Genomic DNA, 52,498 nt, shown 5'->3' with positions numbered 1-52,498 from the left:
TATATAAATGCATCACTTACAATTCTGAAGGATGAGAGCATCTTGCAGTTTTTCTGCTACAGGCTTAAAACATCCTCCATCCTCTCCTCTGCCATCCCTTCACTCTCCATGTCTTTCTATGCCACTATTATATGTCATTACATTTTCTTCTACTTACTTCTGTAGCTTGTGCATTGCTGGGAGTCTCTTCCTGTTAAAAGGGAGTCCTTTCTCCTCACACTTGCCAAGCGTTACTCCAAGATGATCAGCAGAACATCTATGAGAGAGACCTGTTGGAGTTCCCTCTAGTACCTACCTAACTTTGAGAGAGCATTGCATATAATAACAGACCACTCTGCTACTCAATTTTCTTGAAGTTTGAAAAATAACCAGCTAAATTTATTTGTTAGTATTAAATATGTCTCTCACAACGTAATGCAGCGTACTCACACAGAGTGTCGCATTCACCATACATTCATACAGTGCTTTATTCTACGACTTAAAGCACTTTATCTACCTAACATACACATAACATATTTTATAATCACCACTTAACCTAAGATGCATGTCTTTGGACTGTGGAAAGAAGCTGGAGTACTAAAAGAAAGCCATGCAGACTCCACACAGAAAGGCCGCAGCTGGTAGGTTTGACCCATCTGGGACCTTGTTGCTGTGAGGCAACAGTGCCAACCATCACACCACCAAAAGACAAAAACTGCAAAAAGATTCATGACCACAAGTTGGCAAAACATTCGGTATCCTTTTATAACACGTGTATATATATAAGGCTCATACAGCTACCATATTTGATATGTACTGTAAGTCACAGTTTTCATACACAGTACACTTAATCACAGTTACAGAGAGATCACTGTATTCTAAATGCACGGTTCAGTAAAACAGAAAGGCATTATTGGAGAAGTGGTCATAGAGCACAGTAGAAATCTTCTTTCCATGATCGGGACAGGAAACTTTGTTTTTCTATTTCTACCTGTGGTTTCTAACTACTACACGGAACACTAGATATATTCTATTGCTCATGTATTCTATTGTTCATAGCACAGTTTGTCCCCCCCCTCCCGATGTATGACAGGTTTTAAGGATACTATACAGGAACTCTATGTGCATATATGTTCAAGCCTACAGCAGGAATGCATTTACACAGCTGATTGTGGATGTGTTGTTTTGTTCTTTAAACAATGTAACCTGTGGTAAAACCAAAGAGTTTAATTTTTGAATATAAAAAAATAAGTATATGTCAACAATATATATATAATTTTAGGGAATAACCAAGGCCTCAATTTAACTTTTCTTCAAATTTGGTGTCAACAAAACATTTAATAAAGAGTTGCCATGAAACAAACTAGCTTGCTACAGGCAAGCTAACTGGTATGCAGACTAACCTTTTTTTGGCTGTACAGTATTTTTTACGCTTTGGCAAAACAACCGTTAAAAGCTTGCCGGATTAGATATTAGCAGTTTCTGTTTGCATGAGTATAAAGGCAACTTCTACTGCCTTACTTTGTCACTGAAGAAAACTTGACACATCTAACACAGATGAATATATATGCACATATGTTTAAATCTCACGTAGTGTACCTTTCACTATTCACAGTCTAAAAACACAGTGCCTTAAAGTGGACCTATTTTGTTTTTTTCTATTCTTGGATTTGTATCATGTTAAAGTAATACCGTCATCTCAGGTTGTGAACACAGAGGAGTTAACGAAGGGCAGCCAGTCAGAACAAAATAGGCTTAAGTAGAATGGAAATGGTCAATTTTAGACACAACGTGAACAGAGGAGTAGCACAAAAGCCCAGGATGAGACAAATAAGGGAGACTTTGAACTGTGAATCATGCAGAGGAACTCTATGGAGCATAATAGGTCCACTTTAAAGAAAATTCAACACAAACATGATATCTTACAAAAAGTGGTTACTATTAAGAAATAACTTCTTGGTTGTACCAGAGTCACACACCTGAAAGAAAAAATGCAAACATGGATATAACATTTTAAAAACAACAAAATGCGCACAAACATATGCACAACTGTTTACAGGGGGGCTTTTATCTCAGAGGAAGTGCGTGATTATTAGCAAGCAACTTGTTTTTTTCTTATTCCTTTCGCTCGCTGACGGCCCATTATTATCGTTACTATAAAATCAGAGCAGCTTCTTTGTTCCAGCACTTTCACAATTGCCTCACCACTCTGTGACCCAAAAAGTCACCTTCAAAAAGCATAAAAAAAAAAGGCTACAAAAACAATTTAAAAAGGCTCAGAGAGTTGGGTTAATAATAAAAATTAAAAGCACAGTAGAATTTGGCCTCATTGCTTTGCTTTGATTGTCTTGTGTTTGGCTTGCTAGTCAATGAAAGTGTAGATGCTGCAGTTAGGAGAAATCCCAAATGGCCTCGGTGGAGTCAGCGGTGGCTGACGCTGGAGTGTGACAGGAAGGGGTGGGGGGGCTGGATACTGGAGGGTCCTCAGGACTGGCGAGGGGCACTGCTGGGTACATGAGACTGAGGAAGGAGTCACTGGTGTGCCTCTTCACCTGTAACAGAACAGAAAGTCCCTGGTCAAACATCAAGTTTTCAAAATAAAAGCCTACTCTTTTAAATTTATTGCCTTTGTTCTGTTTATGGAGTTTTGCCTTCAAAGAAGACGTCCGACTGAAGAAACCCACCTGCTTGAAGAAGGCGTGGGTCAGCAGCTCAGATGCTGATGGCCTGTGGAAGACAAACAGAACCAACACCAGCATTAAAGTCTGTGTGTCTGTGCTGTAGGTGAATGTGGTTGTATTTCTTTTTAATTCCATCTGACTGCTGATTCACTGAAATCACCTGCGCTCAGGCTGCTGCTGCAGACACAGCTGGACCAGGTTGTGGAGGGTGGCAGAGTGGTTTTTGGGTCCGGGGCTTTGAGGTCGGTCCGTGGGAGGAGCGGTGGTGCTGTGCGTCAGGCTCCCCGTGGCCACACTCTCCCCAATGCCGGAGTCCACCCCAGAGCGCGACACCTTCAAACCCCCCAGCTCTCCAAGCGGGAAGGGAGCCACGTCCAGCAGGCAGCAGTGGGAACCGCGCAGCTTCTGAAGCAGCATCTGAGTGGCAAGATTCACACACTGACACAAACTATAGACAACGATGTCAACATTTGTGTGTAGCTACACATTCTTCTAGAGCAGTTTGGGTATAGCTGATTACCTGAGTGGGTGGCATGTCCTGGAAAGGCACCCTGCCGCTGACTAGCTCACAGGCCACAATGCCCAAACTGTAGATGTCTGACTTGACTCCATAACCGTGCAGGTCCTACTGAGGACAACACCAAAGAGGAGACGTATAACAGGCTAAATTTTAGTTAAAAAAACAAACAAAACAAAAGCAAAAGAAAAAACAAACAAACATAATTTTTGATGATTTTTTTGATCCAGTGTTTGGTCCTCTAAATACAGTCATCTAGCACAGAACCCACAACCATCCTACTGATCAGCCAATAGGAACAAAACGCTTAAATGGAGATGGAATTAAGTTAAAAGAGCATGTGTGTAGGGTGAGGAGCCCTCTTACACACACATACACGTTTGTTTGGCTATTGTTGTGTGGACTTTATATGTAGCCACTTTGACGTTGACCACTGGACTATCTTGGTGTTTAGAAAACTGATGTAACAAGCGAGGAGCTCACTGATGAAGTGGCATGCTCACCTGTCCTTTTTAGGGAACATCTGTAACTTTTAGCTACTAAAACATGTGTTTACACTCTTCCCAAAGTGCTGCACTAGTAAGATCTGATCTGATATCCTTGTGTTGGTGTTGTTTCTGCATCATCATTGGTCATTTTAACTGACCAATCATGTTGTCTGACTATTCAGTTAGGATTAGCCAAGAAGTTAGCTAATGCTATTAAAAACCCAACCCTCCCTGAGCCTGGTTCTGCCGGAGGTTTCTTCCTGTTAAAAGGAAGTTTTTCCTTCCCACTGTCACCAAAGTGCTTGCTCATAGGGGGTCATGTGATTGTTGGGTTTTTCTCTGTATGTATTATTGTAGGGTCTACCTTACAATATAAAGCGCCCTGAGGCGACTGATGTTGTAAGTTGGCACTGTATAAATAAAATTGAACTGAATTGAAAAGCCATCATTAGCAAACCTACATGAATAACCTAAATTTGGCTAACAGGAACCTAACTTGATAATATTTGTATCATATTGTATAAACTAATAAAGAAAACACCAGAAGAGAATTTTCTATAAACAAAGGCTCCATACAATCTGATTGGTCAGATGCAACGTTTAACAACACCAACATAGAGACATGAGATAGTCTTACTGACTATTGCATTATTTTAAAGTATGAATCATGCAAGGTATGGCAGAGCAAAAATCTGGAGCTGGGGATGTGCAGAATTCACTTTGAAGCGGAAGCATGACACCGACCTGTCGCAGTAGTTCAGGGCTGAGCCAGGGCAGCAGTGCCGGGCTGTGGTGGGGCATGTCGAACACGGTCCTCATCCTCTTGCCCTCACGCATCATACTGTAAACACTGTGGAGCCCTGAGAGGTAAACACGCCCCTCCCCTGACAGCAAGATATGACTGGCCTTCACCCCTCTGAGAGGACAGATACAGGTGTAAAAAATACACATTACAAAAGATACAAATACTCTTCCCCTTCTAACACATATGTTGTCTTATAGCTTAGCTTTATAGTGTCTTGTACATTCCACTGACCGGTGAATGTAGCCCATCCGGTGCAGGTATTCCAATGCTTTGAGCACACCGTACAGCAGGTACGCTATCAAGGATTCACTCATTCCATCTGGGAAATATGTCCTCAGTAAAGTATCTGCAGAACCTGCACAGCAAAGCAGAGGGAAGAGACCAGTCGAACAGCTACTTATGGAGCTAGTGCTAGAATTATAAAAATCACAGCACAGGAAAAATAACAAAAAAAGCCATGAAAGCTTCTACATTAGGATAAAAAGGTGTGGATGTGTGGTTGTGGCTGACCGTAGGCCATGAGCGGTGTCAGGACCCACAGCTGGCAGCAGGAGCTGAAAACCAGGCGAGAAGTCAGCAGGTTGGGGTGACGGAAGAGACGGGACAGCAGTACCTCATTCTGGGATATAATATAGAAATATCCAGTGGATAAAGACACGTGTACAACCGCGTATATCTCAAATACATGACAGCATGTAGGGCTCCAATCACCATGAGCTGCAGCAGCTCCTCCTCGGTGCACTCGTCCAGGTTGGTCTGTTTGACGGCCACCGGCTGGCCAGTAGGGATGTGGCGAGCCATGTTCACCTGGCTCAGATTATTGAAGCCCCGTCCTGTGACACGGTGAGTCGGCATGAAGTGAATTGCACTGCTATATTTTTTTAAAGATATTTAACTCATTTTTATGCTTGGATGTGTGTCCTTACCCAGCTCTGACAGTAGCTGGTAGTGGGCCGGCTCGGCCGACAACCCTGTGATGTCATCGCCACCCGCTGGGCCCTGCAGAGTGTACTCAGAACCGTCACAGCTCTGCAGAGACGTACACACAAACAAGGCCAGCAGAACAGAAACAAACATGATTCAGGAGAGAGCATACACAGATTAAAATGTACAGGAAATCGTCTGCGACCTTCATCAGTCCTGACTGTCTTCATATTTGGCTCCTCACTCTCAACACTATATGCTGTTTCTGTCATAACTCGTGCAAAGTCTAAGGTTTTTTTTGGCAAATGGCTTTTCAAATAGTGCAGAGGTGCCACGATGTATTTAAGAGGTTCAGAAAAGTCATGCAATACACAATTTGCCCAAATAAATCATTAGTGTTTATAAGCACAAATGTGTATATGTTGCTAACAAAATTAGTTTGTTGAAGATTTTATAAACTTGCGAGTCTTAGGACATGTAATCTACACAGACTGTATCCTGTTCTCTGGTGCTTATGAAGCAGTGTTGGTGCTGAAATGTGGAACAAGCCTGATAGAAAGACTAAAAAGCTTTTTGACCGAACCATTTTATCCTGAAAAGTCTGACTTTGGGTGTCTCTTCATATCTAAGGTATTTAAATCACTGTGACAGTCCAACAATATACAAAAAACAGCAGACTAAAATACTAAAGAGAGGAATCCCTGGAAGTATGTCTGTTCTGTTTCAGATGACATCAGAGTTTAAGCACTGAATAAAATCTACCTTTGTTGATACTAACATGCCTAAACAGCTATGCGTGAGAAGATAAATAAGGCGCGAGGGTGTAAAGTCTCTGAATAACAACAGAAGTGTATGAGGTCAGCAGGGACGGAACAATGGTTTATCCTGGAACACCACAGCTAAAGACATCAAGTACATGTTGTGTAGTAAAAAATGCAATAATTGCTTTGAAAAAAAAATAGAGCAAATCAAAGTCAGTCTTCACAATTTACAACATTCACTACTTTGTAATATTTGAATGCATCTCTTCTGCAAAAAAGAATCATCATTATTCTGTTATTGTCACTTTTTCCTAATTATTTCATTTAAATGTAAATTAAATGCAACGATTGCCTGATTCAAGCAATCCCATCTTTGCATACAAGGTTTTAAAGGGAATGCAGTCGAGCCCAGAGCAGAAGGAAACATTCATTTACATATTTGACGAGTCTCAAATATGTTTACCGTGAACACTGCACCGATGTGTTCACTGAACATTTTCCCACTAATTTCTGTACTGACTGCACTGAAATTGTTCCAGTTGTGTTCACAAACTGAAAGCAAGCAGCTAATGTAAAATAATACCAATGGGCAGGATTTCCTCCTGTCCTCCTCCATTTGTTGAGCCACCAGCTGCCACTTAACCCTACAATCTTCTCCATCTACAACCTCAAAGGAGCTGAAGTGTCACAGTGACATTGGGTTTCTATTTCGCTCCACACTGTGTGAGGTGGCTGCCAGCAGGTGGCGCTGTGACACAGAGAGGAACAAAGGGGAGGGAGTGAGGGGAGGATGCTTGGGAGTATTAGTGATGCAGAGGCTTTCTGGGGATGTCTGTTTCACAGAGACACTTGCGTATGTCTTGGACTGATTTCAGGGATACACACTCCACCCCAGGATTTACTCTGCATCAGCAAGAGGAAGTGACATCACACATTAGCTGTACATTCATAATTATTATTAAGTTGCTAATAATGCATATTAAATATAAAGTACTCAATATAGAAGAAAGCATCTAGACTGGAAAATTTTTATGTTTTTGGTGAAGGAGTGGGGGAAGGAGCTTTGGAGTAAAGTCTGATGATGTCATAGTAACGCCCCAAAACCTGAGGGTATAACATAGCAGAGCATTCAAAATGTAAGAAAAAAAAGTTGCATCATGGGAATCGTAGGATGCTAATTTATTGGAGCCTCAGGTATTATTATCAGAGTTAAAGGGAACCTATTAAGTTACATATTGATTCACCAATGAATGACCACATTAAATACGGTCTAATGAAGTTTCTAATAATGTGGTGAGTGTATGTACACTTATCAGTGTATTTTTGGCCGTCTAGGAGGCAAAAATCGTCAGACTGCTGTAAATGCTGAATAAGAATTTAAGTCAATCATATGTAAATTTAGGCTGTTATAAACATGGCATAATTACTAGCTTGGTATACAAATATTTGAAAGTTGTATAACGTGGTGTAGGGACTTGTACTGCACACTTGTACTGTTCTGCAGGTCCAGTCAGTCTAAATATATTACATTACATTGAGACCTAATTTTTCTAATCTAATCTTTCATTTTAATTTCAAACTTCAAAGAGAAAAAAATGAGGTTAGAAAAATTAATAATAATAGGTAATCTTTAAAATGATTTCATTCTCTTTTAAAACTGTCTTTAACAAGACTGAGTAAGTAATAGGCAGCTCCAGACAGGTGACAAATGATAATACGATGAAAGACCATCAGTGTGACGCCTGTCTCCATGCTGACAGAGTCTTGGCTACTGACCAGGAACTGGTGGCTGATGTCCTCATAGCGCTCCTCTATGTCCATGGGCTGGACCTGAGCGTGGGAGATGCAGGAACAGTCCTAGTGAAGGAGGGGGAGGAGGAGCACATGTGAGACATGCTCTAAAGGAGGAGGAGGAGGAGCGGGGTGGAAAGTGTAGGGAGATGTGCTGCCAGGCAGCGCGGGGGATTGGATAGGGTCAGAGTGAAATGAGGCAGAGAAGCAAGCACAGGGGAAGTAGAGGCCATGGAGGCACTCTCACCGGGGCTTTTATCGGAAATGGTGAATGGAGAAAGAGAGTTAGAGTGATGGTAACAGGCAGCAAAGAGGCAGCTTATGTGTCCCAAAAGAGTGAGAGAAGAGCTGCATACATAATCAGATGCACCATTTAGATGTGAGGGATGTGCACAGGTAGCCAGTATTAATATCTAACCTTCTCAGATTTACATGTATAATAACAGGCTGACTGCTTGTGTTACTCACAAACTAACAAAAACCTGATTTGAAATCGGCTGATGCCAAATGCATTTCTGAATGTCTATACAGAAGACTGATTGAACTCAGAATGTCCCAGCACCGGCTTGAGACAACTGATTCGTGACTATACAAGTAACAAGTCACCCATTCAGCTACACCAGAGGGCATCAACCAAGCAAAACCACATGCGGAGCGATATTCTTACCAAGAAAGACATGGAGTCCTTTTGGCGATGGCAAAACCACAGACTCGGGCATTCATCCGCTCGCAGGCTGCAGGAGACCGATCGCGATGGAGGGAGCGCAGCAATGTAATGTGAGACACACCGAGAATCTCCCCCCACCACCCCACACCTCCACTAGACTAGAAAGCAGCCAGCAGCAGCAGCAGCATTACATCCAGCCTCGGCCATTCATCCATCCAGGCTGCAGCTTACCTGGCTGCATCAGCTGATTGAAATGGAAAGAAATGTCCCCGTTCAGGAGAGTCGCTGTTTTAGCTTTGGGGAAAACTGAGGGCTGGGGGTGATCCTGGAAAACAGAGTGCTCTATTATTAACGTCTTTGTTTATAGTTCTTTCTTTCTTTCTTTTTTAAAGGTCGTCCTCATGTCTCATATTTCGCAATCAAATTCATCCCCACTTTAAGGTTACATTCACTGCAGCCATTTCAGTAAAAGCAGTGGATGATTATTATTCTATTGTCGTCCATTAATTAATATGCCTGTTAAGCTAACTGTCACATTTTAGCTAGATAATTAGTTGTTGCACGGATTAAATATTAAATGTCAGGACATTTATGGGAGCTTTTGTTTTGGTAGCGGAGAACATTCATACAATATATATATATATATATATATATTTGGCTGGTTGAGCATTAAAGTAAAACCTGGCAGTTATATGAGGGAAGAAAGGGAGCAGCTTACCTTCACCCCACAGCAGCTCCGCGCTTTCACATAAACAAAGCAAAAACACCAAGGACACCCCGCTATGCTGAAGGACTTAGCGTTTACAGCTCACACCGCTCCTTCATTTTGTATTACTTTATGGGAAAAGTAACGAATTTTACTGTCAATGACAAACCACAAAATAAGCCACAGCGAAAATGTTTTGAGAGGACTTTTAATTTGACACAGACTGCTGACGCTGAATAAAGACGTCATTAGGCTTTCTGTCGCCACTTGATGACCGCTTGTTGCCCTCCCTCCTCTCGCTTCCCCTCCATTGTTTGAGGCTTTCGTGAAGGGATTGACAGACACCGCATGTATTGCTGGAACTGCCCATGATTTGGAATAATACTGATATAGGGTAAGCCTCATTGTAACGAATAAAATGCGTTTTAAGCTGTATAATGTATAAAGGTCAACGCGGGAGGGATGCTGATTGTGTAAGCTCGCGGTTGTTGGCTAAGGCGATATGAGCAACAGTGAAGCTGTCAGCCAGCCACAGGATGGTTAAGCTAGCTAGCGTATTTACAGTTTTTTTTGGTTGTTAGTTTTTTTGTTAGCCGATATGCAAAACATTTTGTTAACTTTAGTTCGCATCTATTTATATAAATCTCTTATAACCTTCTTACTAGCCTTTATTACAAAAGTATAACTAAACGAAGTGAGTAAATTTTAGCTAATGGTCAGCTCAACAAACAGACAGGTGTGCAATATCTTACGGTTCATTCGCTAGCTTAACATTTTTTGCATGTGTCTGGTTCCTCTGGAAAGTTCAGCCGATAAAGGTTCCAAGAAAAAGTACTTGATATCAGGAAAGCTTGGGCTAGCAAGAGAGTTTCATGTCTGCAGTGGCTGAACTAACTATCCCAGCAACTCCCTGTTAAATGCTATCAGCTGAATGAATGATGCCAAATTGAAGAATACCGTAGCTTTTTTCATATTTATTTATTATATTTATTTTAATACTACTAATACTAATACTGTTATTATTATTATTATTATTATTATTATTATTATTATTATTATTATTATTAATAATAATAATAATCATAATAATAATAATAATTATTATTATTAATAATTATTATTATCATTATTATTAATAATAATAATCATAATAATAATAATAATAATAATAATAATTCAAATAATAATAATTCAAATTCATGTAGCACCTTGTGTAACACATAATCCGTGGGGTTGTAGGGGAGGCAGTCTGTGCTGTTACTAAACAGCAAAACATTTCAAATTAAAGGTTATTTTCAAACTAAGTTCTGCTTAGTTAACGTGTTCATGGTGAATCATTAGATACTGAGCTTGTTTGGGGTCATAGTGAACTGAATTTATATGAGTTTATCGATGTTTTATGGTATTAAAAGAATCTGAACCTGATCTATGCAAAAAAGAGTTTACATATATATCCATAACCTTTGTTCGAGAATGCACTGACAAGGCTGTTTGTGGGGTCGTTGTTAAAAATTTTCTGCATTATTTTACACTGCTTGACTGCTTGCTGTGATTGTGGTGAGGTTTTTATGATCGTGCTCTGCTCCGTGTGGTGCAGACAGTGCTGATAACATCGCATCGTAAACAACGGATGTGGAGCCACTCAGTGAGAATTTTTTTTTATAATACTCTCTAGATAATCCCAAGCATCTTTTCATGCATGTTGTTGTGGTTAAGATAATATTATCTTTTAACTGCGTATTGGATGACATACGTTTTGCCAGTATCAGCCAATGAGTATATCGGTCCAGATCTAGATTATAGTTGACAGTCAGATCAGATCAGATTAGTATTTCATGATGCTGTATGTGACTTGGTTTAATTCCTTTTGGCCAGTCATGACAAGGAATGCTGATGTTCCTGTGAGGGACTTCTGGTTATGCATCTAAAGCCCCTGGTGCAGTCAATCAAATGCGCTGCCTCCCCTGTGCACATGCCCTCTGTAGTTTGTCCGCTCTATCTCGGGCTCAGTGCAGATGCTGTGATTAAAAAGCAAGGCCAAAAACTGGTAAGGGAAAATGTCAAAAGAGATATCATTCTAAGCTAACTTCAACAAAGTCACGTTGAGCATTGAGCTGAAGGTGTAGATCAGACATGAAGGGAGGTGACGCCTACGAAAGGCTGATGTAAGCAGACAGTCCCTGTGGAAGAGCTCGGACAGACTCGTGCTGTGTGTAGTGATGCGGTGATGAGTCTGTTTAAGTGTTACTTTCAGGGCTGCTTCCTTACTGCTGTGGATTTTACATCTTTATACCATCACCCCTCTTAAGTAGCAGTGGTCACAGTGAAGCCAGAGAGTGTTGTGTTTATGTGTATGAGCCTAGCCAATGAACCATAAATTTCCATTTAATTTCTGAGTGCTTAGTCAGGAAGCTGTCTGTGACAGTCATGAAGTGACTCAGAGGCACTTGGACACCATCAGTCCTGGCATTTTAAATGGGAGAGAAAATAAGAAGCATTTGTTTGATAGAGATTCATATTAATGATTGACACATGCAATATTCTGTGCTTAAAATTGCTCCACGGCCTAATGTGATCATTTGAACCCTAAGATGAGTCAACTAGTCATTAATGGGTAGGTCCAGTATATCTACCAGGTGTTTAGTGGTAAGCAGCAAGTTTAGGCTGTAGCGTTGCATGCATCTCATCTCCTTTAATCTCCTCTATTATGGAGATGATTGTTTAAGCGTCACTGTTATGTAAGGAGTGTATAAATGTTGCCCAAGGATTCTGTCCTTCCACAGGCACGCTCTCTGATAAACACCCACACAGAGTTTGTGTGCCTCTGCATGCACAGGCTGCTGATGCAAAAGGTACTCAGCCTATTCCTAGCATGTCTCTTTCACAGACTGTATATGAAAGATAGAAGAAACCCCTGGATCTGAAGAGTTAGGCAATGTGCAATTTCTTTAAACCTAGATTCTTTGTAATTGCTTGTCACGTTGAAAACTACTAAGATAGCAATGCTGAAAACACGCTTTTTGACCTATCTTCTACCCAATGTACTTCTCCACTTTTACACATGAGGATCACTTGACAGAAGTGCTGCTCAGTTCCTGGAAAGAGTTGTATAACATCTCCTTTGTCCACTGTAGAGGGCTAGAGTCCACAGAAATAACCCTGATGACGATCATAGTCATATTGTTAACAGAGATCCTGTGTTCACATTTTAGAGCTCGAATTTGTGTTAATCTTTTATATAACGTCTATATAAATCAAGCAAACTGGATCATGGGAAATGTAGTCTGGCAAACTGAAAAACTTTTGACTTTTTTATGTTTTTCATGACTTCAACAGCAGCCAGTTAATTGAGATTAAAGATGTGTGTAAGGAAATAAGAATATATCTAGAAGCACATGTCCCATCCCTTTAAGACAGCACATCCTGTCTCATTCCTTCGGTTAGGGCTGTGCCATATGACCAAAATCTCATATCCCCATATAAGACATCTATCGCCCGATAACGATATAAATCACAAAAATTTAACATTTTCTGTAAATTCTGTGAATCTCGGGCAGCTCGACTTGCGTGAAGTGTTTCCAGCTGGGCGTCGTGTACCTGGAGTCGAGTGTTTTAACCGATGCATGAAACGATACATTTTTAGACATAAGTTGTAACGGCCGCCGTTTTCTTTGTGAGTATTTATTACACAGCGTGCTGCGGGGAAAAGCCTGTTCTAACGTTTGAGTCTGAGGTTTATTTTTTAGTACCTGGCGTCTATTTTTTGCTTCTCATCCGTAAATACTCGGCATACACGTGATTCAGTTTATTTTGAAAAGTCTCAACAGGATCTTGAGCTTTATTGTGAAAGGTTTATGTGGAAAATAAACGAGCGGACACGCAACAGGCTCTTGTCGTCGGTAGTGTGGTTATATTAAATATAAGAGAAAGAGAGAATTTTAAGAAATTAATATAGCCACTACAGTGACCATCAAAACGGTGAAAAAATATTGTCGTAAACAGTTTATTTTGCGACATCATGAAAAAAACGATAGCGTAAAATGAAACGATAGACTTTTTTTATATCGTTATCCGATATATATGGTTATATGGAACAGCCCTACCTTCGGTCATCCCTTTAAGCCGTGGAAGAGTTCATACAGAGACAGGCAACAGGATGTGGGCTGGCTCAATGTCACCCCTCCCTAAAAACTGTATGTGGAGTTATTGTCACAACATTTCTTCAAAATCTCAGAGCCTCACCTTTAGTTTGTTTAGTAGAAGTAGAAGAAATCTTTTAGCGTTAGCATTTTAGCATTTATTTTAGATTTGTCCTTGCCAGAAAATGATATCTGTGGTTCAAAAATCAAACACTGTGGGTGGCTCTAAATCTTATAAAACAGGTGTGAAGGAGAGCATAAGAAGGAAATGAGTCAGTCTGCTTTATTACCAGCTGCACACATTACCTGGACATGTATATTGCCCCTCATTCAGCCTCTGCGGAGGTCACATGTCTTTATCTGTGAGACCACTAACACTTGTCTCTTCTGTTTCAGGTAGCGGTGTGTGTGGGCACACCGCCCTGTCAGCACAGGAACAGGATGTGATGTCATGCCAGTAGCAGCTCCTGTGTTCTGTCCAGCTTTGTCTTTTCACGAGTGGGAGAGCCTCCCCTCCCCACTCCCCCTTTCCAAAGACGGGATATGTTTGAAGTCAAACCCCGGGCGGTGGAGAAGAAAGAGTCGAGCACGGAGACAGGTGAGATGGTCTTCTGTATAAATATCATATATCAAAAGCTGCAGTACGGTCACCGATTTGCTTTGTGCACATTTTTAAATGCTGCTTTGTGAGTATCAGGTCTCCCTGAGGTACAGTATGTGGTGCCTTTAAGCCTGATGCTATAGTTAGCTCTGTTTGTCCTAGTAAACCACATATTTGTTCAAGTGGAAGGACATCGGCTTGTACAGTGCCTGGGCCAAGACAATACACACACACACACTGTTCATCAGCCCACACACAAATCTCACTGGAGCGGCACAGCTTTGCCAAAATAAAAGCTTCCCTTTTCATTTATCAACTTAATGGAATGGCATTGTGCCATGATAATACCTCAGCCCACACACTTTTTGTCTGTTTTTGTGGCAAATAATTGATTTTTCAAGTGCTTTGTGGGAAATAAATAACTAAACAGCATAATCAGTATATCTGCACCATCTTAGAGAACGGTTAGTGACATTGAACATCTCTCTAATTCAAATCGGAGATCTATCTAGGGCTAAAGGGGACCTGCAGTCCCAGTTGGTACAGTTGGAGTACATCCAACTCACTGGAAATCCACTGGAGAAGCAGTTAGTTGATATCGAGAACTGCTACAAGGGCAGGCTGGCCAGTGAGTCAGGTGTTAGTGAAAACACAAGATGGGAAGGGCTGCTTGACTCCACACTGCCATCTGCTATTTGTTCTGCACGCACTGCCAGGAGTGCTGTGAACTTCTGCTGGACCATCAATGGACTCATACTCTTTCTTAATCAGCCTAAGCACCTTGTTGTGATAGAGCAGCTCTTTTGTTTGACTTTTTTTATTTTTTAATTCTCAAAAAGTAAGGAATTCATCATATGCCTGCCATTATGGACAATTTTAGACTTGAAGATTATCCATCCATCCACCTTCCATTTATCCAATTCAAGGGCCCGGAGGTGCTGAAGCCTGTCCCAGTTGCCATAGGAGACACAGAGACTTAGTCAACTATTATTGACTAGAAGATTAATAAAAAAAAAAAACCCAAAACAAACAACAACATTAAAAAACCCCAACAATAATAACAGTAATGGTTGCTCCACCAGCTGTTGGTGATGCGTTTTTTTGTCTGTCTTCCTCAAGACGAGGGGCTGGGCAGCAGCGGGAGGAATTATGGCTCCGGCTCACTGGGCTCCGGTTCGGTCGGCTCTGGCTCTGTGTACCTGTCGGACAGTCAGGACTGGGTGGTTTCCCCGAGCTGCTCCCCAGACGAAGGTCCCGGGAACAGCGCCATCTCCCCCATGCTGGCCGAGGAGACTTTCCGCTACATGAGTAAGTGTGTACATTTTGGTATATTTTTGCAAAGCTGCTTCCTTTTGCAGACTTCCTTTTGATTGGTTAAGCCTTGTACAACAGAACCGAGCAGATGGTGTGTGTGTGTGTGTGAGTGCATTAGGCACGTGAGGGATTCTTTTTATGTGGCGCCGTTCAATTAAAGTCGCAGGGATTTAGTGTGGACATTATTTCGCACAGCGTTCGTCATTGTGTCTGTTTGTCTTTGCTTGTGTGACTGTGGCACTGTGTGTGTGTGTGTGTGTGTGTGTGTGTGTGTGTGTGTGTGTGTGTGTGTGTGTGTGTGTGTGTGTGTGTGTGTGTGTGTGTGAGAGAGAGAGAGAGAGAGAGAGAGCGAGAGAGAGAAAGATCCAGCACAGTTAAGTGCAGCTGAGTTCAAAACCAAAGCCAGAGTGAGTCACGGGACAGTAACAAGAGAGGCGGTGTGGATAGATAGAGGATGAAGACAAGAGAGCACAGAGAGGAGACACAACATGCCAGTGTTAAACATCCACAATGAAGAGGCGTACGATAAGTTTGCTGTGGAAGGTGAGCACGGGCTCAGTCCTCAGTACATGTCTGAAAGACAGAAAGAGAGAGACAGGCATGCAGCTTCAGTAAGCATGTCAGCAAGGTCAGGCAAAACGTGACAGTTACTAGAAAGGAAGTGGGCGAATCTGGTGGTGTGTTTACATTTAAACGGGTTGCAGTATGCTGGAACGAGACAGGATAAACTTCCTGTTTTTCTCATAATTGCCAACGCTTTGTTTCCTGCATTTGAAGATTATTTGATTTAACGTGAGCAGATCTTGATTGTTTCAGTTCACTGTTTCGTGATTTCCTTTTATTAATGTTTGATCTGTATACCTGCTTCAGAATACAACAGTTTGAAAGTCATGCACAAAAAGGGTAAAACAAAAGTAATAACAAACCAACAATTTGAGCATTTCTCAAATAAATAGTAACTTAAAAAAAAACAAGTAATGACTGAAGTGTTTTAGTTGCACATGTGAGGAAATTGGACACTGGAGGAGTCTCAGTTTCATGGTGCTGTTTGCTCCACTTCTGCAAAGTTAAACACAGCCTATTAATAACACGTGCTGGGGCATGGCATGTTAAGATGTGTGAAAACACTTGGAGCGGTCTGATTTTGACATTCATATTTAGACCTTGCAGTTGATGCTTTAGTATCTGAAATATTTCAGTACTCCACTATGGTTATACGAGTATCAAGTATCCTGGTTTTAGTGTCATGTTGTGAAATTTGAAGAGTTTATACTGTAATTTAATGGCTGTTGAGGATCTTGTCATTTGGCTCGACGAGATGATGTCCCATATCTTTTTCAAAGCCTGACAACAAGAGCTGAGAGTGTTTTTACGCTCCAGGATTTGAGTCGTAACACTTTCTTGTCTGGGAAAAGACAAAGATGTGAATAAAGGGTTCTTATGCTCAATTCTAGTGGCTTTGCATGAGTTATTAACTCGAGTTATTAACCAGTGCATTTCTGCTGGCTCATGACGGAGCAAACATAGAGCGACCTAGAATTGATTTGAAAGAGATAAGCTTTTTGAGTTTGATCCAGGTGTCATATTGGTGCGTCCATATGATTGTACCATTTATAATCACGCGTTGAGTTTATTGATGTCAAAGGTTCAAGCAGCCATTACTCTGGAGATTCATGTTACTTAACAAGTAACACATTGACCACCCATCGGCCTGTTGTGTGTCTGTAGTTCATGAATTTATGTCAAAATGAAACAGGGGTTGGACTTTGCTGCTATGAAATTTATTGCGGCCAGAGTTCAGTTACTGCCTTGTATAAGTCAATACAACCTGCACTGCTTTCCGACCTTGCGATCAGCATGTGGCGTAAACAGTTTCATTTATTTATGCAGCATCTGATCATGATCAAGCCAGACTATGGACATACATAACCCATACAATGATGGCATGCTTTCAGCAGCAGGTAAAGGTATTAGTGTATGTTTTTGTCTGTGAGTTTGTGTGTGTGGAACAGTAACTTGAGACATTATATGCATTATGTATGCACTGTAACTGTAACAAGGATAGCCGTGCTGGGCAGAGGTTATTTTTACCCGCTGGTTGTTGGAGTGCAGTGTCCAGATTCAGAGGTCATTGTAGGCTTCAGATTACTGGATGAATGCTCTCATCCATTTGAGCAGCTGCCTAGCTCAGCTTGTTACTTTTAATCCCTGCTGAAACGGTTTTATTACACTACATTTATTCAGAAAAAAAAGATAGTGAGTCCGATGTGAATCTGCGCAACGCTGTGTCATAGAAAGCGATCGCTCTTTAGGTTATATTATCGTTAACAGTACTTGGATTACACTTTGTTATTGTAGTTGTAGGTGTTTGTACAGTAAGCAGTAAACCGGGATTGCACAAAGAAGTTGTAATAAGGTTGTAAGTTTTTGATCAAACCAACAGAAGTAAATATTCTAAATGAGTGTTGGGGACACGCATCACTCTGTTAAAGGGCTTCTAGCTGAAACCAGATGGCTCATTGATTAGGGTTGCCACTTTTCTTTGAACAGGTGGAACGCTGAACTGTGCAGCGCTGGTGACACCCACTCAGGTGCTAAAAGCAGACCAGACTAATCGATGTGTAGATTCTCTGACTCTCAACAAACTAATGTCTCTACATGATGTTGGTTTATTGAAACTTTCATTTTTCTGCCAGTGTTTGTCTCTTTCCTTTTCTTTTTCCATCTGTCTTAAAACTGGTTGGTTTACTTCTACACCATCTGAACCTTCCCCTCTTTTTCTCTCTCTGCATCTCTCTCACTAGCATATCTTGCTTTGGAACCCCCTTCTTATTCCCACCCAGGCTCTCAGAGCCTCTCCAAAGGTATCCTACTCTTCCTACCTGCCTGTTCTTCTCTGGAACTTCATTTAACTCAAGTGTGAGAGAGGGGCTTCTGTCAAAAGTGTGGCCACCGATGGCTTTACTTAAACTTGACCTAGTATCCGTTCCTAGGCCACTGATTGGGAGCCCCTCTCCACTTTTTGCATGTAAACAATAAGACAAGAGACTTGCATAGTAAAGGTCTTCTGCTTCCTACTGTAGTACTGTACTGTGTACTGTAGTCAGCTTGTAGTACAGTTATTAATGTCACTGTAAAGCTAGTGTTCTTTTTAAATTCAGACCACTAGCACGTGTTGCATAATTATTGCTCCAGCAATAATCATTTAGCAATTTAGTGGACATAATTTGGACCACGCGTCCATAATCAGATGCTAAAAAGTGTAAAGAATGGTGATGTTATGTGACTATAATAGCCAAGTAGCTCCTAATGTTGCTTGTGGTCAGAATTCTTTATTGTGTAGTAGACGATGCATGTTAGAGACGTGTCCAGTAATTGATTTTATTTTCATGTTTGTGTGGAGTTGCTTGGATGCACAGTGTGCATGGCAGAGTGTGGATTCTAGATTTTTTTAGATGTGTGTGTGTGTTTTTGCTTGTTTGCTGCCTAAAAGTTAACGTTTTCCTTCTGGCCAGTCCTCAGTGCTGATCGAGTGGAACAGATGACCAAGACGTACAATGACATTGAAGTGGTCACACACCTTTTGGCTGAGGTAGGGTGTTGACCTCATTTGTGATCATTTTTTTCAGCTAATAAAACAACAGCCAGTTAACTGATTAACCCTGGGTGCCTTGTGTTCTCTTTGAACAGCGGGACAGAGATTTGGAGTTGGCAGCTCGGATTGGTCAGTCACTTCTACAGAGGAACCACCTGCTACAGGAGCGAAATGAGGCCTTAGAGGAGCAGATAGCACAGTCTGTAGATCAGGTAACTGTTTTTATTCACTTTAAAATGTGTAAATAATGTTTTGTGCTACATAAAGAGTGATAGTATGATCATTTAAATTAGGGGTGAGGGAACTCCAGGCCTCAAGAGCATGGTGTCCTGCAGGTTTCAGATGTGTCCTTGATCCAACACAGCTGATTTAAAGGCTAAATTACCTCCTCAACATGTCTGCATGATCTAGTGATATTGTTGCAATAGGTTTTTAAAAGAGAAATAGAATAAAGCATTTAGACATTTGAATAATAAAAAGGGGCTCTAAAATAGATCCCTGTGGTACACCTTTTCCTAATAGTTAGTTAGCTAGTTAATAGTTGCGGCAGATGGCTGCCCCTCCCTGAGCCTGGTTCTGACAGAGGTTTCTTCCTCTTAAAAGGGAGTTTTTCCTTCCCACTGTTGCCAAGTGCTTTCTTATAGGGGTCTTCTGATTGTTGCGGTTTCTCTGTATTATTGTAGGGTCTTTACCGAACTATATAAAGCAGCTCGAGGTGACTGTTGCTGTGATTTAGGACTATATATATAAAATAAAAAATTGAATTGAATTGAATATCTCATGGACCAAAAAATGCTTGATATACATTAATAATGTACTATTTTTTTTAAATGCATCTGCAGCCAAAATAACATACCATTTTATTTCAATAAAAAGTATTTTTGCCACAAGTCATGCATGTTTGCTGTATACATACAAATATTCCATTCACTTTCCAGCTTTAAACTAAACTTCAATCAAAAAAATGAAAGTTAGATTTTTGTATCTCTAGAAAAAGAGAGCTTTAAAATGTTAAAATCCTGTAAACACTAATCACTTTTCCTAAACTGTCCACATTGGTCAGGTTCATCAGCTGCAACATGAGCTCAGTAAGAAGGATGAATTGCTGCGGATGGTGGCCAGCGCCTCTGAGGAGAGCGAGACCGATTCCAGCGTGTCGACCCCACTGCGGCAACCTCAGCTGCTGGGGGGAACCGCCGCTGCTGCACTTAGTCAGCTGGAGTCCCTGCAGAGCAAGCTGCAGGATCTAGAGGAAGAAAATCTGGCACTGAGAACCGAGGTATGTCGTTCTTTGGGAAGCAAATTTGTGGCACTTGATCAGAAGCAGATGTTGAAGTATAATCTCTGCTGCAAACTGAGCTTTTTTGACTTAACCAGGCTTGTCAACTCAAAAGAGACACCATCACCTATGAGGAGAAGGAGCAGCAGCTAGTGAGCGACTGTGTCAAAGAGCTCCGTGAGTTTTTCTTGAAGTTTGCAAACTCATGTTCAAAAGGAACTTTTACAGATCAGGCATCTGAATTTAATCTTTGGTGTGTTTGTGTATATCACACGTGGGTTCAGGCGAGTCCAACAGCCAGATGGTTTCGTTGACTGAAGAGCTGTCTCAGAAGAACGAGGAGCTGCTCAGACACCAGGAGGAAATCGCTCAGCTGCTTTCCCAAATAGTCGAGCTACAACACAGAGTGAAGGAGGTGGGCAAGCTTAACTGCTAGCACTGATTACCTACTGTATGTGCTGGCACAGTGTGTGAACGCTCTTGGTGTGATGCTGTTTATCTCCAGCTGGCTCTGGAGAAAGAGGAGCTCAGGATCCATCTGCAGGCCTCCAAAGATGCTCAGAGACAGCTCACAGCAGAGGTACAGTCTCATACGAGTGTTCAAGTTCCTTTTTAGAGCAAGACCAGTTTAATTATTCTACAAAGATGCAAATGTGATCATATAATGTAGGTTTGTAGCTTTTATGTCAAACCTTTGTAAGAAACCACACTTATGGTTTGTGTTGGAGCCGGTTTACAGCAATTTAGAGCTTTAACGTTGTCAAATCTGTCAGTCTGATCTGATTTTCATTCCTAATACAAGGGAAAATGATGTGTTTCCCTAAAAACTGTGTCCTAAAAGCATATACATACAATTTAGCATAAACAGTAAATTTAGGTCAGAGTATTGAGAAATATCACAAACTAACCACCTCCTATTCCCAGTTTTATTTTACTTTTTATATAAATTCATATAAATATGATATATAAATAAATGAATAACTGTACAAACTTGTGAGTAATTTTGCCCGAGCCTACACTTTGGGAATTACTGCCATACATACATCTACCAACCTGCCTACTGAGAGAAATTACCATTTCATCAGTAATTATACTAATTCTATAAATCCAGTAATCCAGTAAAATACGCTCTGAACACATCATTCATTTTAATTACTCTTGAAATAATTTCTTTGCTTAATTAATTATTATTTGCACGTGTGTGCTGCAGCTCAACGAGCTGGCCGAGAGGAATGCTGAGTGTGTAGAGATGCTCCATGAGTCGCAGGAGGAGATCAAAGAGCTGCGCAGTAAAAACAGCCCCTCAGCTGGGATGCGCCGGCACCTTCCCTACGGCCTCTACCCCATGGTGAGAGAAACGCACCCTTGAACTTTTATTTGGAGCACACAGAGGAAGATACAGTCCCTGGCACATGTATTCACAAGACATCATACAGCTGCTGTTAACCCTTTAACACCCAGTGTGTTGTATTTGTTACATAAAGTTTTTTGTGACTTTTTGAGTTCTACAACATCGGTGAGATTTTTCTTTTACCCTTGAAAAACCTAAATAAACTGCACAACACATTTCATATTTCAGGCTTCAAGGGTTTAAGGAGGTAACCGTATCTGGCTTTAGACATGTTCTTTAAAGTTTTTGTTGAGGATAATGTGGGAGTCTGTAGGATATTGGTAAATGTAAATGGTAAATGGCCTGTATTTGTAAAGCGCCTAGTCCCTATGGACACCAAAGCGCTATACACGACATTCAGTCATCCACACATTCACACACTGGTGATGGCAAGCTACACTGTAGCCACAGCTGCCCTGGGGCGCACTGATATTGGCTGGCTTTTGGGAGCCAGCCTGAAGTGGCCACTTGAGGAGCTGCAGTTTTTGGCCTGTGTGCATTTATTTTTTAGGCTTGGATGAATTAAGCTGAACAGTGACTGTAAACATTACTTTTGTTAAATCCACAGCATACTTTTAATCCTTCGTATGTGTCCTGTTTTTACAGGAATCCTTGGCAGCAGAGATTGAGGGAACTATGAGGAAGGAGCTGAGTATAGAGGAGGAGACCGCCTTTCAGGACCAAAGGTTAAAAGCTGCAGAATGTGTTTGCTGCTGAGGATGACAGTTGGTGTTGGAGAACTCGTACTTTTTTCCAGACTTTTCATGGGCTCTAGTTTAGGAGTCTGCGTTATATTTTAGGTCTAGTCTCTGACCTTTCACCTCATTTTCCTATAGAATTTCCCAGAAGCGAGTCTTCCAAACAGTCCGCTCCGTTAATGCCTCAGTAGTACGATCAGCTTCAGCAAACCCACCAATCCCTGGCTCCGGACAGAGCTCTCTGGTGATGACAGCGCAGCCGTTTCAGTCCACACAGGGGTAAGTTTCAAAGAGCATTTTCTGTTTTGGAAGAGATTTATGCTCGATTTCAGGTCATAACATGCATGTTTTGCAGGGAGGAGGGCCGAGTGGGCCAGCCTGGTTGTCCGGGAGGAAACGACCTCACTAGAGCACTCCACCGCCTGTCATTGCGCCGTCAGAACTTCCTGTCCGAGCGACAGTTCTTCCAGGCGGAGCGGGAAAAGAAGGTGCAGGCCCTGGCGGAAGTGGAAGGAGAAGGCAGTGGCTGCAGCTCACCAATGGGCAGCGCGGTCTCGTCTTTCTCCAACCTGTCGGATCTCTCCATCACCTCCACTGTTTTTAAGACATTCCTGCCTGAGAAGCTCCAGATTGTCAAACCCATGGAAGGTAATGTTTGCTTTGTTGACACCTCGAAGGTTATCCTTTACTACAAGGTGATGTAATCCAATTAAAGAAACCTCCAGCAGAACCAGGTTCAGGGAGAGGTGGCCATCTGCTGGGGTTGGTTGGGGTGAGGGGAGGAAGACAGGACAAAGACATGCAGTGGAAGAGAGCCAGAGATTATTAATAACTAATAATTAAATGCAGAGTACGCAGTAACACATGTTGACATTTCTCTCTCAGGCTCGCTGACACTGCACCACTGGCAGCAGCTGGCCAAACCTCACCTGGGAACCATCCTGGACCCACACCCTGGAGTAGTGACTAAAGGTTTTCGCCCATTGGCTCAGGACGCTGTGTACCACCTGTCTGACATGGAGGAGGATGAAGAAGATGAAGAAAACAGAAGGAATGGTATCCTGGAGAAAGGAGCAGCAGAGCGGAGTAAGGAGGAGGAAGATGAGGAGGAGGAAGGCGGAATCACCTTTAACGTGCGCTGCTCATCTACACCCGAGGAGAAAAAGGACAGAAAGCATGCGGTATCATCTGTCCCCGTGCCGCCTCTCTCCACTGTGAGTCCAGCTGCTTCCTCCTCCATCAGGTTAGACTTCTGCCCTACACCCCTTCATGCCACAGAGAAGCCCGGCCAATCGCCTCAGCCCATTCCAGGAGCCTCTGAAGCAGGAGTCCAATCACAAAGCCAAACTTTGACATCGACAGCAGTATCTTCCTCTGGTAAAAATCACTTTTTGTAGCTTGTTATTGCTCATCATTTCCAATGTGCGCGTGTTTGGTTTTCTGATGTTTTCTTGTTTGTTTAGTCCAAAACCCAGGGAAGTGTCAGAGCTCCACCTTTTCCACCTACACCTTCACTACCTGTCGCATTCTGCACCCGTGTGACATCACACAGGTCACCCCAAGGTGAGTCATCTTCAAGAAAATAAGCATCCCATAAACACTGTTATTGTTCTAACACAGACTCTCCTTTTCTTGCTTTCAGTTCTCAGTCATCCCACATGGCGAACACGCCTAGCTCCATGAGGACGGGTCCCAGCACCCCTGTGACTCCCTGCAGACTCAGTCTGGGTGACTCTTTCCCCCCTCGACGTCTGCCTGCACCCCCCAGTGGCCTGACCAAGCTGGTCCTAGAGAGGGGTATTTCTGCACAAGTCTCCAACCCTCCTCCAACCCCGAGACCCGCCCCCTGGCAGCCCCTCTTCCAGCTTCTGCCAAGCACGCCCCCCAACTCCCCCTCCCACTCTCCTGCCCCTTCCCCAGTGCCTACAGAGCCCCGCCAACACCCAGCTGACAATTTCCTGGCCTCGCGGCCCGCAGAGCTTTTTCTCCAAGACGTTTACGGGTTAAACCTGGGCCGCGCGCCGCATCCTGACCTACCAAGCCCATCCCAAGAAACCCCAGCCCTCAGCTCATCCGCCAAATCAGGCAGATCCAGGCCCGACCCGGCCAGCGTTGGTTTGGTGGAGAAGCTCCGGCAGCTGGGATTCACTAAGGTGTTGCATGGTTCTGAGTCTGATGCTTCAATGCCACGCCAGGATTCTGCCACATTTGTGTCAGCAGGTGGAGGGAGCCTTTTAGATGGCCTGAGGCGCAACCAGAGCCTCCCGGCTATGATTGGTGCCCGAGCTGGAAAGTCAGCCAGTCACTCAGCTCCTCCTCCTCACCCCAGGACCCTGGCTATCCCCCCACCTCCATGGGGGAACCTAAAAGAAAGACGGCGGCATCTTGCCTCTATCTCCTACCCAAGTTCGGCCAAACGTTGAACTTAACAGAACATCAGTCCCCTCCTTTATTCCTCCACCACATCTCTCCTCCTTTCTGCCTTTGGAGAGAGAAGTCAGGGCAGCGGTGGGCAGAACAATCCGTCCTTTTTTTTAACTTAATTTTAAAGCACAATTTAATGATACTGACTGTTTTTAGCCACCCTGCATTGTCTGTGTATGTGGATGTCTGCCATGCTGATAGTTAAAAAGGCCTTAGCTTGCGTCTGAGTGGGTCATCCTCTTCTCAGTCTTATATTAAATAGACTCAGTAGTTCTCCAGTGAGGCTCTAGATGTTAGGCACGGGTAGAGGACGGCAAGAAAGGAAAATGTAAGTGTACGAAGGTTTGTGGAAGTTGATTAGAGAAAAGTAAAGGAAGAAGTGAAAGAAGGGCGAAAAGGGTGTCAGTATGTTTATGTCAGAAGACGGGGTTTCCGCCATATCAGTTAACATAGGGGGTTCAAGCAGCCCAGGCTGGAAAGCAGGGATTTTTCTCTCACAATTGTCATAGAAAGTGTTCAGAAAATTTATATTGTTGTAATAAATGTATAACTGTACAAACTTGGTAATTGATAAGTTTCGGTTAACAAACCATTAGCATACACTAGAAGAATGCTATGGGCAAAATTAGCTTTACTGTAAAAAAACAAAACAAAAAGTCATAAATTTGTTCAGTTCGATTCAGTTTGTACATATTACAATATTGTGTGCAAAAGTTTAAACATACATGTACATATTTTTGACTACAAACAATTTTGGCATTACCTGCATTCATTCCTATTCATTGGGGACTGTGCCATGAGCGCCCCCTGCTGCAGCCGTAGTTGAATTGTAAGCACTTTGTGTACAGTAGGATTAAAAGGAAACATACCGTCTCCCATTGACCAGCTGTGACACACCTGTCCACACAACAGGTAACGAGAGACTGTAGAGTTTATTTTTGGCTTCCCAGCTTTTAAAAGCGAGAGCACCAATCATGCTAAACATCATTTGCATACAGTAAAAAGCCTAGCCATTCTGTTATTAGTGGACATAAGTGGATGGATACCAACTAGAAAGTAAAACTATTCAATTTGAACAACTTTTTTCAGGCTGGTCTTATGTGTGTAAAGTGGTTAACAGTAACAGTAGGCTAATGACGTATTAGCTAAATTAATATATGTAGCTGTTGTGTAAAAACAAAAATATCTGGTGTTTAAGGAGCTTGTAATACACTGGCGGAAACCCTAAAAGATGAAAGAAGAAGAAAATAAGGGAGAGGGGGGCTTCTGGGGTCTTGCTGTTTTAAGGGCTTCTCAGTTATAGAACAACATCCTGCTAGCTCATAGCGTAGCAGTTGCTTTCTTGACTTCAAAGAAGAGTACAAGCGAGCTAACTTCATACTTGAGGACAAGCTTGGAGACTTCAACCACTCGCTGGTTTAGCAGCTGAACATACCAGTATTATTGTAACAGTTTTACAGTGTTGCACGGATGTCCAGTGACCGTCCATGCGCCATGCCCAACGCCTGCATGAACACCACCTTGTCTGCTGGTCCCAGCATGCACCTGTTGGCAGACAGGTAGGATGAAGGCAAAGACAAAACCAAATGGGACATCAGGCAAAAAAAACAAATAGGGTGAAAGTTTTCCTTCAGGTCTTTGTGTTTTGCGTGTGCGTGCGTGTTTATGTTTGTGTGTTTTTAATGGTATGAGGTCGTATGTGGAAACTAGCACTGCTCTAGTTTGAGTTCCTTTTTTAAGCTGTATTTGGACATGAGTTGCACTTAGTGGGATTAAGAGGTTTAAGGGTCACTGCTTGCTTTGACAATAGATGTTCAGGTTTGGGCTGTAAAGAGGGAATAAAATCACTCACTTATTATTTTAGCTGTTGACCTAATTCAGATTTGATCAAGAGTTCTTTGCTTTAAAAATATGTTTCTCCTTTATCCCATGGATGTATACAGTTTGTGTATCGGCCAGCAGGTGGTAGTGTTCTGTAGGAAAACATCTGACATCATTCTGTACATGTGACACGCTATAGCATTAAAAATAAGGAAACTTAGAGCTTTGTGCTTTATCCCTGTGACCCTTCAGTGCTATTGTTCCCAACCAGACCTTGCCCCGCCCCCCATCTCCAGTAACTGCACTTTTCGTTTTTTGTATTTAACCTTTATTTTATTGATGAAAGAGTTTGATCTACATAAATAAGAGACATTTAGCATAATTGTGAATGTTGTAACAATATCAGCTAACATTTTGCCATAAAAATTGGGATAAGTAGCATTTTGTTGTGCTTTTCACATGAAGGGAATCCAAACTCAGTATTATTTTTAATTTTGAATATTCTGGCTTATACATGTGTTTGTGATGCATTTAGCAACTAATTAACAATAATGCTTTAAAGGGCAACAAGAGCTTCAGCTGAATGTTTAATAGGAGAGCAGGACTGCAGAGAGGAAGGAAGGTACATTCATAAAGTTGGATAACTTCCATCCCCTTGAAGCAGGAGGTTCTCTGGCTATAAGAGAAAATGTCCTGCGATTCCTTCATGTCTCATGCCTATTATTCATGTCTGTCTTTTTAAATAAATAAATTAAAAAATTGCCCATCTCACTGTTTTGTTATGATTTGATGGAAGAGGTTGACCTAAATTCCAAACAAATGGTTTGCAGTTGGGTGTAAATTTAGTCCACTGTATGCAATACACTAATTCTGTTGCAAATTTCGTGACAATCCCTCTGTTACTTATGGGATATTAAAAGTTTGGACTAAAATGTTTGATTCTTTTTTTTTTTTAAAGACTGCCATCTAGCTTCAGTGGATTCCATAGACTGTACATAAAAGATAGTTGGGTTAATGACCGTATTTGGAAGAGAGACTAAAGTGCTAAGCTAATGCTAACTTGCTTAGTTAACAATGTTAGATGGTGAGGTGAGGGAGACTGACTGTGGAAGGGAGCCAGAGTAATAATACATATTGAGTAAATGCAGAGCTAAATGAGGATTCATGGTGACCTTATCCAGTGCTAACTTTGTTTTAATAAAGCATAAAGTTTTTAAAAAGTCTTATAAGTAAAGAAAGCATCTGTCTCCCAAATCCAAACTGGGATTCTAGTTTTAAATACTCTGCAAACCACAGGTTAGCTAGCCGTCTGAGAACAAAGTGCTGATATGGTACAACAAGGTTTTTAATATAAGATGGGACCTGATTATACAAGACTTTGTATGTGAGGAGAAGAATTTAAAATTTGATTCTGGATAAACAGGAAGCCAATATGGGATAAATATGGCACCTGATTCTCTTTCACCTGTAATTCAAAACAACCACACCCCTAACAACAAGCCTTAGTAGTTCCCAAATGAAAGAGTTATATTTAAAAAACAAACAAACAATCAAGTTGGAACATTTTAACATGAATGTACATCTGGACTGACTTACTTTTGAAACCAGTCTTAAGTGGCCATTAGAGGAACTGCAATAGTAGTAACCAACATGCCTTAAAAAACAAACAAGCAAACAAACAAAACAAAAAAAACCCCAACCCAAAACACAAAAGGTCATACACCAGGAGGAGATGGCTGACTACATTAGATAAGCTACTTTTTGCATGCTTGAAGTGCAGTTTGTTTGTTAACAGGCAGCACCGTGTCCTGTGCCAGATATGCACATATCAGTGGCATTTGTTCATCACACTTCAGTCAAGCATTATTATTACTTTCTTTATTAGGCACAACATTGAAATACCATCAATACCAAAATATTTTAGCCCTTATACACTTTGCTGATGCTTTTTACATTCTGATAATGACATTTACTCATTTGATATCTCAGTCATAACCACCACCTGCACCAATCTGGTTACCCAAACATCTTGATGCCCCCAAAAAACAAAACTAAACTAAATACAAAAGTGGAATAAATAAAGTTAAAGATTATTTTCTCTTTCTATAGAAGACATGACATCAGCGCCATGATAACTATGCAGTCTGATATTGTGACAACCTCAACCCAAAATCTGTGGCATTGAAATCTCCTGTTTTTTGTGAATAGTAGAAGCTAACTAAGTGCATTTAAGCTATGTACACATATACACACATACATATATTTATAGATGACTTGGCAAATAATTTCAGTCATTGTGTCATTCTAACAATTAGCACGAACACTTGTGTTTTTCCTGTGTTCAGCTCTGAAGTCAGTCAGTGAATTACCAACTCTCTGGTCTTCACAGGGGGCAGATCTTGATGCTCTCAGAACTTGAACTGAAGTCTAGCCCAACCCCGATTCCGCTCCCCACCCAGAAGGTGGCATAAAGCGGCTGGGTAAAGTTGGCTCGGAAGGTGTGGAGGTGGGTCATGCTCTCTGCGACGCTGTAGAACGACAGCGTTCCCGCGGACAGGTCCAGGTAAATGCCCACACGGGGGCAGTACACGACCGGAATGTCCTTTTTCTGATTGTCATGCATGGCTGTGCAGCAGGTGTCCGACAGCTCCAGGGTCCAGGACTGGGCATTGTATCCGAGGCCTGACCTGGCGTCCGAGCCCTTCCTGGCCATCGCCCCGTAAGCTATGCCGGTTGAGGAGCCCCGGCCTCTCCACTCCACCTCCCAGTAGCAGCGTTGGGCATACAGCGGGCTGTCACACATCACCTGGGTCCAGCCATCAAAACGCCGGGGGCTGTCGGGGTAAAGCTGGGCTGTCCCCTGCAGGGCGGCTTTAGTGTTGTTCTCAGAGAGCGTCAGCTGCCTGTGGGCCGTGTTGGAGTCGAGGGTCAAGCTCACTGAGTCTAGGAAAGACATTTCAAGGACAAAATATTTTGACAACTTATCATGACATCATGGCCAATTCTGTACGCCAACATCTATGTTCTGATACACTACAGTGGAACAAGATGCCCTCCGAGAGCGCAAACCTCCCCCAAGCTGGCTCACTCTCTGGGCAGTGTTAATTTTAAGGTAGCATGACAGATGTTTGATAGAATAATGGTAATGGATACTAAATAACTATACATGAATACCTTGAGTTTATTATATAATATGATACTACAGCATATTTCTCACTAACAGCACCCTAAGCAGCTCAGTGTCTTTAAAAATGCTTCAATCTTGTGACTGATCACAAATTAACCTGGTAACATGCTCATTATATTAAAGGAAAAATATCACAGTCATTAGGAGTTCTTCATGCATGTGACTACAGTTCACTTATATACAAAACAAAAGATTTTTATATGAGAACAAAAATGTGTAACTGAGTTTTGGCCTTCGATGAATGCTCAACAAATATGTTTTTGAAAGTTTCATGTAAGAATATTGTTTATCTGCTTGTTGTTGTCGTCATTACTTTTTTTTCCTTCTTCTTGGAACATATGGTACTTTTAATGATATGAACCCAGGCCAGACCTATATATGAGCATCTGATCCTATATTATTTGTATGGTCTGTGTAGTATGTGGTGACTGAATGAATAAACTGACTGAATGGTTAAAAAGTGACAGTTTGTGGTCCCAGTTTGTGCTTAGATCTGTTATTTTGTACAGACTTACACTGCAGGAACTCCTCTCTAGTCCTCGGCTCCGGGGCCTGAATACTGTCAAGGCTGATTTCTCTCACTGTAAAAAAAAACAACAACAAAAAAATTAAATGCATCTTCATTTATTTTCACTGTACATCATAATAGTTTGATTTCCATTTATGTTTCTTCTCTCAATACAAAAATGACTAAAGCTTGAATGACTCACAGGCGGGGAAAGCCGGAGCGTGATTCATGGAGTCCGGAGTGGGCGTATCCAAAAAGAGACCGGGGTTAACTGACCAATGAGAAAACAGCATTAGTGACGTCACTGAAACGCCTATTGCTTAACTTATTCAACCGGTTGAACTGTTGATGGGACAATACATTCATGTTATATATAGAAGGCAATCTTCTTACTTTCTGTGGGAGTTTCAGACAGCTCAGCCATGCCCCCTGTTGAATGCAGACACAGAGTGATTGCTTCTGTTAATGTCACTAATCGCTCGAGTGCTTCAGTCAATAAACACTTCAACTAGAAGTCAAAGCTGTCTATTTAAATGTAAAACATCTAATAACTTATAAATATCTAGCACTTAGCCAACTTCGCATTCATCATCATCATCATCTTGTTTCCCACAAAAGCAAAGGCAGAAAAATAACCATAAAACAGCAAGATTCCCCCCCCCCCCTTATTACTGGTACTGAGTTTCGGATCTTTCAACATCAGATGTTTCAACTGCTTTCATCTCTCAATGACAATAAAAAAATGCTTTCACTGCTTACATGATAAACGATATTCATGCCATCATTCCAACTCCTCACACCTCGACTTCAAAACATTTCAGGCTCCCTCCTTTGAACAACACTTGCTCCAACTTTCAGTTTTTACACATCAGCTGACACTTCCACTCACTGTCCTGTAAAGTACACAGCGATCTGTAACTCCCTTTCTTCCTCTCATCCAGCTGGCTTTATTCTCTACACTTCTTCCTTCATTTTCATGATCAACACCAAAACCTATCAAAGCCTAAACTGAAATGAAGCGTCATTTAAACTGACACTTGAACTACTTTTACTTTAATTTCAACCTCTTTTATAAAAAGTGAACTTTTTAATGTAACCATGTTAACCACTTTTTCATCTTTTCTTCAGAAACACCCCATCTACTAGTCACTTAATGGTTTGGTTACTGAGATTGCAAAGAGAGTATGAGTGTTGTTGGTCCTACATGGATTTCCTCCTGCGGCCGGTGTGTTGCTGGCCTGTGCGGCTGGAGTAGCCTGGCTGGTGCCACGGCGATTGGAGCGGAAGATGCTGCTGATCGACGCCATTCGACTAAAATCTGAGAATACCATGAATCTGATGTCAAATCCATGTCATAGTGTTTGTCAAAGCTGTATTAATATTAATTTTTGAAAACTTATTTTTGAAAGCAGGTGACAGATAATGGAAACAATCCAAACATACGTCCAGTAGAGGCCCGTGCTGGAGCAGGAGCAGGCGTAGGAGCAGGAGTCAGGCTGGCTGGGACTGGAGTAGGAGTTGTGGCCTGGCTCTGGCTAGACCTACTCCAGAGTGACTGAGATTCTCTGCGGCTGGGGGTGGGGCTAGCTCTGGGGCTCAGTCTGTGGCTGATGCTGGACCCGATGCTGATGTTGGATCTGGTGCTGGCTCTGGGGTTAGGCTCCCTCACTTTTTGGAAGACACACACATACGAAAATTAAGTGTTTACATAAACTTTAAATCAAAATTTAAAGTGTCTATGGCAAATATAAGTGATTGGTGACAACATCAGTATGGTATCAGAACGTCATCTGCTTTTATCGGTTATCTATGGTACTTCATGCACAACCGATTTAGCGTCACTGCAAATATGTTCACAGTGGTCACAGAGTCCAGAGTTTACACTGAGATTTAATATTAGCCACTAGTGCTTCTTTGTTATAATAAACGTCTCATCTTAGAATGTCACTTAAAAGTGACCATTATACCTTTCCCTGTTTTCTGTTTGTTATGATGGGGTATAGTCATATTAAACATGGACAAAGTTTCAAAGTTTTGTATGAGCAAAAAGACTATGAGAGCTGATATTCCTGACATGGCCATTTAAGGCCCCCAATTTAAAAAAGGGGATAGGAATGAAAGCTAAAATAGTGTCATTAGGCAGTGGATACAATGAATGTCAACACAAAGGACAAAAAAAGACTTTTAGGAATCTAAAAATCACGCAAATGATTACAGTTCAAGAATAAAAACTGACATTGAAAATGAAAAAAGAAAAGACTGAAGTAAAGGTACGTAGTGAGGCCTGAGTAATCAGACATCCTTAAATATAACTACTGTTATATATATTTCTTAAATGCAATTGAATACAAACTGTTTAAGTTCTGTTTGAGTTTCAACAATATTTTTGTGTCTTTCAACAGCAGAAGGCCCTCCTCACAATCACTAACACGTTCATGGTGCAACATGAAATAGATTTACATGTGTTACAATGAGAATATCAACGCACTGATGTTTATCCGATGTACTCTGTTCACCAGATTTACTGTATTAGCGTATTAATGTCTTCCTGTTAGCAACAAAGGCAGCTACAAAGTCATACCTGACATCCAAGTCACTGTGGATGAGACTTAATGGAAATGGACTGGCATTTAGTATAATGCTTTTCCAGTCTAATAGGAAAGTGCTCCCTGTGTAATAAGTATGTATAATTGAGTGTCATCTGCGTAGCTCTGTGTGTGGCAATCGCAATGTGTACACGCTATCTGCCTTTAGCATAGAACAGGTGCAGATGACAGTGTGCTGCTAGCAAGATTAAGCAGCAGAAGAACCACCACCCCAGGACTGACCTGTAGACAGCCACCCTCTGCCTAAGCGAGAATACTGTTAGCCCAATGACTCTAATAAAGAGAAACTGAGCCACAGAAAATGCAAATGTCGAGTAACTCTGCCACACAATGTGCCTTGACTAAAAATAAGGAAGAACTGTCATTTAAGCAGAAAAAAACACCTTGCAGTAGGAAGTAAAAGCCTGATTATTATCATGAAGGGTGATGATATTAATGCCAGTCAACTCACATGCATCTCTGTCTTCTCTCCTCTGTTTGTCCCGCAGTCTGGGTGAGCTTGTGTTAGCTCTGTCTAAAAACCAAGAAAGAAACCGACTTTTGAAACAAACTTTTCTCTACTTTATCCCTGCTGTGAGTGAAATTTAAATTAATGCTTAAACAGCGGCACAAATACAAACTCTCACCTCGTGCTGTGTCTCTGCTCCTCACATCTTGAGTCCTGAGTCCTATACCTGAATAAAAAAAAAGTGACAATGTCAGGGAAATCCTTTGTACATTGTCAAATGAAGCTTAACAATCATCAGAGTACAGTACCAAGTCCTCGTTTGTCTGTACTTCGCCCTCCAATTGAGATCGTGGGTGTAGAAGCTGTAGAAAAAGAATGAAATTACAAATTATTTCAAATATTTATACAAGATTGGACGACAAGATGTAAATATGTAGTCATGGTAGACAAAATGTGGTCAGAAAAAACACCAAACATACCCTGTGGACGGGCGCTTGTGTTGCGGGCACTGAGACCAGAAAACACTAGAGAAAAAAGAAAATCGGTATCTTTCTACCAACATCATGCAAAATGTGAAAACGTTTATTTGGATTTAATAAGAAAATTCAAACCTTACATTTTAAAATCCCTCCTTTCTGTCCGCTTCGGTTGGCTAAATAAGATTAGAAGAAGTTCAATTAAAAAAAAAAAAAAAAAAAAACCCACTAAACTTGAATGCATTAATAATTACGTTGGAACAATGCCTGGAACTTACAGTCTCCCAGAGCGAACAGTGTTGTGTCATTCACTTTAAAAGAACACAGATAATTACATTAAATGAGGTACAAAATAAGACAGAATAAGAACAAAAAGCCTCTTTGGACAAACCTTGTTTAGTGATCTTGCCCAGCTCCTGGTTGCATAGATCTTCCACTCGCTCCCTGAGACCCAGGATGGCATCTCGTACAGGCTCAAAGGAAGCCTCGTGATTGACTTTCACAGCTGGCAGATCCCCAGACTCAAGAGGACTGCACATAGACTCGTACGTCTGAGGAAACATGGCAGTTAGTTAAAAAACAAAACAAAAATTATTTAATCAGGATATCAGGAGTCTTGAGATTCAGAAAAAAATGACTGTATATCCTCCTCTGTGGTCTTCCTCTTTTCCACCTGCCTCAAACTCTCCATTTAACATCCTTCAAAATATCCACTGTCGCCTTTGCACCTTAACCATGTCGCTCTAATTTTGTCTCCAAAATGCTCAATGTGAGCGATCCCTCTGATGTCACTCCCAACAAGAACCTTAGTGTTTTCACAGTGCCATTGTCTCCAAAGGTTTCATTACCATCTAGTAAACTTTCCCTAACACTCTTGCTGCTATCCTTATGTCATAAGTCGTGTAAAGAATAAGCAATCACTGCTGTGTCCATGACCAATATTTCCACTCAGTGACCTTCACAGCCCGGCATACCTGCAGGTAGTAGATGTTGTCTTCGCAGCTTGCCAGGTCCTTCATCTCAGTGTCTCTTTTCTTCAGCTCCTTGATCTCAGCCTCCAGACTATCTGTAACTTCTTGTGCATGGCCCATCTTCTCCTGGTTGGCCTGATCCATCACCTCCTCCAGCAGCTCCTGAAGACGTTCCATGGAGCGCAGCAGCTCCGACAGCACCTGCTCCGCTTCATTGTGCACCACATCAGCAGAACGCTGCGCACACAAGGAAAACACAAAACTAAGTAAGGCCCCTCAACCACCATCATATTATTTAAACCCTGTAGAAAACCTGTTTTCCATTAACCCCCCCCCCCCCCCCCCCCAAAAAAAAAAAGGATTGTCTACCGCTGACCAACCTTCATCTGCTCCATCATCTTCTTCATGTCTTTCAGCTCCTGCTCTCTCTCTCTCAGCTTCTGTTGGGTCGCTGACTGCAGGTCGGACAGCAATTTCTGCAGAGACGCACGCCGTGACACGAGATCAGAGAAACAATCCCACAGACAAGGAAGCAAGTGTGTAGGTGGCACAGAAGACAACATGAGAGGGTGGAGCATTATGAGTGACTAGGCTAGGAATGTTGTTAGGAATGTCTTCAGCCTGGCTGGACCCGGCGTCGCACACAAAAGGAAATAACTGACTTCTTTCAAATAAACCTTTTATACACAATAAGGGACAGCACAGAGAAGGGCGGAGATGCTTTATTTATAAAATACTGACTGTAAACTTTCATTTACAAAATTATGGAGATTTTACCCAGCACCCAAACCAGTCATTTTAATTTCACTTTAGATCACCCTGGTAACTGTCTGACTCATTATGTAGCACCCACCCTCTGCTTACCTGCTTCTCCAGCCTTTCGACCTTGGTGGACACACTCTCGTGGCCTTTGTGCTGGTTGCTGGTGCACAGCCAGCAGATGAACATCTTGCACTGTCGGCAGAAGAACTCCTGCAGGTATTTGTGCTGGGTGCAGATCTTTTCGGCCAGGTTGCCTGTCGGTGGGATGAGCTCGTGCTGCTTTAGGGATTTCTTTGTCTGGTGAGGCTTCAGATGGGCCTCGCAGTAGGAGCTCATACATACCAGGCAGCTCTTGACTGCAGCTCGTTTTTCATTTTTGCACATGTCACATGGTACGACCGAGGAGGAAAGCTTCTCTTTGGCGAGTCGCATGGATTCACGCACTTCAGATTTGAGGGCTCCTTTGCGGAGCTGCTCCACAGCCTCTGCCAGCATGGTGTTCCTGGACAGGGAGGGCTTGGGGCAGAAGGTCTGACGGCACTGAGGGCAGCTGTAGATCCCTTTGGGGTCATCTTTAGTCCAGTAGTCCTTAATGCAGGCCATGCAGTAGCTGTGACCGCAAGGGATGGTGACAGGATCATTTGGCAGATCCAGACACACGGGGCAGTTAAACTGCTCCTCTGTCCACAGCTTTGCACTCATAATGCTGCTAATGAAAAAGAAAAAAAGAAAGAGTCAAGATGGTTAGCAAGTCAGAGACTTTTAGACAAAGAATGGAAGAACAAGCTCCAGAGATTCAGAAGGTAGTGTGAAGCCTGGGTTCACAGGAGGAAAGTGTCTGCCGCTCTCAGGTGAGCTGGGCGGGACCAGAGCCACCAGGCCGGTCTAGCGGGGAGAACGGGTGTCGGTGGAAAACTGTGGAATGCCAGGAAACCAAAGGTGTGAGTGGACAAATCAGTACATCACAAAGTATGGCACAGATATTCGGGCTCTTTATGAAAGTAAATATTACTACATGTAGTAGCAAAATCTACTTGAGTAGATTATTCCTTTATTATCAGGACAATTTAACATTATTAGATTGTAACACTGAGGTATTAAACTCTAAGCAGCATATTACTCTTATTTAATTCTAGTCTTTTCAGTCTAGTAGTACATGACCTTGCGCTTAAGTCCCCCTATACGGCCACAAGATAAATGAGATGATTATTGGTATAGAAGAATTGAAAAATTCAGTCCTTTGTGGTAAACATTAGAATAGATGTGGTTACAATATAGAAAAAAACTGACCTATCATCAGACAAATCAACAAAACCTCTGCCACAGAAATACAGAGAAATGCAGCAACTGTGTGATGCTATCATGTCAACAGGGACCAAAATGTCTGGAGGATTTCCAGAGTTGATGAGCCGTACCATGTATTACCAGACTTTCCAGCCCCTGGATGGATCTATGTCATGGTCTATTAAGGCAATTCTGAAGACAAATGGAGGGCCCAACCTGGTGCAACCAATAAAGTTGCCAGTGAGTGTACATACAGTTAGAATGTTAGATGTAGAAGTTTGTTTTAAAAGAAAATGAATTAAAACATCTTATAAAATGAACTACACCTATAAATAAATTTAAAAACAAGACACTTAAATGTTGTTTCCAAGACATCCGTGTGTTGCTGAGATATCAACTGATGCTGAATTAAGGCCAGGGCTTTACATTTCAACGGCGCTAGTCCCGTCTTCACCTGAGACTCAACATTTTTACAGTGTTCACGCTGCTATCACTTATTCAGGATATTTATTTAAAAAAAAAATATATAGAAATGTCAGAATAGCTGAAAGTTGTCTCGGGACAGAATATATTGTTTGTTAGTAAAACAGTGTGGTAAAAGTTTTCATTAACCAATGAGTAGCTTTGAACACAGAAAGTGTCTACAATGAGTTATGTTCAATTAACCCCTGCAAAATTCATGCTGACTGTTCAGTTTCAGTATTTTTCCCCCCATAGTTACCTCTGTGTGATGTCAGTGAGATGGATATCTCTAATATTTACATCAGTGTTGGGGAACTCCAGGTCTCAAGGGCCGGTGTCCTGCAGGTTTTAGATGTGTCCTTGATCCAACACATCTGATTTAAATGGCTAAATGACCTCCTCAACATGTCTTGAAGTTCTCCAGAGGCCTGGTAATGAACTAATCATCTGATTCAGGTGTGCTGACCCAGGATTATATCTAAAACCCACAGGACACCAGCCCTTGAGGCCTGGAGTTCCCCCACCCCTGATCTTAGGAAGCCCCGCCCACCTGCTGTTGAAATATTTTGTTTGTGAAAGGCAACACGTCAGTTTAGCTTTAAGGAAAGGTCAAGGGAGTAAAAAAAAGGGTACTAGTAGAAGTCTCAAAAACACATAAAATCTCTATGTATCAAATATGATACAGGGGGTAACCCACTGAAGCACTGTGGCATGACCTAATAAGGCATGTTCAATTAAGACATCTGAGAAATACTGACAACCTAAAACAGTTTTGTAGGACTGTCCAAAATATATCAGCATCTTTCTGCAAGTTTCATGAGCAGCTATAGAACACATCTGATGGAGGGTGTTGCTATTAAACAATGAAAAATAGTCAACTTTCAGGTGTCTGTCCAAAAGACTGGGCACAGTTACTTTCCCAAAATGTCTCACTACCAGCATCAGCCTCCTTGAAAAAAGGCACAAATAGTGCAAATCCAAATCCAGCTAATTTGTGTATTTTAACCAGCTTCCTTTCTGCCCATTATGCACTGTTTATTTTGGCCTCATTTATTTGGGAGGTTGCTCTGACTCCTTTTAATCTGCAGTTTCACAAAAGCTTTTACTGGATAATGACAGACTTCCTTTTGATCAGACAGTAAATGTGACACTACAAAGAATACTCACCAACAAATTTTCACCGGGAACAGACTGGAAAGTAAAAAAACCCCGACATGTTTGCACGGTCATCTTTAAATAAGACTTAACTTTGGGTGGGTGGGAATGCATGTCTGTGTCTGTGTGTGCCTGTTTGTCTGTGTCTATATGTCAGGTCGGGTCTTAGACTCCACCTCTCTGGGAACTCCCAGGCCCTCCAAGTGTGGAGGCCTATCTCCCCTCACCACACTCCCTGCCGGTGACTGATGCCCTCAGGGGTCGGTGCATTGTTGGTTCTTGGTGTCCGGGGCTGGGCGCTCAGGTCATGTGCCAGCTCACTCCCGGTGGCTACTTGGCGGGGCCTGGCGCCTGCTGCTCAGTCAGGCCTCTTCCGGGGTGCGGAGGGCCCTCGGGCCTCCGGCCTCTGTGCCTGCGGCTCGGTTCACTCTGGCACAGCTGGCTGCCAGCGGAGCCGGCGGGCACGCCGGTGCAGCCCCCTCTAGTTTCTGCCCGGTGGCTACTGGGTGACCCCTTGTCTGGGTATCCTCAGCCCTTCCCATGAAGGTGGCACGGATGCCCCTCTGGTGGTCCTCCTTGGGCTCTTGCACTCTGGGACCTCTGGATGTCTGGGGCCTGGATCTCCTCCATGCCTGCTTCATGCCCTGGGGGACAGGGCTATGGCTCTCTACATCCTCTTGCAGACCATTACATGGGGAAACCATTTGAATACAAGCGCGCCGATCCACACAGATGTGCACACAGGTGTTCACTGTTTGTAGACTTAAATCACACCTTTCTTGGCTGCTACTTCAAAGCACATTGTGCGCTGTCTGTCCTGCGTGCTGCACAACAACATTCAATATTTAGTATTTACTGCTGTTTACACTTAGCTAGATTAATGCGATGGTGTTGTGTTTAGTATGTTGCTTTGTTTTGTTTTTTTGTTTTTTTTGCTTGTTTTCTCTTCTTTTTCTCTCAACAGGTGATCCCGGAGATATTTTTTTTCCCCCCTTTCTCACTGTCCCTCTCCCCTTCTGTTTTTCTTTTCCTTCATCTTTCCTTCTCCCTTTCCTATCCCTCACTCATGTCTGTCCCGTCTGTAACAACTGAAAATAAAATAAAATAAATAATAAAAACAAAGGTCGATCAAATGGACCAATACGGCAATGCCATGATGATCCATTTGGCAAAATAAATCCATTGGGTATCCTTGTTGGTCTTCAGACAACAATTCTGACGGCTAAAGAACCAAATGGGACAGGCAAAAAAAAAAAAAAAAGACTTAACTTTGGGTGGGGAACATGTCAGCTAAAGCAGCAGTAGGCCGGAGAGAGGGATGTGGTGGGTATCTTTGGGCAGTAATTTTTTTTCTTTAATATAAATGTTTTGTGCTCAGAGTCTGATGACTTTTCACACCATAATTGATGTCTACATGCTGGAAAAACAGTGGTAATTACAACGCTAACACAGTGTGAGCCTGTACCATAATCGGAAAAACCCATTAAATATATTTGTTTTCCTCTCCACATGAGGCTTTAAACTGCTGTTGCACATATCCATCTATTATCTTCCTGACCTTTTCTCTGCATTGTGTTTGCCTTCAAATAACTGAACTATTTGTCAGTTGAAATCTTTTAAATAAATAAAGACCGCTGAACTGAATAAAGTCGTTTCTGAGCCCCTAATCTCCACTGTTGTACACTTTTATACCTGAACTCAGGTCTTTTATTAGTGTAACCACAACCACTCACTAGATGGCAGTGCTGCACTCATGTTAACGCAATAGCAGTAGCCTGTTCCGTTTAAAATAATAAAAATAACCCGTTCCACTTGCTGAATGTTGACAAAAGTGAACAATGTGCGAGTCATTTCTATTTAACTAAATGTCTGTGAAGGTTCTCAGTCGTCCAGGTCATCGTAGTCAGAGGAGCTTGCAAAGAAAAGCGTCTGGGCTTCTTTAAGTTGCTTGAAGACGTTTCACCTCTCATCCGAGAGGCTTCTTCAGTTCTAAGGTCAAATGGTGGGGAGTCCCAGATTTAACTAACTATTTAACTAAATTAAAAAGAAGCGAATAAATAGAACTAACAATATAAGGTAGTATATGGGCTCATCACTGTTGCTACCCAGATTGACGGAATAAAAACAACTTAAGGCTAACTCAAAAACACAGACACGACAATGCTTTAAGCGAACACGGAAGTACAAGGTGGAGACGCTTCTTGTGTCATCCAAAGAGCTTCTCTACTGTGTAGCATAGCGGTGTTGCGTGATTTGAGCTAACTTGTTTTCATTTCGGAGCCATTTTCAGTTTCGTTCAGATGCCAAATAATGTCGTTAAACGTCCTGGAGTCGGGGTCGGGGTGCTGGTAACGGACTCGGCTCACCCAGGCTGTGTACTCTTGGGGAAACGGAAGAGTGCGGTGGGAAAAGGGACATACCAGCTCCCAGGGGGTCACCTGGAGTTCGGGTATACATTGACGTTGTAGACTCCATTCATAAATCTGACATCGTTTTCTTCTTCTTCTTTTTCTTTAATTAAAGTGGTTGGCGTGCGACAACCAGGTGTAGTTCCGTCCCCTAACCGGCTGAAATATGGGGACGAGAGGTTCCCACACCATCTTTATCCCATTACCTGATATATGCTAATGGAGCATTCTTCTCTGCTTGATCAGCTCAGATTTGCCTTAAAACTTTATGGTGAAAAGTTTTGATATATGTAATGATTGCTGTTAAATTTTTAGCTTCATTTATCAAATAGTTTTTATGTTATATTTAATTAAAAATGGTCTCTGGACCTATTTCCAATATGTTTTGTTGCACTTTGACGTCTGACTGTTTGAGCATGAATGCGTCTACTGTCATACCAACCTTCTGCATATCCTCCTTCACAACAGTGTGTGGTTTTCCTCTTTTCCTCCTGCCTGGGAGCACAATCTCTACCACTTCATCCAGCTTACTCTGCAATTCCTCTCTCTCTTCCATATACATCCAAACTTTGGACCAAAACATTTTTTTGGCAAATTGGAAATTGTGAACAGATTACATTTTCTCAGTATAAAAATGAAAACAAAACAACTCAGGAGTGCTGCTAATTTTTTTTTGCACTCCCGTGCATGCAGACAATGGAGACAGAAAGAGCTGAAATAGCCTTAGGAGCCCGTTAATGTACTTTAGCTAATGTTAAATAAGATGTTGGTTTTTTATTTCATTCAAAGGGAGACTTGGGAGGAATGTGCCCACAGAGAGGTGCTGGAAGAAGCTGGGGTGGGTTTGGTGAACACCCACTTTGCATCAGTAGTTAACGCCATCAAGCTGGAGGAACAGTACCATTATGTTACCATATTCATGCAAGGAGAGTTGGACAGGCAGTCAGGAGAGCCACAAAACCTGGAACCAGATAAAAATGAAGGTGTGTGAAGTGGGACTGCTGTTTTTCAGTGGGGGGAAAAAGCACCTCCACTCAGCTCCCAGTGAGCAGCTGATGAAACAAAATGTGTTGCTCTCTCATTTTGCAGGCTGGACGTGGACACTCTGGGATGATTTTCCTCCAGAGCAGCAGCTCTTCATGCCACTGGCCCGCTTGAGGCAACAAGGCTTTCAACCATTCAGGAACAAAGATAGTTGACCCTGAAACTTCCAGTTATATTATGAAAAACTGTTACTCCACAAGGATAATACAGGAACACTGTTTAAAAACTGCTGTTGTCTCACATGTCTTTTTTTTTTTTTTTTTTTTTTACAGTACGTACTGTATTTTCTGAAATAATGCAATAAATCTCAGTGACCCTGACGTCAAGGTCAGAGTGAAGTTTTGTGAAAATCTTGTGAATGCAATAACTTGAGAAAAAGGCAAGGCAGGATTTTGAAATTCATACCAGAGGTGCAGCTACTGGAGGCTGAGGGGTTGCACTCGCCACTGCCAGTATTTTTATTTAAGGCATTCAAGGTTCTCAGTTTGTTAGCCTTGACAAACAAACAATGCAAGGAAAAAGTGCATTTTACACAATGTTTATGTCCTAATATTATTGGGAAGAATCACTTTCTTTAAACCTTGTGAAAAAGGACATTTGCTGAGGAGATGCTCTGTAAGTACTTTTCTATAAAAAAATTTGAGCACAAGAATTCTACATTAACTGTTCTTTTTCCTTCCAGCAAATACTGAACCTTTAAAGCTTATCCTGTTTCTAAATCTGACTTTGAGGTGAAGAAATAAATATGAGTGCCTTATACAGCAGGATGGCTGAAATCAAACAGCTCTCCACCTCACATGAGGGTGGCTCCAGTGACACCCGCTGCTAACAGTATGGACCAAAGGGTCACAGCAGCGTTGGCTACAGCACCGCTAAAGGTCTTGTCGTGGGCGTAGGTGATGATGTGCAGAGCCCCGCTGTAGGCCTCCTCACAGGTAGGCTGGATCTGGTCTTCAGGAAGCTCGAAGCTGTACGTCCCGTTATCTCTGAGCTCAAAGGTGAAGGTTAAGGGGATCCCCTGCATTCGAGCCCAGTCTCTGGATGAACCAGAGTTGGCGTCTGGAGAAAGAGTTTAGCAGTTACATTTCTGAACCACCTAAAAATCCTTCAAACATTATATTTAAAGATATGGGCAGTTATTTTATTATAATTAGCAGCTGATTTGTAAACTCACATAGTACATCAGGCGAGGCTCCTACAGTGTAGTCCATCCCGTGAACCTTCCAAATTGCTTCTGCTGCACCCTTTCCGACCATCATCTGAGGAATCAGAAAGGAATTTTTGCATACAGTCACTTAAACATGAGTCCACAGAATCTGGAGTTGTATGTTTTCATTAATAAAAGTTTAGAGGAAAGATTTGAGATGCCACTAACTGTATAAGGCAATCAATACAGTTTTAAAAGTTATGGCGCTTCATGAGTATTTGTGACCTACTGTTTCCTTGTCCTATTCTATATGTTTATCCTTTGATTCTGCTGGAGTAGCTTTGCATGATTTATGGTTCATCTTAATCCTTTTTGTACAGAAGTTAATGCTGGGTTTGGAAAGTGAAGATCCCCAAGTATAGATATACTGAAAATCAGACTAGTGTGAATAAAACTTCCAAATTAATTTGTTACTCCTCTTAAGGTTTACTGTTCTTTGTGGACTTTGGGTTTTCATGGATCTATAATGGCTGCTTTCCAGCCTCTACTCAGTTAAAAGCAATTAAAAGTACTGAATCATCAACGCAAGTTAGAGAGCATTATTTTTCTTTATATTTTCTTTTGGTAACTAAGACTCAGTCGTGTAATTTTAATATCAGCTAGCTAAATAAAATCTAGCAAAGCCAGACATATAAAAATGTCTTTACATTATCTGGTATGGGATGGCTGAAATAACAAGTGTGCATGGGACATGGTGTCACATGGTTTATATTGTGATTGATTATTTTTCACCTGCAAATGTTCCACATCAAAATGGTCCTACTAGATTCATCTTAAAAGTTTAAAAATTATATGTAATCTCAGAAAATACACTCTCCAAAACCAAAGTAAGTTTTTGTACCTTTTAAGAGGTAATGCAGAATTTCACTGCTGTACTTATTTGTATTTTACAGAGATCTTTCCTAAAGCTCTGTTGGCAATTTTGTACCACAAAGTAAAGGTAAAACAATGAACTCTATCTTTTTTCTTTTTTTAAAGTAGAAAATTGGTTACATGACAATGCATTAATTTATTTTGATACAGTTAAAAAAATATATTATACATCATACTGTTGGAAACAGATTAGTGTTTATATTAGCTCTTTCACAATCTTACTGAACGCTAAAAGCTTTATCTAACCCATATCTAAAGTCAGCTTGACCTACATGTCTTTGGAGGGTGGGAGGAAGCTGGAACCAGTCACCAGGCACCGGGTTGAGTGTGACAACACTAATGTCTGCCCCACTAGGCTGCCATTATACAAGACTGATATGAAATTAAACTTGTCAGAATGCTATATATATATATCTTTTATTTAACAGCAAAAACTTAAAACCTTGTAGCTGTTCTGCGATTATCTGCGATTCACTGATGGGTGAAGTGAATAGCAGTGATTATCTCTTCATCATGGCACCTGTTCGTGGGTACAATGTATTAGGGAGCAAGTAAACAATTTTTTCTCAGAGTTGAAGTGTCAGAAGCAGAAAAGTGGGCAAGCTTAAGTGAGTAATTGAGTAACTGGCCACACAACTGGGTAATCTCAAAACTACAGCTCTTGTGAGGTGTTCCTGGTCTGCGGTGGTCAGTATCTATCATAAGTTGACCAAGAAGAAAACATTGGTGAAACAGCAACAGGGTCATCGGTGGCCAAGTCTCACTGAAGCATGTGGCTTCAGGCTGGCCTGTTTGGTCTGCTCCCACAGACAAGCTACTGTAGCTCAAATTGCTAGACAAATGTAACGCTGATTCTGATAGAAAGGTGTCAGAATAGCCGGTTCATCACAGTTTCTTTTGTATGGGGCGGCATAACTGTAGACCAGTCATGTTGCACCAGGATGCAGAGGCAGACAGAGGCAGTGTGATGCAATTTCCTGCTGGGAAACCTTGGGTCCTACCACATGGATGGAAGGACTGACAGTACTATCTGCCTATCTACCTACCTAAGCATTGTTGCAGGCCATGTACACCCTTTCATTTTATGGTTACAGTATTCCGTGGTGGCTCTGGCCTCTTTCAGGAAGAACAATGGAAAACTGGTTCAGGAATTACTTGAGGAACACAACAATGAGTTTGAGGTTTGGGCCCTGCCTCCAAATTCCCAAGATCTCAATTCAATCAAGCATCTGTGGGATGAGCTGGACAAATTCTTGTAGGCCCCACTTTGGAACTTACAGGACTTAAAAGATCTGTTGCATCTTGTTGTCAATCTGGGAAGTACTTTGGGAAAGACAAGAGTCTTTATCAGTGATTTATTTTTAGTGTTTTGGATTCCTAACAAGATTAGAAGAATTGAATCCCTAAACGACCAACCAAAGTTTGGTATTTTGGCTCCAGATTTTTGACCCAAAACCTCATCTGCACTGTTCTTTCTTGGCACATGAGCATGAATTTAATGTCCTAGTGCATTTACCCATTTCCTTACTTGATATCCTCTTTATTAATGTAAATGCACACAGCTATAACCATCGTCTGGCTATAAAGAGTGTCTCAGAAAAGTGTAAAAAAAAATGCATCACTATATTTATAAATACCAGCTCATCATAATTGGGGGCAGTGTAGTTGGGGTGTCCATAGGGAACCAGGATCAGCTGGCCGTAGGAGTGGATGGTGAGGAAACAAAGGAAGATGTCCTTTCGGCTTCCCACAAAGTCAGTTACAGCCTTGGCCTCAGGCTCAGATGCCGGTTGGGTTCCAGGGTAGGTGTTTGAGCAACAGTTAAATGATACCCCAACGGCTGTGCAGGCAAAGAAGGAGAATATGAATTGCATATAATATTAACATGATTATTTTCACATTCTATTAACACAAGTTTACCTTTTGAAGTAGTAGTAACCCCTGGACTGAAGAATTAGGATACAAATTACAGTTCCTCTTGAGGCTGCTTCCCAAAGCGAGTCAAACCTCATAGACTCCTGTTTTAATTGTTTTTTTTTATAGACAAGTAGTTAAACAGTGTCTCACCGTTGCTAATTCAAGTCACTGAACTGGATATCTCTATTGTTTTTGCTGTTTGTTGCTGTTGCGATATTTGCAATGGAATTATCTAACAGGTAATGTAGCCTGGTATGTGGATGAGCGGTGATTAAAGTTCTGGTATTTTATCAGTTTTGTTGCTTAGTAATAATTGACAGATATGTGTGTCTATACTTAATGGAGCTTGCTAACAAAGCTAATAGCTTTAGCAGATAACTTTGCGCTCTACCCTCATCTTCAAATACTTGTGACTCTAAAAAAAAACATAAAATGGAATTGACCAAATGCTGAGGCTTCAAATTGGAGTCCAAAGTCTCTAGGTGATGTCATGATATACACTTTGACCTTTGGAGCATATATCTATAACTTATAAACTTTTTTTGGCTACTTGGTTCAAACATCAAACAAAATATGAGTCTGTTAACATTGTTTCCTATTCACGGATGAGGTTTAATGGTTTTTGTACAGCGTGATAAGCTAAAGCTACATTAGCATTAGCATCTTGATTTTGGCAAATTGGAGGAAGCAAAGTTTAGTGTTTTCTTTGCTTTCATCTTTACTTTTAGCGTGTCTTTCTCCACTAAGCAACACTGAACTTCAATACTAGCATGTATGTAGATACAGTCACTGTAAAAAGGAAGTTGTCATGATCCTGGGTTTTGTACCCAGCGTTTTGTGTTTGGGACTCCGTTTTCTGTTTGATTTTTCCCATTTGACTTTGTTGTAGTGTTCAGTTCAAATATTACCTTTGGTTAGGTTTTCATTCTGATTTTGTATTGAGCCCTCCTATGTTCCCCAGGCCTAGTTTGTGTTTCTGATATGTCTGTGTTTAGTCAGTTTTGTCTTTGTGTTTACTTTGGCCTGCCAAATTCCTGTGTTTTAATCTTAGTGTTAGTTTCCTGTTTTATTTTGATAGTCTCTTGTCCTTCAGGTTTTGTGTTCCCCCTTGCTCTTTAATTGATTCTGTTCACCTGTGCCTTGTTTCCCCCAGCTTTGTCTCTTTCCCTGATAAACCTGATGTCTATTTAAGTCCTCAGTTTCCCTTTGATCTTTGCCATGTCATCATTCCTGTTGTCAGTTTAAGTCGTGTGTCTTGTTGTTTCGTATTTTGTTTGCGAGCTGCAGCATTAAAGCTGTTTGAGTTCAATTAAGCCTGTCTGCCAAGTCCTACATTTTGGGTCCTCTCGCTGCCTGTGACACACCCTCGCTTGACAGAAGTAGTCTTTTTTTAAGGTTTTCTAACTTCTGCATATCAAAGTATAATAAAATACATATAATCTGGTACTTAGCAGGTCTTCAAACTAGGTAGATACTGCCTTAGATGAACAACGATACGTGACATATTACATTGTTTCATTATTTATTTTACAAAACGTAAGCCAAAATGCAGATGCAGTGTTTGAAAAATTTAGACCACCCTGCCTGGTAACATAAGAATTAAGAGGGTAAGTAGCAGCCAGGCCCTGCTAATCAGATTCACTACATTAATTGGTCATCAGCAAGTCTGAGCCCCTCTATAAAAGTTGCCAGTTTGCTGGTTTGGAGAAGGTGTGTGTTACCACAATGCCAAGAACAAAAGACATCAGCAGTCTTCTTAGAGAAGTAATAGTTGCTGTCCATTAATTTGGAAGAGCTTATAATAGCATTTCCAGAGAGTTTGAAGCTCATCATCCACACTGAGAGGTTATTCACAAGTTAAAACATTCAAGACCGTTGCCAATCTTCCCAGGACATCCCAGCCAATTCACTACAAAATGGGAGCTGATGATTTGGGCTTCTTTGGCAGCCACAGGACCTGGGAACCTGGCAGTCACTGAGTCAGCTTTGTTCATCTGACATGTAATAACTTAGAACTGACAGAGAGTGTCCTTTTTTAAATATTTTCTTTACCATGACTTCTGTGTTGTGACAAACACACAAAATAGATGTCTGATTAATGAAATGTGTGCACTTTATTGTCATGTATATAGGGAATAAGAGTAATGCACACTTAAAGATGTGTGTTTAAGTCTGTGAAGGTTCTCAGTCATCCAGGTCATCGTAGTCTAAAGAGCTTGGAAAGAAAAGCATCTGGACTTCTTTAAGTGGAAGTTGTTGAAGACGTTTCACCTGTCATCCGAGAAGCTTCTTCAGTTCTAAGAGCAACTGGTGGAGCGTCCAAGATTTTAAGCCCTATGGGAGTGTCCCTCCAAGAGGGACATGGATCCTCTATTGATCCTCTATCTAATCACACGAGCCAAGGTGTGAAGACGGGTGTAGGTCAAAATCAGCCAAGGTTTTGGGTGGAACCGCTGTGAAACCTAGCCCCACCCTATCATAAATTCCTGAGGCCAAAAGGCCCAGGATGTGAGTGGGCATTAACATTGGCGTCCTCAAATGAGAGGCCCTTTCGAGGAAGCTGATGTTCACATTTTGGACAGAGAAGACAGACGGTTTGAAAGAGGAGTAAAAGAAGCCATTTATGTCCACTGTGAACGACCATCTTTGAACAGAGGAGGTGGTTTACGACACCAACTGTCTGCCATCTATAATCCAGTTTTGTGATCCCTTCCCAGATGGTTTAACGCCCACTCACACCCTGGGATTTTTGACCTCAGGAAATCACATGATAGGACACCTGAAACCTTGGCTGATTGTGACCTACACCTGTTTTCACACCTTCACTCATGTGATTAGGTAGAAGATCAATAAGGGGTCCATGACCCTCTTGGGGACACTCTCATAGGGCTTAAATCTGGGACTCTTCACCCACCAGTTGCTCTTAGAACTGAAGAAGCTTCTCGGATGAGAGGTGAAACGTCTTCAAGCAGCTTAAAGAAGTCCAGACGCTTTTCTTTCTAAGCTCCTTTGACTACGATGTGTATTTAAGTTATCTCAGGCAGCCTGTCTTTCAATTTTGATGTTTATGTAGTGTCCGTTTAGCTAGGAACCAGTTCTTTTGAGAAGACACTGATGAATCTTAGAATTGTACATAAAACTGTGATGCATATGGTTTAAGCACAGATTGGTGGAAAAGAGTTTCATTAATAAAAGCAGTGAGTCACAGCAGAAAAGTTGTCAAAATAATCAGTCAGAAATAAGGTAAAAGATGCCAAAAGTTCTCCAAAGACCTGAGGAGAGTTTCATGGTTGGCCATAATTTCAAAAACAGCAATAAAAAATAAATAAAAAGGAAAGACTGCAACGATCAGCTTTCACTGAAGAACAGCTACATCACTCACTTCCCCAGTTGGCATCAAAGTTGCGGTTGAGATCGGTGCCATAGCAGCTGCAGTCCTCAGGACCTGGTGACCTGTTCTTCCTCCACAGTCGAGTCTGAGTGGAGCAAAATGTTCAGTCAGTCATAAATAAAATGGCAGCGCAACATTTTTGTAGATATTAAATGCTTCCTGCAATTGATGCTATTTGTTATTGTTCCATGTGTCTTACTGTAAAACATTAAATTTTTTTGTACTTGAAGGTTTTTGAGCAATAATCATCCTATTATATCCTGTTCATCTGTGGTTTGAGATCCTGAGTGCACAACCCTAGAAATGTAATTGGATAAATATCTATCTATTTAATATTTAATTTAATATATCTATTAAATACAAGGACTGACTGTCTCATTTTCCCACGTGTAGATGTAGCCGTCTATATTGAGCACTGGAGTGACGTAGAAGTCCACGTTCTTCATCATCTCTTCCATTTTGGCATCTGTTTTGTATGTCTGCAGAATCTGTTTGGAACAGACGAACACACATCAGGGGCAGGCTGACACACTGGAGGACAGTTAGTTATTAAATTATATTCATTTTGTCAGACAGGATGTTTTCTCCTCACAACAGAAAACAATCAGGACAACAAATGAGAAGATTTGCTGTGAATCTTAATTTTATTTACATATTTATTGCCTTTTAACATCAATCACACTCAGGTCAGGTCACTAGCAATCAAACTAGGGGTAGGGTTAGGTTAATCTCCACCCTTTTTAATAGAATTTATGCATGTTCTGGAAAATTCAAGCTTAAAATAGTTAAAAAGAAATACTACAATACCAAATACGTTATTTAAAATGAAATGTTCTTGTTTCTAGAATAAATGTGGCTAACAAAATCCCCTAGCATTAACTTTACCCCTAGAAGGATCCCACGAGTCCTGGTGGAGGTATATTGACAGCAGCTCTCTTACCTCTCTAACAAAGTACTGGCAGAAGGCTGGAGCGATCCATTCTCTGGCATGTATTCCACAGTCCATCCAGATAGCTTTCTTTTCCTTTCCAGTATTCAGGCCAATCTGGAGAACAAATATCAAACATCCGTGTGCATCAGTATCCGTTTGGCATATGCCAGCTTGTGATCTGAAACTTTGTTTACCTTGAGCAAGCTAATATCCCTGCTTTCATAGGTCTTTCCATATTTCACCACGGTTACAACATCAGGGTGATCCTTTACCATCTGTTCCATCCAGCCAGTGATCTGTAAAATGGAGTACCAACATATACTGCAGTCTCACAAACTTTTGACTGGTTAGCTTTCTCTAATATCCACCCACACACAAACATGTATCAAACCCCTCATTTCTTGATAATTTGCTTCCAGACTTAGGGTCTTTAGCAATAGTTCTGCAGATTTTCTGGATATCTTTCAAAGTTTTTCTTCTGTAACTTGCTTCTTTTTCACCCATTTTCTGTCCAGTTCTTGTATCTGGCCATTTCAAGAAGAGTATTGTTTTTTGTGTGTGTGTGTGCATTAAACAACTGTTAAATCACCATGAATGTATGGAAATATGAAGTTAAAAAAGTCACATATCTAAAGGGATAAACCGGTGTTGCATCGCTATAATAGATAACTTAGCAAAGAAAGCGCCTTTGGCCAACTGTTGTGATTTGGTGCTAAAGAAATAAAACTGAATTGATCCAAATTTGAGGTTGATTTGGTTCAAATCGAGATCCATCTGTACGGAGGAGTCAGGGGTGAGGTGCAAAATTATCACATTTCCATAAATGTTGCATGTTCCAGTAAATTATTGCATCTGTTTCCTTTTTTTCTTGGAAAACATTAAGAAAATGAGGGATAGCTCAAGACTTTTGTACAGTGCTGTATAAACAGCATATTTTAGAAAATGTGTGTGTGTATGCGTGTGTGTGTGTGTGTGAGAGAGAGAGAGATGTGGCATCTGAGTTATGTGTGTCTCACCTCTGACATGGGGTGGTATTTATAGTAGTCATACTGGGCTCTGTTGCACAAAAATACATGAGAATCTTGAGAAGCAGTTGACGTTAATCATACCTCAATAATAGTTCACTCTTTTATCTGGGTTGTAGTTAATAGTTTTTAAAATTACAAGCCTGCAATAATCAATTTTTAACTGCATCAAAGGCAGTCTATCCAGCTGTTGGTCAGTACAAGCTAATAAGCCAGCATCGGTGATGGTACAAGGGTCCATTGTCAAATTTTTCACAAAACCACATTCTGCACAAATTACAGCAACATAGGTGTTTAGTAAAGGAATCTGTTCAACCATGTTTGACACATTATGAAATAAAAAATTAGAGAAAAGGCGCCATGAACTACTGAGCAGCTGAAGTGCTATAATAGGAAAATGCTTTGCTCTAGAGCCGGGGTCTCAAACTTAAATGAGCTGTGGGCCACTGCCGGCGCTGACATCTCATGTGAGGGCCACTTAAGTGTTCAAGTAGTACAAAAAAGAAAAAACTTATTTTAACATTGCACTCAATAACAAACAAATCCTCCCTAACAAAAAAAGTAACTTCAAGGGCCAAACTGAATTATATTTCTTCATGTCAATATACGGGCCGCAAGTAGGGCTGACGTGGGCTGCAAGTTGCTCCCGGGACCCCTGCTCTAGAGACTACAGCAGCTAGCCTCCTTCATATTATTACAGAGAAGAAGGATGAAGATGAGCATGTTTAAACTTAAAAAAAATCTTGCTGCCACCAAATGAAAAATTATTATATATTTAAAAGCACAATAAAGTTTCTTTCACCAGGCCGTTGGATACTCCACGCCCTGCTCTCTGCTCAACTGTCTTACAATAGCCCATATTCAGCCCATAGCCCATATTGACCCCTGTCCCCAATTCAAAACCCTTTTGTATATAGTTAGAATATATGTGTATTTATAATAATAAAAATTTTACATCAAGACAACTTCCTTGTTTGTGTACACATAAATATACAAAATTATCTCAGTTTTAATATTTATTTGTTGTCTTTAAGCTATTTTTAGTTAAACAGGTTGTAGCTGATGATGTGCAGATGTGTCGATGTGTAGATCATTTTTACTCTTTAAAAATACTTTAAAATTCTCAACACCATCTTAACGTCTTGAACGCTTCCCAGCCGTTAATCTTCAGTGTACCAGTTTAAACAATGAAAGTCAGCAAATAGTGAAGAGTAGCAGAAATGAAGGAAGTAACAAAAGTGAAAGCTTTGTCCAACTTATACC

At 41.4% G+C, this 52,498-nt stretch overlaps 5 protein-coding genes across 5 annotated transcripts; 2 read left to right on the top strand and 3 right to left on the bottom strand.

Moving 5' to 3' along the window:
* Nucleotides 1–583: 583 nt before the first annotated feature.
* Nucleotides 584–9,545, bottom strand: stradb (STE20 related adaptor beta). The gene is made up of 12 exons (XM_006795718.3): nucleotides 9,332–9,545; nucleotides 8,614–8,938; nucleotides 7,932–8,012; nucleotides 5,397–5,499; nucleotides 5,182–5,303; nucleotides 4,981–5,089; nucleotides 4,702–4,825; nucleotides 4,410–4,581; nucleotides 3,181–3,285; nucleotides 2,821–3,077; nucleotides 2,664–2,706; nucleotides 584–2,531 (listed from the first exon to the last, which is right to left on the bottom strand). Exons 2-12 carry the CDS (start codon nucleotides 8,623–8,625, stop codon nucleotides 2,370–2,372), a joined length of 1,290 nt encoding a protein of 429 aa, XP_006795781.1. The 5' UTR covers nucleotides 8,626–8,938; nucleotides 9,332–9,545; the 3' UTR covers nucleotides 584–2,369.
* Nucleotides 9,546–9,599: 54 nt separating this feature from the next.
* trak2 (trafficking protein, kinesin binding 2) lies at nucleotides 9,600–27,341 on the top strand. Its single transcript, XM_087835822.1, has 17 exons — nucleotides 9,600–9,713; nucleotides 13,855–14,056; nucleotides 15,179–15,367; nucleotides 18,178–18,237; nucleotides 18,889–18,965; nucleotides 19,064–19,180; nucleotides 20,032–20,247; nucleotides 20,346–20,424; nucleotides 20,532–20,662; nucleotides 20,753–20,827; nucleotides 21,458–21,595; nucleotides 22,244–22,323; nucleotides 22,474–22,614; nucleotides 22,691–22,983; nucleotides 23,221–23,712; nucleotides 23,799–23,898; nucleotides 23,978–27,341. Exons 2-17 carry the CDS (start codon nucleotides 14,002–14,004, stop codon nucleotides 24,756–24,758), a joined length of 3,024 nt encoding a protein of 1,007 aa, XP_087691948.1. The 5' UTR covers nucleotides 9,600–9,713; nucleotides 13,855–14,001; the 3' UTR covers nucleotides 24,759–27,341.
* A 1,425-nt stretch (nucleotides 27,342–28,766) lies between these two features.
* trim25l (tripartite motif containing 25, like) lies at nucleotides 28,767–36,322 on the bottom strand. The gene is made up of 16 exons (XM_006795720.3): nucleotides 35,641–36,322; nucleotides 35,157–35,252; nucleotides 34,780–35,013; nucleotides 34,197–34,356; nucleotides 34,084–34,116; nucleotides 33,946–33,981; nucleotides 33,809–33,853; nucleotides 33,638–33,691; nucleotides 33,508–33,555; nucleotides 33,333–33,395; nucleotides 31,719–31,943; nucleotides 31,480–31,593; nucleotides 30,669–30,704; nucleotides 30,478–30,546; nucleotides 30,283–30,348; nucleotides 28,767–29,523 (listed from the first exon to the last, which is right to left on the bottom strand). Exons 1-16 carry the CDS (start codon nucleotides 36,238–36,240, stop codon nucleotides 28,964–28,966), a joined length of 2,439 nt encoding a protein of 812 aa, XP_006795783.1. The 5' UTR covers nucleotides 36,241–36,322; the 3' UTR covers nucleotides 28,767–28,963.
* Nucleotides 36,323–40,654: 4,332 nt separating this feature from the next.
* nudt15 (nudix (nucleoside diphosphate linked moiety X)-type motif 15) lies at nucleotides 40,655–42,143 on the top strand. The gene is made up of 3 exons (XM_006795721.3): nucleotides 40,655–40,888; nucleotides 41,637–41,830; nucleotides 41,937–42,143. The coding sequence occupies exons 1-3, from the start codon at nucleotides 40,740–40,742 to the stop codon at nucleotides 42,044–42,046; spliced, it is 453 nt and encodes a 150-aa protein (XP_006795784.1). The 5' UTR covers nucleotides 40,655–40,739; the 3' UTR covers nucleotides 42,047–42,143.
* A 163-nt stretch (nucleotides 42,144–42,306) lies between these two features.
* cpo (carboxypeptidase O) lies at nucleotides 42,307–52,112 on the bottom strand. Its single transcript, XM_087836385.1, has 9 exons — nucleotides 52,085–52,112; nucleotides 51,227–51,291; nucleotides 50,405–50,506; nucleotides 50,220–50,324; nucleotides 49,651–49,767; nucleotides 49,271–49,364; nucleotides 45,609–45,811; nucleotides 43,066–43,150; nucleotides 42,307–42,950 (listed from the first exon to the last, which is right to left on the bottom strand). The coding sequence occupies exons 1-9, from the start codon at nucleotides 52,110–52,112 to the stop codon at nucleotides 42,685–42,687; spliced, it is 1,065 nt and encodes a 354-aa protein (XP_087692511.1). The 3' UTR covers nucleotides 42,307–42,684.
* Nucleotides 52,113–52,498: the final 386 nt, after the last annotated feature.

Source organism: Neolamprologus brichardi, chromosome 23 (genome assembly GCF_056152115.1).
Source record: "Neolamprologus brichardi isolate AB-2024 chromosome 23, ASM5615211v1, whole genome shotgun sequence".
In the NCBI taxonomy this organism is placed as follows: domain Eukaryota; kingdom Metazoa; phylum Chordata; class Actinopteri; order Cichliformes; family Cichlidae; genus Neolamprologus; species Neolamprologus brichardi.
The sequence above is the reverse complement of the archived record's forward strand: the minus strand, read 5'-3'. Positions and strand labels throughout refer to the sequence as shown.

What these genes read in the sequence shown, in the direction of transcription:
- stradb (XM_006795718.3), bottom strand. An exon ending in AGGAGCTGCTGCAGCTCATG is followed by an intron (nt 5,090 to 5,181) that starts GTGATTGGAGCC and finishes ATTATATCCCAG; the next exon opens with AATGAGGTACTGCTGTCCCG. An exon ending in CAGCAGCAGCCTGAGCGCAG is followed by an intron (nt 2,707 to 2,820) that starts GTGATTTCAGTG and finishes TGTCTTCCACAG; the next exon opens with GCCATCAGCATCTGAGCTGC.
- trak2 (XM_087835822.1), top strand. Translation starts at nt 14,002, where the DNA reads ATGTTTGAAGTCAAACCCCGGGCGGTGGAGAAGAAAGAGTCGAGCACG. An exon ending in TCACACACCTTTTGGCTGAG is followed by an intron (nt 18,966 to 19,063) that starts GTAGGGTGTTGA and finishes CTCTTTGAACAG; the next exon opens with CGGGACAGAGATTTGGAGTT. An exon ending in CGACTGTGTCAAAGAGCTCC is followed by an intron (nt 20,425 to 20,531) that starts GTGAGTTTTTCT and finishes ACGTGGGTTCAG; the next exon opens with GCGAGTCCAACAGCCAGATG.
- trim25l (XM_006795720.3), bottom strand. Translation starts at nt 36,240, where the DNA reads ATGAGTGCAAAGCTGTGGACAGAGGAGCAGTTTAACTGCCCCGTGTGT. An exon ending in TACAGACAAACGAGGACTTG is followed by an intron (nt 33,556 to 33,637) that starts GTACTGTACTCT and finishes TTTTTTATTCAG; the next exon opens with GTATAGGACTCAGGACTCAA. An exon ending in AGCACGGGCCTCTACTGGAC is followed by an intron (nt 31,594 to 31,718) that starts GTATGTTTGGAT and finishes TGGTATTCTCAG; the next exon opens with ATTTTAGTCGAATGGCGTCG.
- nudt15 (XM_006795721.3), top strand. Translation starts at nt 40,740, where the DNA reads ATGCCAAATAATGTCGTTAAACGTCCTGGAGTCGGGGTCGGGGTGCTG. An exon ending in GGGGGTCACCTGGAGTTCGG is followed by an intron (nt 40,889 to 41,636) that starts GTATACATTGAC and finishes TTTCATTCAAAG; the next exon opens with GGAGACTTGGGAGGAATGTG. An exon ending in GGAACCAGATAAAAATGAAG is followed by an intron (nt 41,831 to 41,936) that starts GTGTGTGAAGTG and finishes CTCATTTTGCAG; the next exon opens with GCTGGACGTGGACACTCTGG.
- cpo (XM_087836385.1), bottom strand. Translation starts at nt 52,112, where the DNA reads ATGGGCTATGGGCTGAATATGGGCTATT. An exon ending in GGGATATTAGCTTGCTCAAG is followed by an intron (nt 50,325 to 50,404) that starts GTAAACAAAGTT and finishes TTTGTTCTCCAG; the next exon opens with ATTGGCCTGAATACTGGAAA. An exon ending in CTTTGATGCCAACTGGGGAA is followed by an intron (nt 45,812 to 49,270) that starts GTGAGTGATGTA and finishes TTGCCTGCACAG; the next exon opens with CCGTTGGGGTATCATTTAAC.